This window comes from Zalophus californianus, chromosome 15, assembly GCF_009762305.2.
Source record: "Zalophus californianus isolate mZalCal1 chromosome 15, mZalCal1.pri.v2, whole genome shotgun sequence".
NCBI lineage: Eukaryota > Metazoa > Chordata > Mammalia > Carnivora > Otariidae > Zalophus > Zalophus californianus.
Genome location: NC_045609.1, coordinates 72,755,601 through 72,827,689, shown reverse-complemented (window position 1 = coordinate 72,827,689; position 72,089 = coordinate 72,755,601). Strand labels below are relative to the sequence as shown.

The 72,089-nt window shown below is 37.8% G+C and overlaps 1 protein-coding gene across 1 annotated transcript; it reads right to left on the bottom strand.

The window, feature by feature from the left end:
* Nucleotides 1-21,400: 21,400 nt before the first annotated feature.
* On the bottom strand, nucleotides 21,401-60,131 carry TRUB1 (TruB pseudouridine synthase family member 1). Its single transcript, XM_027597037.1, has 8 exons — nucleotides 59,846-60,131; nucleotides 56,880-56,978; nucleotides 49,337-49,392; nucleotides 39,927-40,008; nucleotides 27,224-27,296; nucleotides 25,615-25,754; nucleotides 23,505-23,561; nucleotides 21,401-22,762 (listed from the first exon to the last, which is right to left on the bottom strand). The coding sequence occupies exons 1-8, from the start codon at nucleotides 60,129-60,131 to the stop codon at nucleotides 22,503-22,505; spliced, it is 1,053 nt and encodes a 350-aa protein (XP_027452838.1). The 3' UTR covers nucleotides 21,401-22,502.
* Between the last annotated feature and the right edge of the window lie 11,958 nt (nucleotides 60,132-72,089).

Genomic DNA, 72,089 nt, shown 5'->3' with positions numbered 1-72,089 from the left:
GACAGTGACCCTGGGATGGAGAAAGGATTTCTGGTCATGGGATGGACTCAACCAAACACGTCCACCATTTTCAGACAGCCCCAGCGGTTACAGGGTCCATCTTTAGGCTGAGCTGGGATCACCTCATTCCAACTGCCATGTGCTGGCCTAGTTGTGCACTCTGGAAAAATTCAGACATGACAGGTCCTCAAATGCTGGGTCTGTGTTCATGCTTGATTGCTACTAGTGAAATTCAGATAAAATATTTATATTCCTCTACAAACAAAAGAGCAGAGTGAGGGCATACATTCCAAAAGCTTCCTAAATTCCCTGCCCTAAACATTCAGATCTGCCTGGAGACGCTAAGGGAGAGAAGATGGTTTTTTAAAATCTTTTTTTTCTTTTTATGCTTCAGCTTCATAGATGATTGCTAGGTTTTGAAATCTTTCATTTTATGAATTACCGCTCTTCTTATTTTTCAAACTCAACAGACAAAAGGGACAAGTGTTTCTTCATTGAAGAGAACAAGATTTGTCCATTCCAAGGCACCTAGACCTCTGCTCAATGGCCAGTATTTTCCATGAACAAGGGACCAGAGAGGTCCGTTGTTAATGGTTCAACAATCCTACTCTCTGTTCTTGTGCCTTAGAAATTCTACCTCCTGGGGGGGGCGGAGCAAGATGGCGGAGGAGTAGGAGACCTAGATTTCGTCTGGTCTCAGGAATTCAGCTGAATAGGGATCAAACCATTCTGAACACCTAAGAACTCAACAGGAGATCAAAGAGGAGAGTAGCAACAACTCTCTGAACAGAGAAGCGACCACTTACTGGAAGGTAGGACGTGCAGAGAAGTGAATCCGAGGCGATATTCGGGAGGATAGATGGCGGGGGAGGGGGCCTCCGCCGGCCGGTTCTGGCAAGTGATAGAGTCGCGGAGCACAAAATCGGAACTGTTAGAAGCCGGCTCCGCTGAGGGACGTCACTGCAGTGGCTAAGCAGGGGGTGGAATCCTCCCGGGACAGTGTGGTCTCAGGACCCTTGGGGTCACAGAAAGACCGGGGGTGCCTGAGTGCGGCAGAGCTCCCAGGTATGGGAGCGGAGAAGCCGGCTGCAGAGATGGAGCTGAGGCGCGGGCTCTCAGCTCGGGGTGGCCATAAACTGTGATCCGTGGCCCAGTCAGGCCACTGCTCCTCAAGCAGGGACCCAACAAGCGGCAGATCCGGGGAGACTCCCCTTCCTTCCCGGGGAGGAGCGGCGCGGGAACGCAGCGCAGGGATCTGCTGGGTTTGGAGACTCCACACGGGGTTGGGTGCCAGAGATAGCAATGGTCGGTCACAGGCCGGGTGAGCACGGAGTGCGGCCGGAGACCGGGGACAAGGGAGTGACTGCTTTTCTCTGGGGGCACACTGAGGAGGGGGGCCCCGAGTTCTCAGCTCCTCCAGGTGGAGATTGGGAGGCCACCATTTTTGCCCTGGTCCTCCAAGGCTGTACCAAGAGCTTGCAGGGAACAAAATCTCCTGAGAGCAAACCCAAGCAGCTTGCTTAGCCCGGACCGACAAGGGCGGGGCAATTCAGCCTCCGGCAAAGACATTTGGAAACCACAGCAACAGGCCCCTCCCCCAGAAGATCAGCACGAACAGCCAGCAAGCCAAGACCAAGTTTACCGATCAAGGGGAACGGGAGAACTCCAGCGCTAGGGGAATACTGCACATAGAATTCATGGCTTTTTTTTACCATGATTCATTAGTTCATCAAAGTTAATTTTTGTTAACTGTTTTTTTTTTCTTTTTCCCTTTTTCAACCAACATCTTATCAATCTCTTTTTTTAAAAAAACATTTTTTATTTTTCATTTTTAGAGTCATAGTTTATCCCTTCATAGTAGTTACCCTTATTTTTGGCATATATATATAAGTTGTTCTCTCTTTAAAATTTTGAGATACACTTTCTTCTAACAGATAAAAATATACCCTAAATCACTAGTGTATGGCTCTGTTCTAGTCTCCTGCCTGATCATATTCTCTCCCTTTTTTCTTTTTTTTTAAATCTTCTTTCTTTTTTCAAAGAACTTCTTATCTTATCAAGTCCTTTTATAAAATCTTTTATAATTTTCATCTTTACAGTCATCTTCTATCCCTTCATTGTATCAACCCTTATTTTGTACATATATGTCTTTCTTCCTTTAAAATTTTAGGAGGCACTTTTTTCTAACAGACCAAAATACGCCCAGTGTGTGGCACTGATCTATGCACTAGCCTGATCATATTTGATCACATTCTGCTTTTTTTGTGTTGTTCTGTTTTTGTTTTTATCTTTTTTTTCTCTCTTTCTTTTTTCTTTCTTTCCCTTTCTTTTCCCCTGGTTTCAGGTCTTTTCTGATTTGTATACAGTATATTTGCTGGGGACGTTGTAAAACTGTTAGCATTTGGTTCTCTCATTCATCTATTCTCCTCTGGACAAAATGACAAGACGAAAAAAATCACCTCAGCAAAAAGAACAAGAGGTAGTACCGTCAGCCAGGGACCTACTCAATACGGACATTAGTACGATGTTGGACCTAGAGTTCAGAATCATGTCTTTAAAGATACTAGCAGGGCTTGAAAAAAGCGTGGAAGTTATTAGAGAAACCCTTTCTGGAGAAATAAAAGAACTAAAATCTAACCAAGTTGAAATCAAAAAGGCTATTGATGAGGTGCAATCAAAAATGGGGGCACTAACCGCTAGGATAAATGAGGCAGAAGAGAGAATCAGTGATATAGAAGACCAAATGATGGAAAATAAAGAGGCTGAGAAAAAGAGGGAGAAACAACTACAGGATCACGAGGGCAGAATTCGAGAGATAAGTGATACGATAAGACGAAACAACATTAGAATAATTGGGATCCCAGAAGAAGAAGAAAGAGAGAGAGGGGCAGAAGGTATATTGGAGCAAATAATAGCAGAGAACTTCCCTAATGTGAGGAAGGAAACAGGCATCAAAATCCAGGAGGCACAGAGAACCCCTCTCAAAATCAATAAAAATAGGTCAACACCCGACATCTAATAGTAAAACTTACGAGTCTCAGAGACAAAGAGAAAATCCTGAAAGCAGCTCAGGAGAAGAGATATGTAACCTGCAACGGTAAAAATATTAGATTGGCAACAGACCTATCCACAGAGACCTGGCAGGCCAGAAAGGACTGGCAAGATATCTTCAGAGCACTGAACAAGAAAAATATGCAGCCAAGAATACTATATCCAGCTAGGCTGTCATTGAAAATAGAAGGAGAGATAAAAAGCTTCCAGAACAAACAAAAACTAAAGGAATTTGCAAACACGAAACCAGGCCTCCAAGAAATATTGAAAGGGGTCCTCTAAGCAAAGAGAGAGCCTAAAAGCAGCAAAGATCAGAAAGGAACACAGACAACATACAGTTAACAGTCACCTTACAGGCAATACAATGGCACTAAATTCATACCTTTCAATAGTTACCCTGAATGTAAATGGGCTCAATGCCCCAATCAAAAGACACAGGCTATCAGATTGGATTACAAAACAAGACCCATCCATATGCTGTCTGCAAGAGACTCATTTTAGACCCAAAGACACCCCCAGATTGAAAGTGAGGGGGTGGAAAACCATTTACCATGCTAATGGACACCAAAAGAAAGCTGGGGTGGCAATCCTTATATCAGACAAACTAGATTTTAAAACAAAGACTGTAATAAGAGACGAGGAAGGACACTATATCCTACTTAAAGGGTCTATCCAACAAGAAGATGTAACGATTGTAAATATCTATGCCCCGAACATGGGAGCAGCCAATTATATAAGGCAATTAATAACAAAAGCAAAGAAACACATTGACAACAATACAATAATAGTGGGGGACTTTAACACCCCCCTGAGTGAAATGGACAGATCATCTAAGCAAAAGATCAACAAGGAAATAAGACTTTAAACGACACACTGGACCAAATGGACTTCACAGACATATTCAGAACATTCCATCCCAAAGCAACGGAATACACATTCTTCTCTAATGCCCACGGATAATTCTCCAGAATTGATCAAATCCTAGGTCACAAATCAGGTCTCAACCTGTACCAAAAGATTGGGATCATTCCCTGCATATTTTCAGACCACAATGTTTGAAACTAGAACTCAATCACAAGAGGAAAGTCGGAAAGAACTCAAATACATGGAGGCTAAAGAGCATCCTACTAAAGAATGAATGGGTCAACCAGGAAATTAAAGAAGAATTAAGAAAATTCATGGAAACAAATGAAAATGAAATCACAACTGTCCAAAATCTTTGGGATACAGCAAAGGCAGTCCTGAGAGGAAAGTATATAGCAATACAAGCCTTTCTCAAGAAACAAGAAAGGTCTCAAATACACAACCTAACCCTACACCTAAAGGAGCTCAGAACAGCAAATAAAGCCTAAACCCAGCAGGAGAAGAGAAATAATAAAGATCAGAGCAGAAATCAATGAAATAGAAACCAAAAGAACAGTAGAACAGATCAACAAAACTAGGAGCTGGTTCTTTGAAAGAATTAACAAGAATGATAAACCCCTGGCCAGACTGATCAAAAAGAAAAGAGAAACGACCCAAATCAACAAAATCATGAATGAAAGAGGAGAGATCACAACCAACACCAAAGAAATACAAACAATATTAAGAACATATTACGAGCAAGTCTATGCCAGCAAATTAGATAACCTGGAAGAAATGGGTGCATTCCTAGAGATGTATCAACTACCAAAACTGAACCAGGAAGAAATAGAAAACCTGAACAGACCTATAACCACTAAGGAAATTGAAGCAGTCATCAAAAATCTCCCAAGAAACAAAAGCCCAGGGCCAGATGGCTTCCCAGGGGAATTCTATCAGACATTTCAAGAAGAATTAATACCTATTCTCCTGAAACTGTTCCAAAAAATAGAAATGGAAGGAAAACTTCCAAATTCATTTTATGAGGCTACCATTACCTTGATCCCAAAACCAGACAAAGATCCCATCAAAAAGGAGAATTACAGACCAATATCCTTGATGAACACGGATGCAAAAATTCTCACCAAAATACTAGCCAATAGGATCCAACAGTACATTAAAAGGATTATTCACCACGACCAAGTGGGATTTATCCCTGGGCGGCAAGGCTGGTTCAACATCCGCAAATCAAACAACGTGATACAATACATTAACAAAAGAAAGAACAAGAATCATATGATCCTCTCAATAGATGCAGAAAAAGCATTTGACAAAGTACAGCATCCTTTCTTGATCAAAACTCTTCAGAGTATAGGGATAGAGGGTACATAGCTCAATATCATAAAAGCCATCTACGAAAAACCTACAGCGAATATCATTCTCAGTCGGGAAAAGCTGAGAGCTTTTCCCCTAAGGTCAGGAACGCGGCAGGGATGTCCACTCTCACCACTGCTATTCAACATAGTATTAGAAGTCCTAGCCACAGCAATCAGACAACAAAAAGAAATCAAAGGCATCCAAATCGGCAAAGAGGAAGTCAAACTCTCACTCTTTGCAGATGATATGATACTTTATGTGGAAAACCCAAAAGACTCCACCCCAAAACTGCTAGAACTCATACAGGAATTCAGTCAAGTAGCAGGCTATGAAATCAATGCACAGAAATCAGTGGCATTCCTATACACCAACAACAAGACAGAAGAGAGACAAATCAAGGAGTCGATCCCATTTACAATTGCACCCAAAACCATAAGATACCTAGGAAAAAATTTAACCAAAGAGGCAAAGGATCTTTCCTCAGAAAAGTATAAAATACTCATGAAAGAAATTGAAGAAGACACAAAGAAATAGAAAAACGTTCCATGCTCATGGATTGGGAGAACCAACATTGTGAAGATGTCAATGCTACCTAGAGCAATCTACACATTCAATGCAATCCCCATCAAAATACCATCCACTTTTTTCAAAGAAATGGAACAAATAATCCTAAAATTTGTATGGAACCAGAAGAGACCCCGAATAGCCAGAGGAGTCTTGAGAAAGAAAAGCAAAGCTGGCGGCATCACAATTCCGGACTTCCAGCTCTATTACAAAGCTGTCATCATCAAGACAGTATGGTACTGGCACAAAAACAGACACATAGATCAATGGAACAGAATCGAGAGCCCAGAAATGGACCCTCAACTCTATGGTCAACTAATCTTTGACAAAGCAGGAACGAATGTCCAATGGAAAAAAGACAATCTCTTCAACAAATGGTGTTGGGAAAATTGGACAGCCACATGCAGAAGAATGAAACTGGACCATTTCCTTACACCACACACAAAAATAGACTCCAAATGGTTGAAAGACCTAAACATGAGACAGGAGTCCATCCAAATCCTAAAGGAGAACACAGGTAGCAACCTCTTCGACCTCAGCCACAGCAACTTCTTCCTAGAAACATCGCCAAAGGCACGGGAAGCCAGGGCAAAAATGAACTATTGGGATTTCATCAAGATAAAAAGCTTTTGCACAGCAAAAGAAACAGTCCACAAAACCAAAAGACAACCCACAGAATGGGAGAAGCTATTTGCAAATGACATATCAGATAAAGGGCTAGTATCCACAATCTATAAAGAACTTATCAAACTCAACACCCAAAGAATCCAATCAAGAAATGGGCAGAAGACATGAACAGACATTTTTCCAAAGAAGACATCCAAATGGCCAACAGGCACATGAGAAAGTGCTCAACATCGCTCGGCATCAGGGAAATCCAAATCAAAACCTCAATGAGATACCACCTCACACCAGTCAGAATGGCTAAAATTGACAAGGCAGGAAACAACAGTTGTTGCGAGGATGTGGAGAAACGGGAACCCTCCTACACTGTTGGTGGGAATGCAAGCTGGTGCAACCCCTCTGGAAAACAGTATGGAGGTTCCTCAAACAGTTGAAGTTAGAGCTACCATTCGATCCAGCAATTGCACTACTGGGTATTTACCCCAAAGATACAAATGTAGGGACCCGAAGGGGTATGTGCACCCCAATATTTATAGCAGCAATGTCCACAATAGCCAAACTGTGGAAAGAGCCAAGATGTCCATCGACAGATGAATGGATAAAGAAGGTGTGGTATATATACAATGGAATATTATGCAGCCATCTAAAGGAATGAGATCTTGCCATTTGCAACGACATGGATGGAACTGGAGGGTGTTATGCTGAGTGAAATAAGTCAATCAGAGAAAGACATGCATCCTATGACCTCACTGATATGAGGAATTCTTAATCTCAGGAACAAACTGAGGGTTGCTGGAGTGGTCGGGGGTGGGAGGGATGGGGTGGCTGGGTGATAGACATTGGGGAGGGTATGTGCTACAGTGAGCGCTGTGAATTGTGTAAGACTGTTGAATCACAGATCTGTACTTCTGAAACAAGCAACGCAAAATATTTTAAGAGAAAAGAAAAAGAAGAAGATAGCAGGAGAGGAAGAATGAAGGGGAGTAAGTCAGAGGGGGAGACGAACCAGGAGAGATGATGGACTCTGAAAAACAAACTGAGGTTTCTAGAGGGGAGGAGGGTAGGGGGATGGGTTAGCCTGGTGATGGGTATTAAAGAGGGCACATTCTGCATGGAGCACTGGGTGTTATGAACAAACAATGAATCATGGAACACTACACCAAAACAAATGATGTAATATATGGTGATTAACATAAAAAAAAAAAAAAGAAAGAAATTCTACCTCCTGAAGCTACCACTAGAGGCCTACAAGTAGAATAATTTTCTTGGATTTCTATTTACAGTTGCAGAGTCCTTGCCAGCCCAGCTCAATCTCCAATGCCAGAGCAAGATGGTGAACAGAGGCATTTACCCCTGCATTGCAGGTCCTGGTAAACCAGAAGTCTGCCTGTGTGGCAGGAAGGCTTTTCTATTCAGGGAGGCCAGGGATTAATATGCTACTGAGTTTTGTTCAGGAAAATATATTTTTTTTATTATGAAAGTTTTCAAACATACATAAAAGCAAAGAAAACAAGTAAAATGAGCTCACACGTTGCCTTCCTTTAGATTCAACACTATCAGCACTTTTGACATGCTTGCTTCAACTCTTTTCCTTTAATCTTTTTTTCCCCTCCCTCCCTTCCTTCCTTCCTGTTCTTCCCTCCTCTTTTCCTTGCTGTAGTATTTTTAAGCATATCTCTTACATCATGTGATTCTACCTTTATATTTCAGAATAATTCTAAAAAGCGACATGTTCTTGTATAACCACAACACTATTATTACACCTGACCAAATGAATAATAATACTCTCACATCATCTAATTCCCAGTTTCCAGGAAAGTTTCAAAAGTCATAAGGCTTGAGATTTCTATTCCTTCTCTAGAGAAAGGCTGTGACACAGATTGTCTTAATCGATTATCAAGCAATTTTTCTTTATACTCAGCTTAAATTGTCATCCTATTACTGCATATTATAACTCCTGTATCACGCTAAGTAATTAATCTTCCTTTTTAATGTTTACACATTTCAGATATTTGTATACGTTTAGCTTGCTTTTCCTTAGTCTTTGCTTAGCTGAGCTATACATATTTAATTCTTTTAATCTTTCCTTATTAATCAATGCCATCAGCCTCTTAATCATTTTGGAGCTTTGCTTTGAACCTCATCCAGCTGGTTTCCATAAGCCTGGTAATGAGTAGCCCAGAACCAGATGCAGTGCTCCAAGAGCTGTGCCACCCAAATCAAACTGCTCCCCATTTCTTCTCTGAATGCTCAATCCCAAACCACAAGAGCCTTATTTTCTGTCACATTATAACAGAAACAAATGTCTTGTTTTCTACTTTCATGCCCAGTTATTTTTTGGCATTACAGCATGTGTTTCATTCCTCCCACTAAACATCTGTGCTTCAGATCACTTTTCTCCAGATGTAATATAAACAGTATTTTGGAACCAGAAGAGTAGAGACCCAGCTCTGCCACACTGGGTATGCAACTCCTGGCAAGTCACTTCACCCTCAGCGCCACTTTAAGTTCTTCACCTAAATGACAAGTAAAACCTGATCCTTCCTACTTCCCAGGATTGTTGGAGGGTCCAATAAGATGATACAAATGCAAAAGGTTTACTAACATGAATGGTACCTGTGTTTGTGTGTGTGTGTGTATGTGTAAATATATAGATTTAATATACATTTAATATATAAAAGGTAAGCATCTACATTCTCCAAAGACTTTTTCTACTTACATCAATAGCCTATTGCACCATTTAATTATCTGTACTGTTGGATGTTCTTTGTTTCAGCTCAATTCTTCCTATCAAAACAGTATCTTACAAAGCATTTTTTGAAATATATACTTTGAATTCATAAGCTATGAGAATTTCAGGTTTATCCTTCTCTTCCATAGAAATCAGTCTATGGCATTTGTTTCTGTTTATTAATTTTTAAAATTTTTTTAAAAGATTCTATTTATTTATTTGACAGAGAGAGACACAGCGAGAGAGGGAACACAAGCAGGGGGAGTGGGAGAGGGAGAAGCAGGCTCCCAGCTGAGCAGGGAGCCCAATGCGGGCCTCGATCCCAGGACCCTGGGATCATGACCTGAGCCGAAGGCAGACGCTTAACGACTGAACCACCCAGGCGCCCCTCTGTTTATTAAGTTCTAAGTCATGCTAAACACTTTACCTGAATGGCCTAATTTAGACTTCACGATTCTATGAAGTAGACGCTATTAATATCCCCACTTCACAGACGAGGAAACTGGGGTTCAGAAAAGCTAATTAACTTGCCTAAAGTTAATAGCTGGTGAAAAGCAGTAGAGTTTGGAAAGCCTGCAACCATGAGCACAATTAAATATTTCACATAATTATTGCGAATCCTTAACTATAGATGAAATTCAACAAACCTACTACGTGCCAGACACTGGAGAGAAGTGAGAAAGCGTGGCTCCTTCCAGGAGGCTGTTTGCTCACACAGGAGCTCATGGCTGATTAAAAAGAAACAAGGCACAATGGTTGTCGTTAACATAGGCAATTATACCAATTATTCAACTCCCAAGAAAATAGTACTCTTAAAAATTCAGCTTCATTCCCTTTAGATAAACTACTTGATGGCTATTGCTAATCATTTTGCCCTCTAATTCCCTGGCCCTCAACTATCTAATAAATAAATTGAATAAAGTCAATTTTCCTTTAAACTGTTCACTCAAACATCCGTTATCTGATGATACTCTGGTTTGGAGATTTTTATTATCTCAGTCCTGGATCAGTGCACCAGACTCAGTTCTTTTTTTTATTGTTATGTTAATCACCATACATTACATCATTAGTTCTTGATGTAGTGTTCCATGATTCATTGTTTGTGCATAATACCCAGTGCTCCATGCAGAATGTGCCCTCTTTAATACCCATCACCAGGTTAACCCATCCCCCCATCCTCCTCCCCTCTAGAACCCTCAGTTTGTTTTTCAGAGTCCGTCGTCTCTCATGGTTCGTCTCCCCCTCCGATTCCCCCCCTTCATTCTTCCCCTCCTGCTAGCTTCTTCTTTTTTTTCTTTCTTAACATATATTGCATTATTTGTTTCAGAAGCACAGATCTGTGATTCAACATTCTTGCACAACTCACAGCGCTCACCATAACACATACCCTCCCCAATGTCTATCACCCAGCCACCCCATCCCTCCCACCCCACCCCTGCTCCAGCAACCCTCAGTTTGTTTCCTGAGATTAAGAATTCCTCATATCAGTGAGGTCATATGATACATGTCTTTCTCTGATTGACTTATTTCACTCAGCATAACACCCTCCAGTTCCATCCACATCGTTGCAAATGGCAAGATCTCATTCCTTTTGATGGCTGCATAATATTCCATTGCGTATATATACCACTTCTTCTTTATCCATTCATCTGTCAATGGACAGGCTCTTTCCACAGTTTGGCTATTGTGGACATTGCTGCTATAAACATTGGGGTGCACGTACCCCTTCGGATCCCTACATTTGTAAATTTGGGGTAAATACCCAGTAGTGCAATTGCTGGGTCATAGGGTAGCTCTATTTTCAACTTTTTGAGGAACCTCCATACTGTTTCCCAGAGTGGCTGCACCAGCTTGCATTCCCACCAACACTGTAGGAAGGTTCCCCTTTGTCCGCATCCTTGCTAACATCCGTTGTTTCCTGCCTTGTCAATTTTAGCCATTCTGACTTGTGTGAGGTGGTATCTCATTGAGGTTTTGATTTGGATTTCCCTGATCCCGAGCGATGTTGAGCACTCTTTCATATGTCTGTTGGCCATTTGGATGTCTTCTTTGGAAAAATGTCTGTTCATGTCTTCTGCCCATTTCTTGTTTGGATTATTTTTTCTCTGGGTGTTGAGTTTGATAAGATCTTTATAGATTGTGGATACTAGCCCTTTATCTGATATGTCATTTGCAAATAGCTTCTCCCATTCTGTGGGTTGTCTTTTGGTTTTGTTGGCTGTTTCCTTTACTGTGCAAAAGCTTTTTATCTTGATGAAGCCCCAATAGTTCATTTTTGCCCTTGCTTCCCTTGCCTTTGGCGATGTTTCTAGGAAGAAGTTGCTGTGGCTGAGGTCAAAGAGGTTGCTACCTGTGTTCTCCTTTAGGATTTGGATGGACTCCTGTCTCATGTTTAGGTCTTTCAACCATTTGGAGTCTATTTTTGTGTGTGGTGTAAGGAAATGGTCCAGTTTCATTCTTCTGCATGTGGCTGTCCAATTTTCCCAACACCATTTGTTGAAGAGACTGTCTTTTTTCCATTGGACATTCGTTCCTGCTTTGTCAAAGATTAGTTGACCATAGAGTTGAGGGTCCATTTCTGGGCTCTCGATTCTGTTCCATTGATCTATGTGTCTGTTTTTGTGCCAGTACCATACTGTCTTGATGATGACAGCTTTGTAATAGAGCTGGAAGTCCAGAATTGTGATGCCGCCAGCTTTGCTTTTCTTTCTCAAGACTCCTCTGGCTATTCGGGGTCTCTTCTGGTTCCATACAAATTTTAGGATTATTTGTTCCATTTCTTTGAAAAAAGTGGATGGTATTTTGATGGGGATTGCATTGAATGTGTAGATTGCTCTAGGTAGCATTGACATCTTCACATTGTTTGTTCTTCCAATCCATGAGCATGGAACGTTTTTTCCATTTCTTTGTGTCTTCTTCAATTTCTTTCATGAGTATTTTATAGTTTTCTGAGGACAGATCCTTTGCCTCTTTGCTTAAATTTATTGCTAGGTATCTTATGGTTTTGGGTGCAATTGTAAATGGGATCGACTCCTTGATTTGTCTCTCTACTGTCTTGTTGTTGGTGTATAGGAATGCCACTGATTTCTGTGCATTGATTTTATAGCCTGCTACTTGACTGAATTCCTGTATGGGTACTAGCAGTTTTGGGGTGGAGTCTTTTGGGTTTTCCACATACAGTATCATATCATCTGCAAAGAGTGAGAGTTTGACTTCCTCTGTGCCAATTTGGATGCCTTTGATTTCTTTTTGTTGTCTGATTGCTGTGGCTAGGACTTCTAATACTATGTTGAATAGCAGTGGTGAGAATGGACATCCCTGCCGCGTTCCTGACCTTAGGGGAAAAGCTCTCAGCTTTTCCCCATTTAGAATGATTTTCGCTGTAGGTTTTTCATAGATGGCTTTTATGATATTGAGGTAGGTAACCTCTATCCCTATACTCTGAAGAGTTTTGATCAAGAAAGGATGCTGTACTTTGTCAAATGCTTTTTCTGCATCTATTGAGAGGACCATATGATTCTTGTTCTTTCTTTTGTGAATGTATTGTATCACGTTGATTAATTTGCAGATGTTGAACCAAACTTGCAGCCCAGGGATAAATCCCACTTGGTCGTGGTGAATAATCCTTTTAATGTACTGTTGGATCCTATTGGCTAGTATTTTGGTGAGAATTTTTGCATCCGTGTTCATCAAGGATATTGGTAATTCTCCTTTTTGATGGGGTCTTTGGTTTGAGGATCAAGGTAACGGTGGCCTCATAAAATGAGTTTGGAAGTTTTCCTTCCATTTCTATTTTTTGGAACAGTTTCAGGAGAATAGGTATTAATTCTTCTTGAAATGTCTGATAGAATTCCCCTGGGAAGCCATCTGGCCCTGGGCTTTTGTTTCTTGGGAGATTTTTGATGACTGCTTCAATTTCCTTAGTGGTTATAGGTCTGTTCAGGTTTTCTATTTCTTCCTGGTTCAATTTGGTAGTTGATACATCTCTAGGAATGCACCCATTTCTTCCAGGTTATCTAATTTGCTGGCATAGGGTTGCTCATAATGTGTTCTTATAATTGTTTTTATATCTTTGGTGTTGGTTGTGATCTCTCCTCTTTCATTCTTGATTTTGTTGATTTGGGTCATACCAGACTCAGTTCTAATCGGGCTCTCTGCCTCCTGTTTCAACCTCTTCAGTTCTTGCCACACATCACTGCCGGATTAATCTCCTTAAAATAAAGCTTCCATATAAACCAGTCCCTTCTCTGAAGCTTTACTCATTTCTGGCTTTCAAGGTTCCAAACGATGTAATGCCAACCACATCTTCACGCAAATGTTCCTCTCCACCCGGACTTTCTCTTTCCTCACTGCATATGTCTTGTACACTGCCTCCTTTGCTGGAACTACTCCCCTCCCCGAATTCCTCACCTTTCTTAACTCTTTGAAAATTATCTATTGTTTAAGGCTCTCATCCTCTATGTACCTATCCTGATCACTGGACATCCTGTGTTCTCCTTCCTCTGTTCTCATTAGGAGCTTAACAGATGTTTGCAGAATTAATTATTGCTCCATTAAACATCACTAGCACTTTTTGGCAATACCATTCACTGATACTCATGTATTGTCTTGTACCATACTTATCTTTTTGTATGTAGTCAGTAAGCAAAGTAATTAAGCGAAGCCTTCTTAAAGGCCCAGGTTATGTCTTCAAGACTTCTTCTGTATGCTACACACTGTTTCCCCATGTAAAGGTACTCATATTTGACAAGTGACGTATTTAAATTATATAAAGCAAAATACCTATTCATCACCTTTAGATCATATGGCCAATTCCAAGAGCCAAAAGATTATTAATGACTTAAGATATCTGGCCTCTAAGTTCTGTTCTTACTAAGTCATTAATTTGGAGTTGGGAAAACTTACTTTTCTATGCCCTAATTTTCTCACCTACAATGGAAGAATCCAAAGTCAAATAATTTCAAAGCACCTTCTACACATGAATGCTAATTTATTAAATGCCTTGCCATGAGTCAATGGATCAACAGATTATTTTTCAAGCATATAAAATTAACTATAATGTTAGAGTATTGCAGCTCAGGTACATTCCCCTCACTATTCTTTAGATATGGGGAGTTCTGTTTCTAGCAAAAACAGGGAACAAAATAGCCTCAAAACCCTTGCGACTACATATGCTGGGAAAAATATAAAAGCATCATTTAAGGTTCTGCTTGCAGTTAGGACACAGATAACTCCAAAAGAATGTCAATCCCACCTAAGAGTGAGAAAAAGCTGGATAACTTTTTGAGCCCATCTGAGAGGTAAAATGAATTAAAATGGGTGACAAGCTTCTCTGACAAGAGATGGGAAACATGAATTGCTTCACTCCTGGCATAGTACAGAAGAGGCAGTGATCAGAAAAGCAGGTTAAGATAAAAACAATGGAAATTTTAATAAATTCTTAAAGGCCAAGAGTGACAGCTTAGGAATATAGGGAGTCCCTGACACAAAGGAAGTCACTTCCTAGTTCTTCACCATGGGTCTTCGTATACAAGCAAGACTGGGGGCAGGGCAGAGACCTGAGAGAGACCCTGTGGGTGGCACAAAGGCATGAAACCCACCCCCTACATGACCCCTTCCCTCACATGAAGCAAAAGCCATAAACTCTGGGGGGAGAGAAGAGGCCCAGACAAAGATCCATTGCCTTTGAGGGGAGGGCAGAAGTAAAGGCTGCCTGCCTCTACAGGAAGGGTCAAAAATGAACTTGGCTCAGGATCCTGCACTGATACAAAGCAGAGATCTGCTACCACTGGTGAAGGGGCAGAACTGCGGAAAAACTCCACCCCGGAAGTCCAGGAGCACAAGGCCTAAGACTGTGAGGCTGGAGTGAGAGAACCAAGAACCACTTCCTTAAAGCCCACTGAGTAACAAGCAACAGCAGTTTCCCCCTGCGGGGGGGGGGGGGGGGGGTGAAAAAGCATGAGTCAGTTTCCTTCTGCAGCATAGGGAGGAAGGACTTGTTGGAATGTGAGCATGCAGGGAAAACTGAGAAAAATCCGTCCATGATCGGTGCATCCACTAAAAAAGGAGCAGCGGCAATTAGAAGGCTGGTCTGTGGGTAGTAAGATTAACAACAAACCCAAACCTATCCCAACTAGTGACTAGAGTGCTTCAACGCCCCACACTAATGGCTAGAGAGCAGAGGTATGCCCATTTCTGGATATAAATACTATGTAGCTCAGTCTGTTTTATGCACAATATTTGGCATTCAATCAAGAAATATGAAACAGGGGCGCCTGGGTGGCTCAGTTGGTTAAGCGACTGCCTTCGGCTCAGGTCATGATCCTGGAGTCCCGGGATCGAGTCCCGCATCAGGCTCCCTGCTCGGCAGGGAGTCTGCTTCTCCCTCTGGCCCTCCTCCCTCTCGTGCTCTCTGGCTCTCATTCTCTCTCTCTCAAATAAATAAAAATAAAAAAAAATAAAAAAAAAAAGAAATATGAAACACACATACACAAGGAAAGACTATGTGACAAAGCAATCAACAGAACTAGATATGGCCCAGATGTTAGAACTATCAAAGATTTTAAAATAACTTTAATATGTTAATGGACCTAGTGGAAAGGTAGACAACATACATGAACAGATAGGGAATTTCAGTAGACAGATAAAAACCAGAAAAAAAGAATTAAATCAAAATGCTAGAATTAAAAATGTACCAGTGATGAAGAATTTCTTTAACAGGTCTATCAGCACACTGGACTGAGGAAAGAATCTGTGAACTTAAAAATAGGTCATTAGAAATTACCCAAACTGAAATATAAATTTAAAGAAAGAGCAGAGCATCCAATACCTGTGTGCCAATACCAAATGGTTGAATATAATAATAATTTGAGTCCCAGGAAAAAAAAAAGAGAGCATGGAGTAGAATAAATATTTGAAAAGATAATGGCTGAGAACTTTCCAAAACTGATGAAAGAGGGGTGCCTGAGTGGCTCAGTTGGTGAAGCAGCTGCCTTCGGCTTGGGTCATGATCCCGGGGTCCTGGGATCGAGCCCCGCATCAGGCTCCCTGCTCAGCAGAGAGCGTGCTTCTCCCTCTCCCTCTGCCTGCCTGCCACTCCCCCGCTTGTGCTCTCTCTCTCTCTCTCTCTGTCAAATAAATAAAATCTAAAAAAAAAACTGATGAAAAAACAAACTGAAAATGCAAGAAATTCAGAAGCCCAAAAGGTAAATACACAGAAAAACACACCTAGATATATCAGAGTCAAACTGCTAAACACCAAAAAATAAAACCTTGTAGTCAGCCAGAAAAACTACACAAGTCAGAAGATAATTAAATGACATCATTAAAGTGCTGAATGAAAAAAAATGGTTTAACCAACCCAGATTTATATATCCAGCAAAAATAGCTTTCAAAAATGCAGGTGAAATAAACATTTTTCAGACAAAAGCCGAGAGAATTCATTGCTGTCAGACCTGTGCTAAAAGAGATATTAGGGGCGTCTGGGTGGCTCAGTCTTTTAAGTGTCCAACTCTTGATTTCAGCTAGGGTCATGATCTCAGGGTCCTGAGATTGAGTCCTGCATTGGGCTCCACACTCGGTGGGGCATCTGCTTGGGATTCTTTCTCCCTCTCCCTTGGCCCCTCCCTCTGTTCACTTGCTCTCTCTCTTTCTCTCTCAATAAATAAATAAAGTCTTTAAAAAATAAAAAAATAGAAGAGATACTAAAGGAAGTTACTCAGGAGGAAGAAGTATGATGGCAGTAAATATTTGGTTTTATATAAGAAAAATGAAGAACACTAGGATATAGAGAAATATGAAAGATTTTTTTTTTTTTTACAATTTTTAATCTCTTAAAGATAACTGTCAGTCTAAAGCAGGGGTCAGCAAGCTACAGCATGAGGGTAAATGTATTCTATTGGAACACAACCACATCCATTCATTTATATGTATTGTCTATGGTTGCTTTCATGTTACAGCGGCAAAAGTGAGTAGCTGCAAGAGAAAAACCATACACCTGCCAACTCTAAAATATTTACAATCACGTTTTTTACAGAAAAATGTGCTGAACCATGGTTTAAAGTAATAAAGTAAAAACAAAGAACAACAACAAAAGCCCAATATATTATAGGGTTTATATCATATGTTAAAGTAAGTCGTATGAAAAAAGCACAAAAGATAGGAGATAGGAAATGGAAATATACTATTATAAAGTTTCTACATAATATATGAGGTGATACAATGAAGGTAATTTGCGATAAATTGAAGATGTATATCATAAATCCTACAGCATGCAATCCTAGTTGCAATCCTACAGCATAAACACTAAGACATTTTTAAAAGAGGTAGAACAAGCCAAAAACGAGACAGAATGAGTGAAATATAATGGAATACTAAAACAAAACAAAACAAAACAACCCAAAGCTGAAAGCTAATCAAGTGTCCATCATTCAGTAGAATCAATAAAGGGTGGTATATTCACACAATGGGATACTAAACAATGAGAATGAGTAACTTACAACCATAGGCTACAAGATGGCAGAATCTCCTAAATGTAATTTTGAGCAAAAGAAGTCAGACATTAAAGAGTATATATTGCACACTTCTACTTATAGAAAGCACGAAAGCAAATTAATAATCTATGTTAGAAGTGATTACCCTTGGTGGTAGGGTGAGGGTCAGCGGCTAGTGACTGGAAGAGAATTTTGGAAGGCTTTTGGTGGACTAGTAATGTCCTGTTTCTTGATTTGGTTGCTGGTTACATATGTGTTTGCTTTGTGAAAATTCATCAGGCTATACATTTATAGTATATGCAGTTTTCTGTATAGATATTACCAGTAAAAGTAAAAAAATGCATAGTGAAACTATATTTAAATACATATGTATATTTAAACTAAAATCTAATGAAAGAACAAGACAACACACAAGAGGGATTTTGAAAAAAAGGTGATATTCTAGAACTTTTCTAAAAACACAATAATCATTAAAATGAATATACAGGTAAACAGTAAACTAAAATAGCAGAAGGAATTCATTATCTGGAAAAGATTCAAGGAAATCCCCAAGCTACAGCATAGAGGGATAGAGAGAAAATATGAAAGAGTAATTAGACACATAAAACAAAATGAGAAGATAAGACGTAATCTAGTACGACAACTGGATGGAAGAGATGCAATATTCAAAGAGACGAAGGATGAGAATTTGATGAACAACATGAAAATTCAGGTTACAAGGTACGAGTTTCTGAACAGAATAAATACACATTTATTTTGTATTCAGATGCCTACTATTTCAGAGCTGGGAAAGTTCTTAGACTAGTTCGCCCCTTTGTTTCAAAGATAAGAAAACTGAGGCCCCAAAAGATTGAAGTGATTTGCCTGGATCAAAAAGCTGATTAACAGTAGAGACAAAAATGGGATCTTAACATATTATACTTTAAGAGTCACGGATAAGAAGAAAATAGTTATTTCTGACTTCAACTTTCCTGCTGGTATCACCATTTACAACAGCAATCTGAAATATTCCTGTTTATAGAATTTAACTCAAATTGAAAATATGAAGCCATTCCTGATTCAAACGCCACATAGTAAGTGTTTAACAAATGATACTTAATGATTAGGCCAGACTGGGGCTGCCCGCACATAATGTAAAGAAATAAGACAAGTGTTCTACAGATTTGACTACAAGGCCATCATAACGATTTCAATACATAAACTTTCTATTATATTCCTCTATTTAAATTTTTCAACATTTTAGAGTGCTTTTTGAATTACATTTTCTCTATTATATACATAATGACAGAAGGTAAATTACTTTCTTCCTTTGAAATAGAACAACTCACTACCGAAATGAACCTCTAAGTGCCTGCCCATTGTAAGTCTGATACAAATTTCAAACTGGTCAGAATGTACTGAAGGCCTGATATAAAGCATTCTTTATTTTATTTTATTTTACAAAATTCATCATTCCTGATGATGGATTAGTAGCCTGTATTAATTCAAGTATTTAAGAAGAAAAGATCCAGTCAGTATAGGAAAATGTGAGTTTAGCCCTTATTCAAATTTTATAATTTTGAATTAGCAGAGAGAAAATCTGTATTATTTTAATGCACGTGAATTCTAAAATCATAAGTAAAATAATCCTAGGACCACTTTTGATGATTTTTAAGAAGACAAAAATATTTTTCAGAAATAAAAAAACCTAAACGGTAAAAATTAAGTAATTCGGTATGTTCCAGGTTGAAACATTTTCAGGAAGTTCTTTTTCTTACAAGCAAAACAACTTTAGCATATGATTAAACTTTAGGCCTAGAACTACATAATGAAAAAAACAAAACAGCTGGTACTTAAATACTAGACTCTTGGAAGAAAACGAATTTGTTTTATCAATGAGTCTTGAACCTTTCAGAGCATCCTGATCAGTTTCAGCTATTTATGACAGTTAAGAATATTTTTTAAAGTTAAAAATTTTAACTATTCATATTCATAAATCTGACAACTATAAAAGGGGAATAGTTACTAAAATTAATTAGCGAATGTAGCAAAAATGAAAAATGAAATGAAAATTAAAAAGACAACAGGCCATGAAAATACTTCTACCAAAAACTTATTACATAAATAACTCATACACATGTATACAGAAACCATTAAGACATTTATTTCCATAAATGAACAAAGTATATGAAAAAGTCACACAAAAGCAAGTAAGAGCAATTTTGAACTCTTATACTTACTAAATTGCAACAACATATAAAACCCCCACGCAAAGCTGTAAACTTAATGAACTGATATACTCAAATGGTGTCAATGTAAAATGTTATAACTCTTTGGGAAAGTAATAAGGCAAACATATTAAGAGCCATAAAACTGTTCTTAGTATTCCATTTAATAATCCCATCCCCAGGAATTGATCCTAATAAAACTGAAAATAACTTAAGTGTTCAGCAATAAGGAATTGGCTTAAATAAACTGAATATGGAATAATAACTACCAAAACTAAATACAAAATAGAGTCTGATATCATGAAATGAAAAAACAGTCAATTAGAAAATCTAGGTGTCAAGACTATAATCATGTCAACAAAAAAAACGGGAAAACCGGAATATAAAATTAAAGCTCTGAGGTCACTGCATCAGGATGATGAGGATTATGGGTCATTTTTCCATTTGGCAAAATTTCCTTCAGTATTTTCAATATAAAAAAAGATATAATCTCTACTCTTCTCCATTAGCAAATTATACATGTCAATTTTTAAGTTGAGAAAGAGGGCACAAATGCCCCGGAATTTTCCTCTATTTGGACCTTATCGGGCAGTGCAGGAAGACATACTAGAAGCCGGGCGGTTCCAGCAGACAGAGGCAGCCACCGCCACTTCTGGTTGATACGAACCAAACCGCAGGGCACGAGATATGAATAAGGGTACAAGATATGAGTAAGTAAAATTGTAAACTTTCAACTTATAACTTTGTGTGTTTGGTATGTTATGTTACTGTATCAAGACAGCAAACTCTTTTCCTTATAGTTTTGTGTGTCATACTTAGGATTAGTTTTAATATTTTCATTTAAAAATATGTAGCCGAGGGGTACCTGGGTGGCTCAGTCAGTGAAGTGTCCGACTCTCGACCTCAGCTCAGGTCTTGATCTCAGGGTTGTGAGTTCAAGCCCCACGTTCGGCTCCATGCTGGGCATGGAGCCTACTTAAAAAATAAATAAATAAAATATGCTGCCAATATGATAAAAATGCTCTACTGAAGCCTATAACTTTTTATATTGAATTTATATCAGGTTAACTACAAATCAAATCACATTAGTTTACATGTTTAACTTTTTGAGTTAGAGGTTGAGACAACTACTTTTAAAAGAAAAGCAATCCATAAAAACCTAGAAACTCCTATTTATGAAATTTTCAATTATTCTTCCTTTAGAAACTATATCTGAATCAATAAAGCAGGATTTGGACATTTCTAAAGATTGGCCACATAATATATTGCTTTCCCATAACAAAAATATGAAGCACTCATTATATATGAAATTTGCCATTTTGTAACATGACTACATTTTCAAAATTATGTTCAAAAGGGACCTGGAACTTTCGGTAAGCTATCTGAATGAAAACGTCTGAGGGGCACCTGGGTGGCTCAGTTGGTTGAACTTCTACCTTTGGATCAGGTTGTGGTCCCGGGGTCCTGGGATTGAGCCCCACATTGCATTGGGCTCCCTGCTCAGCAGGGAGTCTGCTTCTCCCTCTGCCACCCCCATCTTGTGTTGTGCTCTCTCTCTCCCTCTCAAATAAATGAAAGTGATCTTTAAAAAGAAAAAAGAAAACGTTTGAGAATGACTTTTAAAATATTTAGAGCAGAAGAGATTAACTAGAAATGCAGGGCAGTTATCTCATCTATAAATAGAATTTGAAACAGCAAACTAAAAAAAAACAAAATCAAAACAACAACAAAAAAAACAATGTCATGGGGATTAATGCCCTGTAGAGGTATAAATACTAAAAAATAGAGAAAAGAAATTCTAAATTGAAGACACATTCTTTAGCTTACTTTTTAAAAATTATGCTATTTAATAACTTGGTACAGGGTGGTTGACTGTGTTGATGAAATCATCAGGAAAAGATCACATAGCTGCCAAAATATAAGCCACAGAGCTGTCCTTTGCGCTCATGGTAGAGGTGAATCTAATTAAATATTTAGTCTTCTATTTACATTGTTAGTGGTAGCAGCAGTAATATATTTACAAATATTTATTATAAAAGTTTATTAGTTTCCGAGATCTAAACAAACATACCTATTACCAGAGTTGTACAGCCTTATCAAATAAATGTTCTTAATAATTGTAAACTTCAAAACATGAGTTAAATAATGGCCTTTTCGAACATAAAGAATTTCAATACAATAGAGCCAGTAGGAAGCCAAAATAAAGTCAAAGTAACACTAATTTACATTCACTTTTGTGACACCAAAGAAACATATAGCTCGTGTTTCTTTATTCTTTGATTAGAAAATGTGTTCAACCTTTTCAAGGAAAACTTTGAAGAAAGATCAAAATCAGAAGGTTTGATTTTCCTGAACCCAATCTAACAACATAATAGCATCCTAAAAGAACATTTCATAGTAAAGCAAAGAACTGAACAACTAACTGCAAGGCTATTTATAATGTAGAGCAGATAAACTGTACACCATAGAAACTGACATTTTTCTTCACACACACACACAAAAAAAAAAATCATGTGAAAAAAAAAGAAATAGTTGTTTGTCTTTTGCACATAGCTTGTCATTCTGTACACAGGATTCAAATGTCAACCAAGAAATGATGACAATCCCAAACCAATCTTAAGATGACTTAATTACATCATCTTCTCCCTTTGTCTCACTTAGAGTTATATATTCACAGCTCAAAACTTGTTCATTAGACTCCTCAGGTTTGGATTTTTTAAGTGCCAACTCTGCTGGGAGAAGAGATGAGCAATGTTCCAGAGACTGTGCAATGTCATCAATCGTCCATCTGTCTTCAGGCAGGGCATGCTCTTCTAGTGTAAATGGTCCCTGTTTGGTTCGGGTCAGTTCTAGGACATTGGCACAGGAAGAGAGTTCTATAGCAACAAAAGGGGAAAAGAAAATCCACAGCGCAAATGATTATTTCATAGTCATGATCATGTTCAAATGACAGAAGATCTTGATTCAAACCTCTCCAAACCACCCCAAATGTAAAACTATAATAATCTAATCTAAGAACCAAGAGCCTTGAGATTAAGAAATGATGAAGAAGCAAAATAATATTTAGTAACTCACCTTATAAACTGCTTTAAAGTCTATGAGGAACCGGCACACACTTTTCTTATTTAGTCATGAAGCAAGCCCATGAGGTAACTATTACTCTCAGCTGACCTGTCCAGTGCCATGGCCGCCAGCAAATGGCAGAGCCGGAACCACAACTTTCTAGCTGTTTCTAAGACTGTGGCTTCCAGTTTAAAAAAAAAAATTTTTTTTTACTTGTATCAATGAAAGTAACTTTTAGAAGGATAAATCTTTTTATCTTATCCCTTTGCGTTAAAATATTTTATATCTGAAATAATGTTGGTTGTTACATTGATTATTCCCATCTTCATTTCCTGCCCCTCTCTTTCTCTTTCTCTCCTGTTATAAGCATTTCATGGCAGCTGCTGATGCTGATAATTGTATGCCATAAACCTTCAATGCTTCTGAAGCTGAAGGCAGCAAGAGTACAGTTCCCTAAGGCCAGCACTCAGATATGAAAAACAGAAAATTCCCTCTTTCCATCAAAAAAGAATATTACTCTCTAAATGATAATTCATAATTCATCTTTATGCTTACCTTTGCCAATGTCACTGACCAAGCTTCTTATATAAAAACCTCCTCCACATTCAACATCTGGAATGTTAACAGTGACATGGTAAATTGCTAACCTCCTATGAAATCCACTTTACATAGAAATGATGCCCCTAAACAAATGTAAAAATGCACTATGCAAACAATCGAGTGATAAAATATTTATGCAGTAAAACATAAATTATTCATCCAATAGCATATGTGTTTGTGAGATTGAAAAGTCAAGTGTGGAGAAAGCAAACAGCAGAAACTCATGAACACATTTTAAATTAACTGGCAAGTCATACCGACGTTATTACTTCAGCCTTGTTCATTTAATAGGTTTTAAATAGTTAGAAATCTCAGCTTTGCTATTATGAGTTGTACATTTAAAAAATATTTTCCGATTTGTACACCTTGTTCACTTAATTGGTTTTAAATAGTTGGACATCTCAGCTTTGCTATCAGGAGCTGTAGATTTTTAAGATATTTTCAGATTTACACACTCAAAAAATACATCAAACAAAAACCCCTTATCAGGGACAGTAATTATGTTTGGGCAAATATACTACATGAAGAGCTCAGTCTATTTAAATGTTCTCTTGGAAATATTCCTAAAGAAATCATAAAATAACTAAAATTACACAATGTTCCAGAGTGAACGCATATCTAAACATCTTAACACAGTATCTTACACCTTTATTGGTTAAGAGCAAGACTCTGGATTATTTTTATTCACCCACAAGATATCCTGAATTTCCACACAAAAGGACTACATTTTTGCTGTTTATAGTCTTATCATACAAAAAAAAAAGTTGAGGGAATTAACCAAAACTCACTACCTGGGGATTTTAATTCTTTTTTTTTTCCCCATCAGCTTAAAGCTGGGAGCCACTGCTGAGATAAAAAATGAGCAGTGGGATCAAAGCAGGTATATAAACATTCTTGCACTATATTTGACTTCGGTGAAAACACAGCTCTTTCGGCCTATTACAACCTCCAAGTGAACAAAATAAGTATTTACAACTTAAATGCAATCAGAAAAACTCAAGTTTCTCTTCCTTTCATAGATAGTATCAACTGTGCCAACCCAGCTGCTGCATTTTCATGGAATGAAGCACTTTTTAGTATGTTTTTCTCATTATTCATCAAACATTTTAGAGTCAGGACACTAAAGGAAAGAAGTGACTTCACTTTTTAACTGTACAAAAACCACATTCTATAGGAGCTTTATATACATTAAATAGTATGTCAAAGCAACAGAAGTTAGGGGGAAGAAAGTTTTAGGAAATTATTTCTAAAGGGAATCCTATCTAGTAGGCACTGTGAAATTAAGAGCAGGATCAGTTTAAGGAAGCCTGAGAATTTAGGAGAACTACAGTTTTTGATTCTTCACAGCTCGTATATATGTTCATGACTTCAGCTACTACTTTCTGCAACTAGGAGATCATAAAATTTCCAAACCATAAAAACAAACTTTTTGGTTTTTAAATTCATTTCAAATATAGATTTATAGATAAATTCAAATTGATAACCTGAATTAAAATTTACCGCAGGTCCAAGAATACATTTTTGCCTTACCCATTATTTCCATATTGTCAGGATCTTTAGCAGTAACTTGCAGGTAACACAGAAAGGGGAGAAATAATCACTCTGCTATTAGAATTTCTTGTTCAAAGACTAAAAATACTTTGTTTTAAAAGGACAAATTAATTTAAATTTTAGAACTGAATGTGAACTACCAGGTACTAGCCAAAAAGGGGGAAAAACAAGCATCCCTAAGATAATAAAACACAAAACATAAAATTTTGAAAGTATATACTGCTTATCTACTCTTTGCCATTAGAAATCAAAGGTATGTTACTTCCAACTTTAGAAGATAATATGACATATAAAAAACTCAGTCTATTTAGAAAAGTATTTCCGAACTTCCATGTAGCTATCAGTACTTTCATTAAATGTGTTATCAAAAAAGTATTAATAAATCCTAACCTTACTTAAATTCAAATTTTAAAAATCTCCAATATACTAGGGATCCATTAAATTACCCAAAAGTAGCCAAATGCAGAATAAAGGTACATGTAACTACAAATAATTTCAAATTTTTCCACCTTACCTAATGTGAAAAATGGTGGCTGGAATTTTTGAAGGGAGAGACTGTATACGGTAACGGGCCTGGCAGGTTTTGCTTCTACTACTTCACCTCTCTTCATCAAGGTTGAAAGTCTCTGTCCATCTTTCTTTAATGCAGAATAGCTTGCAAGATAAGAGAGGGAGAGAGGGAGTGAAGGAGAGAGAAAAGATTAAAAAAGAATGAGACACAATAACTCCAGATTACAGCATGGAAAGAAAGGAGGACCAGCTCTTAAATTGAATCTTTCTAAAACATGAACTACTTTTTTCTTCTAATCTACTCCAGGATGGTACCAGGGATGGAGTTCATAAATACCTTTGAAGCTAAAGCTCAATCTGCTACCCAATGAACAATATTGTCAATTTTACACTTTAACCTTCCCTCTGGAGATGGTCTATTCATGTGTTCACTGGTCCTCGTTCTGGGTTAAGGGCACAAGGCCTCTGGTCACAGTGGTCTCCACTATATTTCCCTGAAACAACTTCCATTACAATAACATTCATTTTCACATAAAAATTAACAAAATATTTCTAAAACGTAAATCTAGTTAACAGATCTTAAGCTTTGTGTGATAAAATTTTATTAGACCACAAAATCCTTGGAATAATCAACAGAAAAAATTTCTAAAACTGCTCTTAAAATAGAAATGTGTAATTTATTTTAACAATAATGATCAAAAAATAACATTTATTCATATCCTGCAAAATTTTTAAAACTTTCATTTGAAGCAAAATTATGAAGACACATTTCCCTATAGATATTTCAGTGTTCCTGGGAAAAAAAATCAAGATTTTAAAGTAAAACATAAATACTAAATTCTAGGGATGCCTGGCTGGCTCAGTCAGTTAAGTGTCCAACTCTTGATCTCAGCTCAGGTCTTGATCTCAGGGTCCTGAGTTCAAGCCCCACATTGGGCTCCATGCTGGGCATGGAGTCTACTTAAAATAAGTACATAAATAAGTACTAAATTCTAAAAGAACTGTCAGTAACTTCTGACACGTAACGATTCAGCCATTTTTTTTTTAAATAAAAAGCAATTTGCTTGAAATGGTAATGTGCACAAAAAATATGGTTAAGTGGTACTCAATATTCTTATACTTTTAATAAATTATAACTCTCATCTGTTTCATTTGCTGCAGAGAATTGTGAAGCATAAGATTCTAGGACTAAAAAAATGGTCCCCACACCTGAAAAAAAGTACCAACTGGACTATGAATCACAGCTCTGACACCAATACTAGCCTGGACTGGTCCCTTCACAGCAATTTCGGGAAAACTGACACCTCTGCACTCCAGAACTGCCCTGAGGTAAACAGATGGACTCAGAAGAACCGATCAACACTGGAATAGCATAGATGTCAGGCTGTGGCAACATCCAGAGACAGAGGAAACCACATTCCACTACCTCAGAGAGTGTTGGAAGCTCTGCAACCTGTCTCAGTCTGGCTCACCTTTACTTGATCATATGTTATATCAGATGAAAATGTGCCTCACCATACATAAAAGGAAGCCCCCTTTTTTCTCATTAAAGTGATGTTAAACACTGAAAAATAAAAATTAAACATTTATTCAAATTCAATAATTGAACTTACAGGGGAGGTACCTGCATTATATTCCCAGTAAATTTCTGTAGAATGCCTTCAATATCTTCTTGTGTTATTTTATCTGCCAAAAATGAATAAAAAAATGTAACACTAAAACAACCACAGAAGTATACGTGCTGTTTTCACAGCATTGAAAGTTCTGAAAATTCAATTAAAAAATTTTCTAACAAAACATATTTGTATGCCAAATTCTACCTTGTTGAGATGAATAAAATACACATTAATGAGATAAAAGGGGGAGAAAGTTCTTATATTGTGTAATATTAAGACTAAATTTCTTTTGCTTCAATTTTTTCACCAAATTTTCTCCAAAACTGATCCAGTCATCTTATATACATTTAGTTGGTTCTTACTATAGCCTTTAAAGGACCTGAGAAAAATGTTGCATTAGCTATAGAAATAGTACTGCAGTATTCAAAAATCAAGAGATTGGAAAGTAAGTAGAAAAATATAAGTTCTTTTTTTTTAACTTTTTTTTTTAAAGCCTTTATTTATTTATTTGACCAAGACAGGGATAGCGAGAGCGGGAACACAAGCAGGGGGAGTGGGAGAGGGAGAAGCAGGCTTCCAGCAGAGCGGGGAGCCTGATACGGGGCTCGATCCCAGGACCCTGGGATCATGACCTGCGCTGAAGGCAGATGCTTAATGACTGAGCCATTCAGGCGCCCCAGTTCTTTTTTTTTTTTTAATTGAAGTATAATTGGCATACAATGTTATTATTAGTTTCAGGTGTATAACATAGTGATCTGACAATATACATTACCTAGTGCTCACCATGGTAAGTGGTGATGGGCAAAAGAGGTGAGGGGGATTAAGAGGTACAAGCTTCCAGCTTGTAAAATAAATTATGAGAATGAAAAGTACAGCTTAGGAGAATACAGTCAGTAATATTGTGGTAACTTTGTATGGTGACAGATGGTAAGCACTGAATATCTGTTATCCACCTGAAACTAATATAATATGGACTGTCAACTATACTTCAATTAAAAAACAAATCCATTAAAATATTTAATAAAAAAATTCTTGAAAAAGGGGGGGGCGCCTGGCTAGTTCAGTTGGTAGAGTGTGTGACTCTTGATCTTGGGGTTGAGTTCAAGCCCCGCCTTGGGTATAGAGATTACTTAAAAATAACTTCTAAAAAGAAAAGAAAAGAAAAGAAAAATATCCATAAGTTGCTCAAGTTTCTCCAGGCATCAAATACTATAAACAACTTAATGCAGTATTAAAGATTATTAAGTATTAACATTAAAAACTTCACCTGCTAGATTACAAAACTGTTCTGTGGTATGGCATAAAACTGACACATTCACATTCAATTCTGTCCCCAAGTAAAGTTGTATTTACTTCTCTCCTTCCATCCCTTCACTGCTCTTAGAATTTCTCTGTTCTTTTAAACAAATACTCCCAGGAGTCTGATTTTAAAAATAAGCCAGTGCAAAAAAGGAATATACATAGTAAGGATACCATGATTACTAAACATTTTTCAAACAATGATTTTAGAAAATTTGAATGAAGACATAAAGCTTTCAGTGTCTGTTAGTCATGTTTTCAGCTTTTGTTTAATACTCTTTCCAAGAGATTATTAACTATAAAATATTATTACTATAATATTAATGTATAGTTCTATAATTTTAACAAGTGAAAACTGTAACACACTGAAATTCAGTATTTGGGTATTTATAGATGCCTATACATATATTTCATATTTAATAATTACGGAAATATTCTATAACTTGTTTAGGTCACAGTCAATGGGAAGAAATTACAGTGCTTTTTTTTTTAAGATTTTATTTATTTAATCGAGACAGACAGCACAAGCTGGGAGGAGGATTAGAGGGAGAGGGAGAGGCAGACTCCCCGCTGAGCAGAGAGCCCTGACATCATGACCTGAGGACAGATGCTTAACGGACTGAGCCACCCAGGTGCCCCATAGTGCTTCTTTTTCACTTTGTAGGAAATTTATTTAACTTTTTATTCTAATACATACATGCTACATTTGGTTTTATTAAAAAATATTTAAAAAAACTAATATGCTTTGAATTATCGTTGTAACACGTGAGTAGAGATTAAAAGACAGCATGGAATACTGTATTCAGGTTTCAACAGCAACACAAGAGTCTTAACCTCAGTGTGACCTGGATCCTCAAGTTAAACACAAACAAAAGACTAGACTCTCCTAGACTCAAACAGAGAAGATCTACAGAACTCAGAACTTCTCCAACATCTAGCAGTCCATAAAGACAGATCTCAGATGGGTATTCTCTTCATACTGTTTTTCAAACAGATGTAGCTCATGATATGAGATTTTTCATGAAAAATTTTCGTTCTACTGCAACATTAAAACAATTACTGATGGCACCTCAGTGATGCAAAACTTCCAAATCTAGACAGCCAATGCTACCACCAAGTTGACCACTGCTAAATAAATGTCATTGCTCATACGACCTCACTGATAGGAGGAATTCTTAATCTCAGGAAACAAACAGGGTTGCTGGAGTGGTGGGGGGTGGGAGGGATGGGGTGGCTGACAGATAGACATTGATAGACACTGGGGAGGGTATGTGCTACGGTGAGTGCTGTGAATTGTGTAAGACTGCTGAATCACAGATCTGTACTTCTGAAACAAATAATACGTTATATGTTAAAAAAAAAAAAAGAAGACAGCAGGAAGGGAAGAATGAAGGGGGCGAAATTGGAGGGGGAGACGATCCATGAGAGACTATGGACTCTGAGAAACAAACTGAGGGTTCTGGGCAGGGGGATGGGTTAGCCTGGTGATGGGTATTAAAGAGGGCACGTTCTGCGTGGAGCACTGGGTGTTATGCACAAACAATGAATCATGGAACACTACATCAAAAACTAATGATGTAATGTATGGTGATTAACATAATATAATAAAAAAAAAAAGATGCCAGGAAATCATGGGGATATTGACCAGTGTAATTCAGTCTCACAGCAGCAGTTTATAAATTTGATACTTTTTAAAAATCAAAAAAAAAAAAAAGAAATGTCATTGCTGAGAACACTGCAATACTTCATAACTTAGCAATACATTTTCAAAACAAGACCAAACAGCTTTCTGCCTCGGCTAGGCTGGTCTCTTTACTAACATTCCTGACAATGTATACTCCTTTTCCGGCTTCAGTGGCTGTCTTTTCCTGACACTCCCCAACACAAGATGACAAGATGTGCTCTTTGTCATTCTACTTCTGCCAGTGTCTCTTTCTCTGACTTAACATCTCAGGCATTTCTGGTTTGTGCTGTTCATTCTGCAATTAATCATACACAATTTTTAACTGTTACCTACTATACGTATGCAGGTATTATCTCACCTGTGAAACTCCAAGCTCCTTAAAGACAAAGGCAGTTCTTACGTAATGTACACAATTACAGTGGGACTCAAGACATTTCTGCTGAATTAGCTGAGGAATGACAGAATGTCAAGGTCAAAGGGCATTTAAAAGTCACCTAGGCCAGTCATTCATCTGATGTTTGGATCACTGGACAGAAAGCCTACGCAGCAAGTTGTTTTACAATAAAAGTGAACAGAATAGAAAAGAATAGAATAAAATATGATTATTTTTTATGATATGATTATTATATTCACTACATGAGTATGTAGTGAAGCCTGCTGGCTATCTCTAAAATGTGGTATTAGTCCAACCCAAATAATAATTAATAAGAAGAATAAAGACTCAAGGCGCAGCTGGGTGGCTCAGTCGGTTAAGTGTCCAACTCTTGGCCTCAACTCAGGTCGTGATCTCACAGTTGTGATATCAAGCCCCATATCAGGTTCCATGCTCAGTGCAGAGTTTGCTTGAGATCTTCTCCCTCCCTGTGGCCCTCCCTCCACTTGTGTTTTCTCTCTCAAATAAATAAATAAATCTTTAAAAAAAAAAAAAGAATACAGACTCTACCTACAAAGGATTTAAAAAGAAATGGAGAATAAAATCTCTAAAGCAATTATAGCCAATAACTATGAAAAAAAGTAAATTTGATAAAAGAAGATGGGTATGATAAAAATGTCATAGGACTTGGGTAATTATTCTTTGTTTAGGGACTAATAAATCATCAAGGTGCCAGTATTCATTTGAAATTAATTTTAAAAAGTCATTCTCATAAAATTAAAATATTCAAGATCATGTCACACATTATTATTTGCTTAAAATTTGTTGACTCTACTTACATCGTGATAGCTGGTACTTAAGTGAACGACGGAGTTAAAAGCAATATTCAACCATGGTAGGGTAAATGGTACTGGACAAGCATTACCACTATAAGCAGCTGTTTAATTGGAAAAAATATATAGTACACAACTGTTTCCGAACACAAGACAACAGACAGCAAAGACTGTAATCTCTAAGAGAAGGGAAAGGAACAGAGAAGGCCTTTCTGAGGATCACTTGCTTTCACTTGGAGATGCTTTCTGAACCATGGTGCAAGGACGGGAATCCCAAAAAAGCACTGTGATCTTGCTAGGGTAGGGAGATAGATAGACGTGAGCAGGAGGGGAGAAAGGAGGATGGCAGACAGGAAACTGCCAGGGACCACCCAGTCTCCACCCAGAGACCACCCATCTCCCATAGAGCAACCCGTTTTGCAACATTTCTGGAGTGTACTTCCCCTTTGCTAAATAAAATCTTCGCTGCTTTAATTCTCTCTCAAGTCTCCCAACTAAATTCTTTCCTTCAAGAAGACAAGAACCAAGGAATTTTACAATCCACCAACTGGTAACAACTTCACTGAATAAAAATCAGAGCTTGGGGAAGAAGCAGCTGGAATTTGAGAGAACCACACAAAGAGATGTCTACAGGGGTCCACTGGAGACTGGCTATATTCCAAACTGCACATAATACAGGTAGTTGCCACAAAATTAATCAAAGAACTACTACCAAAGCTCTTACAAGGTGGGCTCTTACAACCATCCAGAATGAAGAAACTTGGCTGGATACCCAGGGCATTTGACTGAGACCTCAGAGAAGCCACATCTGAGGAGTAGGGCTAATGGAGACCTAGAAAAATGTCTCCTTTAGATACCCCCCCTAACAAGGAATCTACACAAAAGTGACTCGAATTAGTGAGTTTAGCAAGGCTAAAAGACATAAGACCAATACTTCCATTTCTCTATACTAAGAATGAATTATCAGAAACTGAAATTTTTAAAATTCAATTCATAATAGCATCAAAAAATATTAAGGACTTAGGGATTTCATATACAAAAGAAGTGAAAGATCTACATACTGAAAACTACAAAAATAGGTTTGATAGTATTTCAAAATAAAAAGAAAGGTCATAAAGGAATAGTATAAACAACTTTATACTAATAAGTTTGAAAATTGAGATGAAATGAACAAATTCCTAGGGTAAAAATTATCTAGAATGACACAAGAAATAAAAAATATTGTTTGACATTTAATAAAGAAGGCCAATCCATAATTAAAAACCTTCCTAACAAAGAAAACTCCAGATGTCTACCAATAAATTCTATCAAACAGTAGAAAAAAGAAATAATGCCAATCTACGCAAATTCTAGGGAATAAAAAAAAGAGAGCAAATAGTCCCCAACCCATTTTATGAAGTCCACATAACTTTGGTATCAAAACCAGTCAAGAGCATTAACAGGAAGTAAAAATAGAAGGTAATCTTTACTCAGAGACAAAGATGCAAAAATCCTAAACTAAATCTTGACAAACTAATTCCAACAATTTATATAAAGGATAACATATCGTGATCAATTTGGGCTTACTCCAGAAATGTAAAAGTTTAATATTTGAGTAAGGAGAAAAATCAACAGATATTAATAAATGTATTAATAAAACGTATTAATAAAAATCAACCAAATTTTTAAAAAATGACATCCAATGAACAAGACTTAAAATATTAACGTTTCAATTTTCAGTTTTTCTTGTAGTTCATGCTTATTGTGCAATATTTAATAAATACTGATCTACCTCCCCCCACAAAAAAGGCAACTCAATACAGAAAGAAAAAAAAAACAACTAAAACATGAAATGAAATGAAAAAGTATTTGATGAAATTCAATGTCTGCTCATGATTTTTAAAAAAATACAACAGTTGGAGTGCCCGGCTGGCTTAGTAGAGCACGCAACTCTTGACCTCAGGGTCATGAGCTCAGGCCACACGTTGAGGGTAAAGCTTATTTAAAACAAGCAAACAAACAAAAAACAGTAAATTAGGTACAGAAAGCAACTTCCTTACTCTGATAAGAAAGCTATAAAAAACCTATAGAAAAAATCTTAAAAAAAAGAAAGGCTTGCTCTTTCAGATATCAAGATCTATTCTAAAACTACAGCAACTAAGATAGTTTGGTGTTACCACAAGAACAGACAGACCAATGCGACAAAATAGATTCCAAACAAACCCATATCTATAAGGTGCTTGATTTGTGACTAAGGAGGCAATGTAGCAGGGAAAAGTGCTGGGCCATACAGGATATCCATATAGAAAAAAAAAAAAAAGGTGGATTGTAGGTGTAATGTGAAAGGCAAAGCAATAAAACTTCTGGAATACAGGAAAATATCTTCATACTTTTGGGGTAGGAATTTTTTTTTTTAACTGGGCACCAAAAGGACTGGACTAATTAGAAAGGAAATGACTTGATAAAGTGGACTAAGTTAAAACTAAAAACTTCTGTTTTCCAAGACACAATTAAGAGAGGTAAAAGATAAGCCACAGAGTAGGAGAAAATATCCATAAGACATATAACAAAAGAGCATATATCCAAGAGTATACAAAGATCTCTTACAAGTCACTATTTTTTAAAAGGCAACTCAATGCTGGAGTATATGTTAAAAAAAAAGTAGTAGGAAGGGTAAAATGAAGGGGGGGGAATCAGAGGGACAAACCATGAGAGACTATGGACTCTGAGAAACAAACTGAGGGTTCTAGAGGGGAGGGGGGTGGGGGGATGGGTTAGCCTGGTGATGGGTTTTAAAGAGGGCACGTTCTGCGTGGAGCACTGGGTGTTATACACAAACAATGAATCATGGAACACTACATCAAAAACTAATGATGTAATAATGTATGGGGATTAACATAACATAATAAAATCTTAAAAAAAATAAAAAATAAAATTAAATGTATTAATAAAAATCAACCAAATTAAAAAAAAATGACATCAAATGAACAAAAGACTTAAAATATTAACGTTTCAATTTTCAGTTTTTCTTGTAGTTCGTGCTTATTGTGCAATATTTAATAAATACTGATCTACCTCCCCCTCCCAAAAAAAGGCAACTCAATACAGAAAGAAAAAAAAAAAACTAAAACAAAAGAGGCGGTAAGAGACCGGGACAATACAAAAAAGAATATGGCTAAGAAGCCAAAGCACATATGATAAAGTGCTGAATTTCATTAGTAATCAAATGAAAATCACAATGAAATACCACTACACACTTATCAGAAAGGCCAACATTAAAAATACTGTTAATACCATGTGTTGTCCAAGCAAGGGGAACTCATTTACTGGTGTTGAAAATGCAAAGTTATACAATTACTTTGAAAACTGTTGACAATTCCCAGTACAGCAGGATTACCCTATGACCCAGCAATTCCACCTGGGAGTACATCCAAGAGAAATGAGTACATGTGTCTACCAAAAAACAGGTACAAAATACACATAGCAGCTTTATTCATAAAGCCTCAAACTGGGGTTAACCCAAATGTGTATCAACAGAAAAATGTTATATATGGGATGAGCTTGAAAGATGTCTCTAGGAATCTTCTATTTCTTGACTAGACTGGTAGCTGCAGGGAGGTTTGCTTTGTGATAGTTCACTGAGCTGTAAATTTAAGTTTCACTCACTTTTATTTGTGTAACACTTTATAATAAAAAGGTTTAAATACAAATAAAAGGCACCGTAAGATGACTGATACCCAGGTACAAAGGCCTACTAGAGTGTGTGCCCTATTTGTTTAAGTCACAATTCGAGACCCAATTCAACTTGTCAGCTTCCTCAGGGAGTGTGGGCAGCCAAAGCGCAGGCCTAGAGGAGCCACTCACATTAGATTCATTAGCTACATCCACTCAAGAAGACCTTGGTAACATCTTGTCTTGGGACCAGGGGGTTGCAGTGTTTAGAACAGAGGATTAGCAGGAGATACCACCTTCCTTTTACATTTCTTGCCTCCCAATAAAAAAGCCACAAAAGAGAGAGAAAAACCTATTCTTATCACAGAAGCAGTCAGGCCTTCCCAGAAGCTTGGCCCACATCTAAGACAGCCCGGGACGCCACGGCACTCATGTCCTGAGCTCAGTGAAGAGCAGACGAGCACAATGAAGCCAAGTGTCCGCAGAGATGCCAGCAACTGTGCCTGAGACTTAATACATAGACGTGGACAAGAAAAGAGGAGCAGAGGGTAGGAAGATGCTTTGCCTTTTATGTGACTTAGCTGCAATCATCTCTGCCATGCTTATTTATTGCCTGCCTTTTATTCACAGGCATGCTTTATTCTATATGCCACACATTGTCCTAGACACCAAGAATATAGTGAGGACCGAAAACGACATGGTCTCAGCCCCATAGCTTAGGGATTAACACGCAAATGTGTATTTATAAATGGTGAAAAGCTATTTAGAAATAAAAGAAGGATTAACACGCAAATGTGTATTTATAAATGGTGAAAAGCTATTTAGAAATATTCTCTCATGAAAGAGAATAAAAGGAAGGGTCCTTCACAAGAAAAAGTGCTCAACATCGCTCGGCATCAGGGAAATCCAAATCAAAACCTCAATGAGATACCACCTCACACAGTCAGAATGGCTAAAATTAACAAGTCAGGAAACGACAGATGTTGGTGGGGATGCGGAGAAAGGGGAACCCTCCTACACTGTTGGTGGGAATGCAAGCTGGTGCAGCCACTCTGGAAAACCGTATGGAGGTTCCTTAAGAAGATGAAAATAGAGCTACCATACGATCCAGCAATTGTACTACTGGGTATTTATCCCAAAGATACAAATGTAGGGATCCAAAGGGGTACGTGCACCCTGGTGTTTATAGCAGCAATGTCCACAATAGCCAAACTGTGGAAAGGGCCAAGATGTCCATCGATAGATGAATGGATAAAGAAGATGTGGTGTATATACACAATGGAATATTATGCAGCCATCAAAAGGAATGAGATCTTGCCATTTGCAACGACGTGGATGGAACTGGAGGGTGTTATGCTGAGTGAAATAAGTCAATCAGAGAAAGACATGGATCATATGATCTCACTGATATGAGGAATTCTTAATCTTAGGAAACAAACTGAGGGTTGCTGGAGCAGGGGTGGGGTGGGAGGGATGGGGTGGCTGGGTGATAGACATTGGGGAGGGTATGTGCTATGGTGAGCGCTGTGAGTTGTGCAAGAATGTTGAATCACAGATCTGTACCTCTGAAACAAATAATGCAATATATGTTAAGAAAGAAAAAAAAGAAGAAGAAGATAGCAGGAGGGGAAGAATGAAGGGGGGGGAAATCAGAGGGGGAGATGAACCATGAGAGACGATGGACTCTGAAAAATAAACTGAGGGTTCTAGAGGGGAGGGCGGTGGGGGGATGGGTTAGCCTGGCGATGGGTATTAAAGAGGGCACGTTCTGTGTGGAGCACTGGGTGTTATGCACAAACAATGAATCATGGAACACTACATCACAAACTAATGATGTAATATATGGTGATTAACATAACAATAAAAAATTTAAAAAAAAAAAAGGAAGGGTCCTATTAATATGGTTTGAGCTTTGAGTCTACTGAGCCAGACTCATTTTCTTATTCTTCTGAGATTTCAGGTATCTGAAACAATGGCTAAAAAGAGTGTTTGCCTAGTTAGAACAAAAATGACTGAAAAGCATCCATTTGCCATTTACTGCATCCTGCCTTACTGCCTTACCCATATGTCAGTTGTCTGCAACAGGTCAATTAAGAACTGCATTTTTTTACTGTTACAGTGACTGCGTGGGGTGGCAGCATCAGCAGCATTTCCAGTTGCTGGATGTCCTACAATATGCAGGATGGGACAGCATGATCAAGTGTTCCGTGTACCACATAACTTCTGGATGTCTGCCAGATATTCATGTGGGTGGAAGCCTGTTTATAATCATCTGAGGCTAGAATCTAAGTCCATTTTCCACTGAAACACAAAGTATTTTTTGTATTGCTTTTCATATACTGAATGTTCCAATACTGTCATTAATATAACATACCTGTATCATTGTGGCATTCATATTTGTGTCAACATCTGACTAGTTCATTACGACTTTTAGTGCAGTAATAGCTGTGAATTTACATAGCAACATACCTATTTTATTATAAATTACTTTTACTTATTCTTTATATTGTTTATTATATTACATTGACTTTTTTTCTAACATGTAGGTAGGGGAGAGTATCTCTGAATTTTAGTTCAAGACAGTGAAGAAGGCATTATACAATATTGGTTACAGGTCTCAGTACTGGGTCTCAGAGGGTTGAGAATATAGGTCCTACTTCTTCATTAGACAGAAGCTCCTTAAGGATACAGGCTAGGTCTCATTTATCTTCCCTTTGGTACCTGCTATAGCAGCTTAAATCGATGACAAACATTCGCTAATTTACTAAAATCACACAGAAAACTCAAGTCAATAAGGAAAATTCTCTGAGCTTTCATTTTCTGGGACTATAAATACTACTCAATAAACTATAGGGAAATCTCCCTTTCCCGCCTGAAGAAAGTTACTTGGTTTCTCCATGACTTATTTCAACATATAATGAGATCACTTTAACAAACTAAGTTTCCTTTAAAGTAAGTAAGTAATGTTACAAATTGCACAATGCAAAGGAGAGTTTTTTAAAATTCCAAGATGCTTAAGGGCAGGAAGGAAGGGAATGTTTAAGTACAGCTGACTCTTGAACAACACAGGGGTTAAGGGGCACGGAACCCCCATGAAGTCAAAAATCCATGTATAACTCTTGACTCCCCCAAAATTTAACTACTAATAGCCTGCTGTTGACCAAAAGCCTTGCCAAAAACATAAACAGCTGATTAACACATATTTGTATATTATATATATATATACTCTATATTATATATATTATATATATTACTCTACATTCTTAGAGTAAAGTAAGCTAGAAAAAAGATGTTACTAAGAAAATCATAATGAAGGGGCACCTGGGAGGCTCAGTCGGTTAAGTGACTGACTCCTGATTTCGCCTCAGGTCATGATCTCAGAGTCATGAGATCGAGCCCTGCGTGGGGCTCTGCACTCAGCACGGAGTCTGCTTGAGATTCTCTCTCTCCTTCCTCTCCTCCCCCTGCTCATAAGCACACACTCTCTGTAAATAAAATCTTTAAAAAAAAATCATAAGGAAAACCCATTTACAGTACTCCATTGTATTTATTTTAAAACTCCATGTATAAGTGGACCCACACAAGACAAACTTGTGCTGTTCAAGGGTCAACTGTATTTTCATCACCTTGGTCTTCTTCTAGTATCCCCTACTCAATGAATTGCACCATCACATAACCAACTTTAAAACCTAGAAACCTAGGTCATGGTTGACAGTGTCCTCTCCCTCTCCACCCCATCCCATCGAGCAGTCTTACCAATTTTACTTCCTCACCATTCTTCCGATTATATAGGTACTGGTATATACTTTAGTATACTCTGGAAATCTCTGACATCCTCCTATTGTCCTATGCCTCTTTAATCCCTTAAAAGCTTTCTGTTGAAAATTATGGTTGGGTTTCTATTAAGTGAGGGTCTTCTATTATTTCCTAATAACAATAATTTCAAAGATAATTCAACATCTATTTTTTTTAAGCTCAACATAAATCAGATTTATCTTTTGATTATGTTGCTTTATTAATCAAGTAAGATACTACGTTATATACAAATGTTAACAAGACAAGGGAAGCTACTATGACCAAGAAGAAGGTTGGTATGTAATATATATTAAGGACACTCAACACAAAAACATAGGAAAGCCAGATGCTGGACTGGCTAAATTAAAAAGAGGTAACATTAAACACAGGCAAAAACAAAACAAGCAACAACAACAAAACAACAACAATTCACAATTGATGACATAAATATGTAGGTGAGCCGACTGTACAGAATGGCAACCGCTGTATTAGGAAGAGCATCACACCCTGAGAATTGCTAGGAAACCATTTCACTTATCTATCCTTACTTAAAGTAGTAAAAGAAGGAATGGTACAAAAACCAAGGTAGGCCCCCGTGAGTTCTATTTTACTTCCAGAGAAATAGTTTTCCCTCTGGCATATTTTTTTACATACTCCAAAAGCAGAGGAACATGATTAGTTGTAAAGCACTAAACCTGGCTCATTTCAACAGCTAAGAAGTAGCTGTAAAAAAGTAAGTCAATAAACAATGACAAGACACAGGTAAAATCCCTAATTCTTAGCTATAAATGTTTTTTTGGCAAGAGAATTATCTGGAAGAACTCTGAACATGAAAAAAACTGATTACAGGAAAAGAGGCAATTATGATGAATCTTTATTAACAAACTCATACCAAATAAGTAAAAATGTGATTAACAACTTTCCATCCTATTAACCCAAGGAAATGTACTAAGAACTGTAATAATCACTGGTAATATCCAGTGAGAGATTTATTTTAAAATTCTGAATTCACAGAAACTTTCTCTACATGTTAAAAAAGACGACTACATTAGATGAACATCATACCGTAAGGTTTTTCTTCTGTTACTTTCCCAGTAGAATCTAGCGTGTCAGTAGCTTTCCCCAGTTCCCCAATGGCAATATACCTCTAGAGGAAGAGAAGCAAGGGAGAAAAATAAGCCATAAGGTAAAGAAAAAAACTGTTACGTATGTCTTAAAGTTTTATACACAATTTCACTAATGCTACCAACTTGACACAAAATAAAGGCAAAAATAAGAGACTGCAGCTGTTCTGTTTATTTTCCATATGTGGGAAGCGCTTGTGTAAACCGCGGAGCATTCACAAACTTTCCACACCAGCCAACATGACAAAGAAAAGCCTGATTTTATTGACAATTATGGCTTATAAACACAGTTATTACAAACATATTTCTAAAACCAGTTTTGTACTAGGCAGTTTTGACTCTGAAGGAAAAATTTCCAATATGCTTATGAGTAGAGAGAATGATACAATAAATTCCTACCTGGCCATCACAAGACTCAACAATTTTACCACACATACAATTAAAATTAATTTAAAAATAAAATCAATTTACTACTTCTTACATGAAATACTAAGATTAATCTCAGTAACTTGATTAGATATTTCAACAAAAGCTAAATATGTAGAAAGTGGACCAAACTAGTAAAGTGGAGGTACTGTACTTAATATTACATGTGTTTTCTTAATAGAGAAATAGCTACTTCTTGAGTTCTCTGAAAGGAAAAAAGTCACTTTTAAGAACTGATCATTTATTCATAAGTGAAGAATTAGAGCGTTCATAGTTAACTGAGGACTATTTTACTCTCACCTCAGGGCACACTTGTATTGCATATTCTTTTTTTTTTTTAAGATTTATTTATTTATTTGAGAGAGAGAGAGCACACAAGCGGGCAGAGGGGCAGAGAGAGAGAAGCATACTCCCCACTGCTGAGTGCGGATCTTGACGCGGGGCTCAATCTCAGGACCCTGAGATCATGACCTAGCCTGAAATCAAGAGTCTGACGCTCAACTGACTAAGGCACCCAGGTGCCCCTGTATTACATATTCTTTATACTGCTCTCTTTTGGTCAAATTCAAGTTTTACTTGGAACAACACATGAAGCACTGAGAAAAATGCAAGGAATATAATTCCCACTGAAAATAATCTGTAGTTATGTGGACATTTTTTTAAAGAGGAAGCCAAAGTACTTTGCAGAAAGGTGTTTATTAATGACAAGTTTATTACGTTAGTGAAGGAACCAGAGACAAAAATGAGAAAAATATTAAAACTTCATATTCCCATAAACAAGCATTTTATACCAGCTTAAGTGCCCATTGATGAAATCATCTTCTATTATATAGCTCAAAATAACTTTTTTAGGATTTATTTATTTTTAGAGAGAGAACAAGCAGGGGGAGGAAAAAAGGGAGAGGGAGAGACTCTCCAGCAGGCTGCGCACTGAGCACAGAGCCCAACATGGGGCTGCAGGAGCCTTGTTGTCCTTAAGATGGAGATAATAGTACTTCAGGAGGGCAGAGCCGAAAACAACAATAGCTGGCCATGGTAAGCAACATTGAACAATACTATCATCATTATTATTAAAAAAAAAAAAGATACAGAATGATTTACAGTAACAGTGGTTATAGTGAGTTCCCATAAGAAACAATAAAGCAAGAAAATGCTCTGATTTTTGCCTTAATCATCCATCTTGTTGCATGAGAAAAACCGTGCAATCATGTATACTATGCCTTGAAAATGTTTGCGCTATCCTATGTAACAAGTTTTATTTATTTATTTTTAAAGATTTTATTTATTTATTTGACAGAGAGAGACACAGCGAGAGAGGGAACACGAGCAGGGGGAGTGGGAGAGGGAGAAGCAGGCTTCCCGCCGAGCAGGGAGCCCCATGTGGGGCTCGATCCCAGGACCCTGGGATCGTGACCTGAGCTGAAGGCAGACGCTTAACGACTGAGCCACCCAGGCGCCCCCTGTGTAAAAGTTTTAACCAGGAACCTTTTAATCTTGGAACATGCTTTCCAAGTATGCAATGTTCATTCTCCACTCCGGACTCCAGGGGTTCTTGCACATGCTACCTCCCTAGCCCTGAGCTTCCTCTCTTTTCTAAGAATCAAACCCTACCCACTGTTCATCTTTCAAAGCCACCCTATTAATTCATATCAACTTCCAATCACCTCCCTGGCACAAAGCTAAGAGTAGGTGCTCAATACAAGTTTCTTATATAAGAATGAAGGCCTATATCAAACCCACATCATGTATTCACTCATTCATTAGTGTGTGCTTTCATTCAATCATGTTTCTTAAGGACTGTGAATGTGCAACTTATTTTCCTAGGTGCTTGTGAGAAATACAAAGATATATATTGATCCTTAGCTTCTCCAATTACAAACTGCTAGCTTGGATTTTGCATTGCTGTTCTATTGTGTTTCTTACTAAATGGAAACATGGTAGCCACTTAATAAAAAGTTGATAGAGTTATATACATGCTGGAGAAGTTCTTATCTGTGCAATTCTTCACATTTCACCATAGTTTGGGACATCCAGATTGTATCTGCCAAGTTTCAAATCCTTCCAGGTTCTGTGCTTATGCTGAATCTGGCTATATGCTGGATTTTTTTTTAAGGGAAATAATACCTAAATCAGCAATTCTCAAACATTGTGGTTTTAAACGCCTATATACCCTTGAAAGTTATTTAGAAACCTTAGCCTTAGAAACCTTAGAAAAAAAACAATTTTTTTTTCCATATGAGTTCTATCTGTTGATACTTATTGTGTTAGAAATTAAAACACAAAAATGTTTAAAACACTGATATACACGCACACATTCCATTAACTATCAAAGCCATGCTATCAGTCAGGTAACCTCTGAAAAACTCCACAATATGCTCATTGGACTGCAAAGCTATGAAAACAGTTTTGACTTCAACAGACCCCTGAGAAAGCCTCAGAAGTCCCTGGACCATACTTTGTGAACTGCTGATCTAAATCATAGCTGTTTTCTAGCTCTCCCTTGTCTTGGCATCTAATGATAATAATCTTTTAATTCTAGTCAACGGTCCACAAGCGGGGTGCCTCGGTGGCTCAGCCATTAAGCATCTGCCTTCAGCTCAGGTCATGATCCCAGGCTCCTGGGATCGAGCCCCGCTTCGGGCTCTCTGCTCAGCAGGAAGCCTGCTTCTCCCTCTCCCACTCCCCTTGCTTGTGTTCCCTCTCTCACTGTCTCCCTGTCAAATAAATAAATAAAAATTTTTAAATGGTCCACAAGCTACTTAGAAAAATCCGCCCAGACAGGTAAGCCTTCAAGAGAAATAAAACCTCACCACCAGGAAGATATGGGTTAGAAGAAAAAAGACATGGGAATGTGTATACACACACCACCATTTTATCCTATGGGGTCTAAAGTATTTCTGTTTACTGACCTAAATTCTACACAGAGACAGGACGCATACTTGGTAATTCTGAATTCTATTAAAGTATTCATTACAACATAATTTGACTACAACAAAACAAATGGAGTGCCTATGGAATTCTTAAAGAAGTTTCCAGTGAACTGTGTGTTCTTTGGGATTCATGGTTTCTCTCTGCTACTAATACCACTCTACTCTCTACTCATCTTCAAGTTCCCTGAACCCCACAGCAAGATACTAGAGCTAGACAGCTTTAAGAGCAAATTGGCTTCTGTAGTCCTCAGGAGAAAGGAAAATATTTTTATGTTACAAAAAGGATACATAATCATTTCCATCTCAACTAGGCAACAACTGCTTTTTCCGAGGATTGATTTGAAAGCTTGTGATCAAAGTTTCACAAACAAAGGAATAATTATTTATGATGAGGAAGAACATTTTTTTAAAAACCTACCAAACCAAGAACATGTGACTTCAAATGTCTTCATTAAAAAAGGAACAGCTCTTTACAGATCATAAGTGTAAGCCCTTCAAATTTTCAATATAGTCCTTATGAAATGTATGAATATTAATAGAGCATAAAGACAAGGTACAAACTGGCCTAGCCTCTGGAGAAAACAACAGAAATGTGCAAGTCCTGGAGAGTTGGCTTATATTTCACAGGAGCAATATGCAAGTCACACTTCAGAGTTGCCATTGACTGGTTAACCTCAAAATGCTACTGTATAGTTGGGGGAAGGTTACTGTCTTTTGAACACATCCAGGGTGGAAAAGTTTGGATACCCCAACAATAATATTTGTTCAACTGTTGGAGGGATACAAAGCTGCTTTCTGAAGAAATGCTGGCTTTGCCTATAGGTACCACTTCGGTTTATCTCTACAGAGATGGGGGAGTGGCCTTACATTTGGAAAATGCTGGTTAGTCTTTATATGGCATCAGTGATTTCATAATAGGACATCAACCCTTCCATCTGCTCATGTGGTTTCTAAAGCACATATAAGTAACTGACTTTAATCAGCAATATAGGAAGCTAATAAAGGTAGTACTACAAAATCTCATCAAAGTTTGTTACTTCTAAGTACATCTGCTTAGTGATTGGCTCAAAGAAAGTATAATTTAGGGAAGCTGGTAGAGGGACCATGCAACCACTGCCTTCTTCTAGGTATTTAGACCAAGTTAGGCCAAAGGGACATATTAGCCTAACTTCTCTCAGAATTATCTTACCTAAGTTACATTTTATATAGATTCACTTCTATATCTGTTATAAAACTATTTTTGAGAACGACTGTCTGTCATGCAATATCCCTCACACTAAGAAATTTTTTTCTCACTTTAACGCCCAGAGAAACTGTTTCTCCCTAAAGAACTGGCAGGGGATGCTTCCTGTTTCTGATGAGTGCCATGTTTTGCCTTGGCTACCAGAAAAAACAGATAGGAAAAAGGAATGAAATTAACTGTACTCAAGGTTTCCAACAGAACTTGCCTAGATAATATAAATATCAGTGTCTATGGAACATGTAGTTCGAGAGATCCAATAGGCCTGGAACTCAGGAGAGAGATCGGGGGATACACAAAACACTTGGGAATACTAGTATCACTGATACTTGAATAACATGGGTTTGAACTGCGTGGGTCCACTTATATGTCATTTTTTATAGTACAGTACTGTAAGTGCGTGTTTTCTTCTTCATGATTTTCTTAATACCACTTTCTTTTCTCTAGCTTACTTTAAGAATACAGTATAAAATTCAAATAACATACAAAGTATGTGCTATTGACTATATATGATATCAGTACTGTTTATGATAAACAACAGGCTATTAGTAAGTTAAATTTTTAGGGAGCCAAAGTTGTATGGTGACTTTTGACTGTATAGGGGGTCAATACCCTTAACTTCTGCATTTTTCAAGGGTCAACTCTTAATAGGATTTATCGATCAACTTCTGTACCTAAGGCATTATATAGAAAACCTAGATGCTTTTTATACACATTATAAATGTAACCCAAAAGAACATGCAGTGAAAAAAAAATGGCTCAAGAGAAACGTGATCACTGGCAAAGCAAAAAGTACTATAAGATAGGAGAAGAAGCAGTGAAGAACACAGAGCGAGACTCTTAGACCGTACACTGATCTGAATCAGAAGGAATGCAAGAAAGGAGTTGGGTGGTTTAAATGGTCTCTGGTCTTCAAAGAATGGAACCAAATCATCTGATGGGATAAAGATTTTATTAAAAAGGTCAGCACTCCACCCATTAATTGGTAGTGGCTGTATGAAGTGGCAATTATGTTGAAATGAATTCTAAGGATGTTTCTTGGTTCAGCAGGAAAGAGTGTTAGGTCATGTTCAATTAGCAATGTCTCTAATCAGGACTGGATGGTGAGGGAGGGATGCACTGTGATATGGCTGTAATGAGAACACTGAATATCTGCCATCCAAGAACAAAATAATTCTACTCTTGAGGTAACTCTACCCTACACATACTGTAAGATGAATTTTTCTAGTGGCATTGTGATGTAAATAAAATTTGTCTGTAAAAGTAGAAAGTAGAGAAGGAGTAAACATTAGGTCCAATGGTAGGTCTGGTAGGTCTGTGCCTAGTTTGGAGGCTGTAGGCACCAATATTTTTTAATGAAGTAGAAGGAAAAATATCAAGAGTATATTGTACATAGGGTTAAGGCTCTTTGACAAAATTTTTCTTTTTTTAAGATTTTATTTATTTATTTGAGAGAGAGAGACCAAGCGCCTGCACAAACTGGGGAGGGGCAGAGGGAGAGGGAGAAGCAGGCTCCCCGCTGAGCAGGGAGTCCAACCCAGGGCTCAATCCCAGGACCCTGAGATCATGACCTGAGCCGAAGGCTTAACCAACTCAACCACTCAGGCGCCCCTGAAATTTTTGGGTTTTATATGTGTATGTGTATATAGGGTCACAATGTAAAATGAATTTCTTACTAGGGGTCCTGGTCAAACAATTTTTGGAAGCAATCTCTAAGATTCCTTCCAGTGCTAAAGACAAAATCTATTTTTAAAAATTCATTAAAAATTTTTAACTACTTTTGATAAAAATGTAATATTCCACATAGTTAAATTTAAATGACTTAATTTTTTAAACAGATACATAATCTAAAATTAAAAGTGTAAGAAAAACAAATGGCTAACAAGATAAAAATGCCTATTTTTGAAATGTGAAGCATCCAAGAACTAGGTTTCTGTAATAAGATGCACCTGGGATTTTCTATTTAGGATACAGTCATCTGAGGATCAGTGACTTCACTGTATGACATTCAGCTTTCCGAGCTGAATACCAAAATGGTTCGTGATAAATAAAGCTTAAACTACAGCCAATGATGTATTTACATTTCCGGTCATATTTCTGGAAATATGCCTGGAATTTATATGTAAAACCTTTCAATAGAGTGGTGTATTTGTGGTTTTGGGAGGAGGGGAGAGGTGAATAATGAATAATCCAGTGAATGTCACATCTTTTATCTTGGAGAAAAAGAACAAATCCTTAATGCAAATATATCTTGTTGGTTATTATTATAAGAGTGATTTGTTCATTGTCAAGATTTTAGAAAATACTAAATAATGTGAAAAAAGAAAATAAAAATCATCCATAATTCTGCATCAATGTAACCACTGTCTATACTTCGGAAGAAGTAACAAATATTAAGAAGAAACAAATATTAAGCAAGGCAAAACCCTGTATCAGAGAAAAATTCTAAACGCCATGTATAAGTATTTAAGCACAATGTACAAATTTAGCAAAACACATCAAACCCTGCCATTCTAACACAATTCTTGTATTCTGTGATTTTTCAACACCAACATTTTAAAGATTACGCAGCAAGACACACTGAAATTTTTCCATGTATCTAAGGTATTAAGATCCTTTCCAACTGAAAGATACAGGTTTCTATTCCAACTGATAACTAAAATGGGATGTCAAAGACAGTATGTTCTCGAGGGCTTTTTATTTTAAGAAAAGCGTACTTAGACCACTGCCACTCAAAGTGTGCTCCATGAGCCAGCACCTGCAATAAGATAAGCTCAGAAAATGAGGGTGTTTAGAAACTTGTTAGCAATCTGATGTTACCATAGCATTTAAATTATATTTTACAAAAGTCATTAATCTGCAATAAGCTGGAAGTTTTTTTTTAAATGGTCTTTGACCATATATACATTTTAAGAAACAATTTAGACAAGTTCACTTGACCAATTAGTCATATCCCACTTAAAGGAAGGGTTTTAATTATGCTGAGAGAAATAAGTCAATCAGAGAAAGACATGTATCATATGACTTCACTGATATGAGGAATTCTTAATCTCAGGAAACAAACTGAGGGTTGCTGGAGTGGTGGGGGGTGGGAGGGATGGGGTGGCTGGGTGATAGACACTGGGGAGGGTATGTGCTATGGTGAGCACTATGTGTTAAGACTGTTGAATCACAGACCTGTACCTCTGAAAGAAATAATACATTATATGTTAAAAAAAAAAAAAGCAGATAGTAGGAAGGGTAAAATGAAGGGGGGGAAATCGGAGGGGGAGACAAACCATGAGAGACTATGGACTCTGAGAAACAAACTGAGGGTTCTAGAGCGGACGGGGGTGGCGGGATGGGTTAGCCTGGTGATGGGTATTAAAGAGGGCACGTACTGCATACAGTACTGGGTGTTACACACAAACAATGAATCATGGAACACTACATCAAAAACTAAAGATGTGGGGTGCCTGGGTGGCTCAGTCATTAGGCGTCTGCCTTCGGCTCAGGTCATGGTCCCAGGGTCCTGGGATCAAGCCCCGCATCGGGGTCCCTGCTCCATGGAAAGCCTGCTTCTCCCTCTCCCACTCCCACGGCTTGTGTTCCCTCTCTTGCTGTGTCTCTCTCTGTCAAATAAATAAATAAAAATCTTAAAAAAAAAAAAACTAATGATGTAATGTATGGTGATTAACATAACATTAAATAAATAAATAAATAAAGTTAGTCCAGGAACTTGCTTAAATTCTTCTCTGCCTCCTGCATAAGCATTTTCACTGGTCCCTAGCCACAAATGTTATAACCAGCACTTCACTGCCAATTAGAATACAGATATGACTGTCTCTCTTAGAGCTGCAAGAGATCCTAGAGGGGATCCAATCATTCTTCCTAAGGAAAAACCGACAGGCCCACAGAGAGGTTAACCCCTTTGACACACTGACCTCTGTTTCAATGCTCCTTCTACCCTGCTGTTTTGCAGGAGGGTTCTCACTGACGGCCTGAAGCTATCCACAGCTCTCCCTGTCCCTGCATAAACCTTCTTCTCTTTCAAGTGCCTTAAAAAGTGCTTTTTGATTCAGCTAAGGTTACTCTCACAGATGAATGATGTAACTTATCATCCCTAAAGAAGCCTCACTTGTCTTCAGTAAACATTTTGTAACCAGTGAACACAGCAGGTCTTTTGCTGAAAAGTGTATGGGTTATAAAATGGTATTTTCTTTTTTTTTTAATGGTATTGTTTTTATAAAAATTCCAAGGTTTAAAAAAAAATCTGCAAATAGAATTTATGATCTGTAAGTTCTCGTTCATCTAAGAAATATATAGGGCGCCTGGGTGGCTCAGTTGGTTAAGCGACTGCCTTCGGCTCAGGTCATGATCCTGGAGGCCCGGGATCGAGTCCCACATTGGGCTCCCTGCTCAGCAGGGAGTCTGCTTCTCCCTCTGACCCTCTTCCCTCTCGTGCTCTCTATCTCTCATTCTCTCTCTCTCAAATAAATAAATAAAATCTTTTAAAAAAAAGAAATATATAAAAAGACAATATAATTTTTAAAATAAGCACTGCAGAGTTTTTGCTTCTATAAATCAATTTGTTGAAGAATTTCCAATTTATAGTCTCAATATTTTGAATCTCAGCTATCAAGACAAATGCAATTAATACTCAGGAATAACACCTGTAAATGCAATGTACACAATTTTTTAATTGATTAAAATCCAAAACATAGTTCACTAAGAAAAACATTCAAGAGAAAAGAAAAAGTATTCCAGTGTTCTTACCTTGGACCCTGACAACATACTGGTCAACATTTTTGTTCCCCTTCCAATTCCAACCACTATAAATCAAAGAAAGAAATATTATGACACTCTATTATGAAAACTAGATTTTTGAAATATCTATATATTTTGGTCATAATTTCCTGGTACAAGTAACATAAAGTTGGAAAGAACATATACTTAGCATAACTAGAGGGTTCCTATTACTCCAATCAGTTGAACTTGTCATGCAACTTAGAAATTCTGAAGAGAGGATGGGAGGGACACTTTGTTTTTTCTCTCAAAGTGTTAAACACGATAGAAACCTCAACCCAGACAATTACATAATGAAAAGTTCTAGAACAATCTCAGAGGACTAACTGGAATTTTATATATGGATCAGTGAAAAATATACAATACAATTTAACCACAGTATGATAAAGCCTTTTGATAGAGCTCATTATCAAACAAAACAAAAACCATCATCATAACTAATGAACCATTTAAAAATGATTAGTGTCCAGCAGTATACAATCAAGAAAACAGAAGCATAACAGATCAACCAAACACAAAGAAGAATACAAGGTAAAATGAGAGCTTGGAGAATGTACGTTCACAAAGACCACATATTTAGTACAACAATGCCCCGCCTATCTCTTCAACTTCAAACATCATTTATCCTTATGACAATACATTTCACCAGGAGAGAATGAGAGTTTACAATCATTTCTTCACTTAACAGAAAGCAAATTTTTATAAGAATTGAAGTATTTCTCATCAATGGATACGATTTTGTAAAAGAACACAGTATAAACACCACAATTCAGAATTACGAGAAAAAAACAAGAAATGACTGACCAGCTAAAAGAATTATCATGAATATTTATAGCAGATATCATTCATTGAGTTTACCATGTATCAAATTCCACTCTAAATGCTTTCCATTCATTAGCTCATTTAATCCTTATAACAATCCTAAAAAATAATACAATTATCCCTATTTTATAGATGAGGAAACTCAGACAGAGAGAGACTAAGAACTTTGCCCATCATCTAACAACTTGTATATGGTGGAGTCAAAATTCAGACCAGACTAACAGTAGACCCCCTTCCTCTTTATCCTTCTGCCACCTTACTCACCTAGGCTTTCTTCCCACTGGCATAAGCCTAAATTAGCCTAAACCACTACTAACCTGACTGTTCTACATTCGATCCCTTTCCCTTTCGATTCATACCATTTTATAACCATTTCTGATTACCTGTACAGCACACTACAAAGCCCCACAATCCTCAATAGGGTCCCAATACCTATAGTACCAACTCTCTAGTGTTCAAAATCCATCCTTCGAAACCCAGCTCAAAATCTCAACCCCCACATTAAGTCATCCCAAACCCTCCCTAAGCTTCTATGATAGAGTCATATTAGTTCAAAGACTAAGATAAAAACAACTGTCTGCCTTTAGTATCCTAGGTTGAGCATCATACTCTTCAAATGATAGCTGCTACTGTCCAGGAAAAAAACTTTATATAATAACAAAGATTCAACACAATTTTGTTCCATTCAAGAATCCCCAGTCAATATTTCTGGAACAGCTACTATGTACACAGTCCCAAGAACAATACTTTTAATGAACAGAACATTTCCTGACTTTGAAAGAGTTTATAACCTCATGGGGAAAATAAAATACAGATAAGGGAAATGGCAAGTGCTCAAAAAAATAGTGCATGAATTAATGAGTGAATAATGCTAAATAGCAATAAGATAGTATATGAGTAAGAGTCAAAATGAACACAGAATAATTGCTGTACGAGGTCAAAGAAGGGAGTACTCTAAATTGCTAAAGAGGCCAGATAATGCTCATTCAAGCTTTTCAAACAGAGCTTGAGATAGGCCTTAAAGGATGTTTAGAATTTGAACATACAGAGAAGAGAGAACCATGTTCTAAAAAAGGAACAAACTGCACAAATACTCAGATGCAAGAATGAGCACAGTGGGTTTATCAACCAGAGGGCAGATGTCTTAGAAGAGGCTGACATGTTTGACTTTATCATGGTTGAAACACTGATTTCACTGCTAGGTCAGTGATCCAGAATGACAGAATTTGAATCAAGAAGGCATTTTAAAGCTATCCAGCTTAATCTTCTCATTTTATATCCAAGAAAACCAAAGCCCACTGAAGTCAGGTGATCCGTGAAAGCAGAATTCTAGGCAGACTACTACAAAAGTGGAATGTAGAAAGATTATCTGGAGTTGAGGCCCAACCAACCAGTGGCTTTTCATTCAAGGGACAGTTTACTAGACAGAATTTTTACTCAGCTTTTTCTCATTCAATCATTCAACATTTTATTCAGTACTTATTATACAGGCACAGAACTAAGTAAGACCTGGTTTCAGCCCTTCGTGAGTTAATGTTAGAATAGAATGAAATTTTACACTAGCAGCGTAAAAGAGCAAAGGTGGACAGGCTACCCATGTAGGAGAGAGCATTTCAGCCAAATCTGGAAAGGTCAGTAGGATTTCTAATGCTAAAGAAGACAGAGATGAGCAGTTTGTCTGAAAAGAAAGGCATGAACAGAGACACAACAGTTTGAAAAGTGGGAAGAACTGGGAGAATGAATGCATAACAGGTTTTGCCAAGCACTGTCTCACAATGACTACTCTCTTTCTCCATCTCCCAAATTTTCTGTGCTCAAATGTCTCTCTGTAAAAAAATCCACTATCTCCAAATCTATCCAAATGTCCCAGTATTCTATTCTCAAATCATAAAGATAGACTTTTTTAAATGATGAAAGCCACTTCAGAACAGGCAAGGATATGACATGTATAATTCCAAAGCTTTTGCAGCAGTTGGAAGTTTCTATTGCCATTTACCTAATTCTCTAACACCCTTGCAACCATCTTAAAAGACCTGTATCTTTCCACTTCTAGAAATCTATCTTAATAATCCAAAACCAAAAAGTTTTATTCATGAAGATGTTCCTCACAAAATCAGTCCTACTAACAAAACTCTGCTAAGATCAATGATCTCAAATAGGGAAACGGTTAAATAAGTATTTGACTGATAGGACACAGCATTATGTCACCCTTAATAATAATGTTTATTTCCCTCTTGGAATGCTTTTCCTGCATCCCATAAGTTTTGGTATGTTGTGTTTCTATTTTCACTTGTTTCAAGATATTCTTTGATTTTCCCTTTCCCACTGGCTGTTCAAAGTGTGTTAACTTCTACATATTTGTAAGTTTTCTAGCTTTCCTACTGTAATTGATTTCTTAGTTTCATACTACTGTGGTTGGAGAATATACCTGATATGATTTCAATACTTTAAATATACACAATTATATTTGTCAATTATTCTTCAATAAAGTTAAAAAAAGAAAAATGTTTACCAAGAGTTCTTTAACATAAAAATGATGATGTTATGATGATGTTAAGTAAAAAAAAAAAAAAAAGAATACAAATGTACATACAATAAAACAGCTTACTTTAAAAATTTTGCAGAGATATAAAGCTAGGAGAAAATACAGCAAAAATGTCAGTGACTATTGCCGAAGGTAGAAAATAGATAATTTTTAACTTTATTGTTTTTTATATTTTCTAAAATTTTTCAGTAATTTTATAACCTCTAAAGTTAAAAAAAAATTTTTTTAAAGATTTTATTTATTTATTTGTCAGAGAGAGAGAGAGCATAAGCCAGGGTGAGTGGCAGGCACAGGGAGAAGCAGACTCCCTGCTGAGCAAGGAGCCTGCCATGGGACTTGTTCCCAGGACCCTGGGATCATGACCTGTGCTGAAGGCAGACACTTAATCTACTGAGCCACCCAGGCGCCCCCCAAAATAATAATTTTTGAAGTGACAGAAACTGAGATTCCATTTCAGGTGATTTATAATAAATGGGTGTATTCGTTTCCTATTGCTGCTGTAACAAATTACCAACTTAGTAGTTTAAAACAACAAACATTATCTTACAGTTCTGGAGATCAGAAGTCTGAAATAAGTTTTACTAAGCTAAAGATCAGGGTGTCTACATGGCTGCAGTCTTTTCTAAACGCCCTAATCTCTCTATAGAGTCTTTCTACGGGAGGTTCCTTGCTTTTTCTAGCTTCTAGAGGCTGCTGACATTCCTTGGCTCAGTGACTCCTTCATTCAAATCCGGCAATCACATCACTCCAACCACTGCTTCCAATGCCACATCTCTCTCTTCTGGCTCCTCTTCCACTTTTAAAGACCCTTGTGATTACACTGGGTCCACCTGGATATTCCAAGATAATCTCTTTATCTTAAAGGCAGTCATTAGCAACCTTAATTCCTTCCTGTGATAGAACCTAACAGAGATTGTGATAGAACCTTCATAGATTTTGGAGGTTATGACATAGGCATATTTAGGGGGCCATTATTCTACTTACCACAGGATTTTTAAGAATCTTACAAGCCCTCTTTATAGAATTATATGTCATATATATTATATATAATATAGGTTAATAGAATTATAAACCCAAATTTCAGATTACATCTTAAATTGTCAACTAAATTCTTAAATCTGTACCATTAATATTACAAAGGAAAAAAGTTCCAGCAAAAACAGTCTATATGTTGAAAGTTAAGAGTATATTTTTTCATACAGGTCCAGTTTTGTTTAAAAAAAAAAAGACCTCTATAAAGCACTTGACAGAATATAGCATACATCTGTAGGTTACAGATATTTCATATGATATTTCAGTAAATCTACTGAAAGTTATGGTAGATGTTACTTACCCCTTTCAAGAGATAAACAAATGGAAGTTCAGAGAGGTTACAGATTTTTCCCAGGCTGTGTGTACTCAGTAAAGCTGCTAGGTTCACAAACTCATGATGATTAGAACCCAGTGTTTATTCCACCATAAAACAAAAATCAACTTCTCAGTCTCCAGAATTACTAATTTAAACAATGAATACGCTATATTCTGTGACTAAATACCTACATTTTTTTTTTTTACTTTATTCCCTTGGGAACTACAGGTATTAGAAGAAAAATTAATAAATTTGACATATGCACAGATTATATCATCATAAAAGTTCCTGGGTGATCAAATATAAATTAAGCCTCCAGATAGGAAATTATTTCCAATGCAATTTCTTCCACTCATACAAATCTTAGCCAAATGCCAGCCTTTCATAATACTAAAATGGAAATTTCAACAAGATCCCTTAGCTTTAGGGTAAAAAATAAACTTATTTATTCACTGCCTTGAATATCACTATTTTCTGCATACCAGTGAGTAAAAATCACCAGAAATGAATACAATTCGTCTATTCATAAATAAACAGCAGACCTTATGCTGTCTCCTCTCATATTCTTGGTGCTGTGCTGTGGAAAACAGAACAGAATGGTTACAACGAACAGGCTTCAACTCCAAGAGCACTGAACTAATAAGAACTGTGAAGCCACTTTGAGGACCAGTCACAAAGAATGCTGTGACTGCTAGGTAACCCTGCAATGGGCATGGCAGGAGGGCAGGAGGCCCAGGTATGTGCCATGCCAGGTTAGGGCAGAAGCTCTGGAACTGCGCAGATCTGGCTCAAAATTCTGACTCTGCCACAAACCATGACAATGCACTCTCTCTCAGGGTCATCATTTCTTCTGTAAAATGAGGAATAATAACACCTACCTTATAGGTTTACAAGAGGATTAAAGTATATAATTTATATATGCCCTAAGCTGAAGACTTCACACATAGTACGCTGCTCATTAAATGATTATCATTAGTTACGGTAAGAAACAGTAACTTTAAGTGGTCAGAATTTGCCTATTCAAGTTCTCTAACTCAGGAAAATGGATTTCCTTGTGTTTTTTTAAATCTATTTAAACACTCCCGCGCCTAGGTGGCTCAGTTGGTTAAGCAACTGCCTTCAGCTCAGGTCATGATCCCGCAGTCCCAGGATGGAGTCCTGCATCTGGCTCCCTGCTCGGCAGGGAGTCTACTTCTCCCTCTGACCCTCTCCCCTCTTATGCTCTCTCTCTGTCTCTCTCTCTCAAATAAATAAAAAATAAATAAAAATATTAAAAAATAATAATAAATCTATTTAAACCCTCAGTAAAGCTATTTTTCCAAATGAACTAAAAACTAACTTTTGAAAGCGCACAATCATACATTGTTTCTAACTTTCTTGAAAAATAGAATTTTCTTCACCAACTTTATCCTTTTCTTCTAAATAATCATTCATTTCCTTTGGACAGCTTAGATCAGGTTTGTTGTTTGTACCTAATTTTTTAGCTCTAATAAAATGGACTGGACACTGTAGCACAGTATTTTATAAACCGTGAATCACAACCCATTAATGCATCACAAAATCATTAGTGGATTATCAACATTTAAAAAAAAATGAAATATAATAAAGTACAAAACACCAGACCACGTAAAAAAGTAAGTATTGTCCTACAGAACTCTGTTTCTAGGATATGGGGACAGGAATCCCAACATATGTATTTCTGTGACTATGGACAGAATTATACAAAAAGTTTGTAAAACAATTTAAACATCTAAAACACTTGTAAAGTATGTGGATACATACTTTAGCAGTCTGTAAACTTTAGAACCTTTACTAGAGGCATAAAAAAAAAAGAATAAAAAGGGTAAGTGATTTTTCTGTCAGTCAATTATACCAATCTGCCTCCACAAGCAATAATGCTCACTATACCTCCAAGAGAAAGTGTGACTTCCTCTCAGGAACCATAAGGCTCACTTTCTCAAAAGAGCTGATCTCAGAGATGAAATCTGAGATAGGCCAAAAAAAAAAAAAAAAAGAGCCAAATACTTTGTCAGGAATCCCCAACATGACACTCCACGTTGGAAGATTCATGGAAGATACATGGCTAAGACTCACCACAGTGACATAGGAACGTTACATAGTAGGATCATAAAGGGAAAAAGACACTGGAGAAATCCACACATAGGTTTCCTTATTCTCTCTTCCTCCCATGACAGGGACACTAGAGCATGCTCCTTTCTCCAACATGTAAAGAGCATGTGCAATGTTCCTACTCTGGGAAGCCTATCAGAAACTCAGTGCCCAACGTTCTTAATTGGGGGAGGGGGGGTGAGGATGGTTACCCAGACACACCTGCCCAAGCGGTAGGACAAAATTCCAGACTCCAAAAGGAAAGCAGGTGTTCGGCATACACCACACTGTTCACACCAACAGATGAGGCACAGCAAACCACCCTTATCAGATATGGAAGGGTGGGAATACTCTCAAATCCAAGTTCCCCCAGATACCTGCCAAGGGCAAGCCTTGCAAGCAGGCCTTTCTAAACATAGCAATTTCAGGCCTGCTACGTTAACTCTTTTCTTCACAGATACAAATCCTGTCTCAAAGTCCCATCCACACACAAAAGTGGCTATTTCTAATAGCTTTGTATACCTTGTACCATTTAAGGGCTTCTTTTGAAGATGGCGTTATAAATCCAGTAGATCTGAAATACTCCAAAAGACTGAAGACTGAAAATGGCATGGCTTTATCTGTTCTCAATCAATATTTCTTTCTATAATATGTGGTAGTTACATCAAACTTCCATTCATATCTCTTACCCAGAACTCCTCGGGCTGCACTGTCTAGCGTCCCTCCATGTCCAATTTTCAAAGTCTGCTTTTTCCTTTTGGTCCATTCTGGAGAAGGCATTCCAGCTTCTATGAGAGTAATTGCATGAAAAATGGCAATTAGCAAGACAAATGAAGTAAGATCTCCATAAATGTGGGGGGAGGGTGGATGGAGTACTCAAAACAAAGAGGACTGTACAAACTTAACAGATTAAGATAACATTATTAGCAGAGAACAGACTTAAAAATGTACAGATACTCCCTAAATTACAAAGAAACAGTATTCCAAAATTAGTTGTGTAGAAACTAGAATTCATTTTCTAAGGGGAAAAAAAATTTTTTTAAATGTGAGCAAATATCCAGGCTAACCCTGAAAAACCTAGTAAATTCCTAGGAGTAGTGGGCTGTTAGAGAATGATGAAAAGAAGTTAGTTTTTATATAGGCAGCTAGTTTTACAAGTTCTTGATTTCATTTCTAATTCTCTCTTGTGTCCTGGTATTCTTTGCTGGTACCCTCAGCTACCTAATGTCCAGCGTACCTTTCAAAAGGCTACCTCTAAGAACACTAAGTTCCCAAATTATCTATTTTTGTTGCCCTTCTCCCCAAATCAAAACCCTCAATTCCTTCAAGAAGCTAATCTTAACAAAAGGTTATGTGGGAAGTAGGTAACAGTTAAGTTGCCTCTTAAACTCTGAAGCATTTAGATTTAAAAAAAGAAAATGCCAATCTGGGCCATCTCATCTTCCTATTGTAAAGATAAACTGAAATAATGTTATCTGAAAGTGCTTTGGAAACTACATGGCACTCTGACAATAAGTTATTGTTATTACTATCATTATTATTGTTATGTATATCAATACATTGACAGAATATTGGCTACTGAACTTCAAATGAGAAAAGAAAGAAGAGCTGTATGATCTACATCTCCCAAACCCATCAAACTTCCCTTATAACCACTAACATGGAGAAGATAAAAAAATAGAGCAAAAGAAATGAAAAAGAGAAGACAGAAAAAAGAAGAGAAGGGAAGCAGAGCAATAATGGAGAAGCCAGAATACATGGCCAAAAGGATGTGCTGTGTTGCCTGGCCTGACCACATAATTACAGAACACCATCTGTCTGGAACACAGTCCTCATGCCACTCTCTGATTATATCACCGTGCGTGGAAGGGCCTGCTTCCTCCAAACTATTTTTAAGAATGCAACCATAAGGACAGGCCCAGGCTTTAAACGTTTCACCCTTCACTTGTAATTCATTATTATATTATATTCATTCATTATTTCATTTGAATTTCATATTTCATATGAATTCATTATAATATACTATATATATAGTATATTATAGATGAGAGCATCTATAAATTTATAGAAAACTTTTGGAGAACTCTCTATTTTTCAACTTGACACTCCTTGGATTATGAAGGCCCATAAACCTGCTTCTTCCCTTTGTGTCCAAATTTACCTCTTTCAAGTTCGAATACACACCACCTCTACTATATTGGAATTTGGTTCATCCTATTGGTAACATTTATGGAAGAATATCTCTTAAGGTCTTTTCTGGCTATAAAATTCTGATGTTTTGGGCCTTGAAGGATTCAGATAGACAAAGAAGAGCAAGGATTTTAGTATAACATGAATCAATATATGGAAAGGCCAGAAGTGTTAATAGAGGTTATGACCATTAACGGTGGCACAAATCAGTGGGTGTCAAACCTTGCTGGCATCAGAATGTGCTGCCTTGAAATTAGTATCTTTTAGAATCTTCCCAGGTACTCTGGTCTAGCTAACATAAATATAAACTAGACCAAAGCAATATAGAAATGGAGTAATGAGAATATCTGCATCTGAGTGAGAGGTTTCTAGAAGAAAGCCATGCTCAGCGGGGGGAGACTGCTTGAGAGTCTCTCCCTCTCCTTCTGCCTCTTCCCCCTGCTTGTGCTCTCTCTCTCTCTCTCTCACTCTAAAATAAATAAATCTTAAAAAGAAGGAGGAGGGGGGGAGGTGGAGAAGAAAAGTTCCTGGACAGTTTTTTAACGGAAAGACAGGCCAGGGCCAAATTCAGGAGAGCCCTGAATATGCAGCAAATAGTTTTATCACCCAAGTCTGCAGAAATTTCTTTGCTATGAGCTCAGTTAAGAGAAAAGACAGGATCTTTCATCTTCCCATCTCTATAGGCTGGATCCGGCTATTGTAGGTGACCAATAAATCTAAGGTTCCTTGATGCCACTGTCCGAAATAATCTACTGGGCTGATGAACTGAGAGATCCTCCAGGCTTTTCTAACATTCTCCCAGTGTACATGAAGAAACAAACAAAAAAGAATGCTCTCAAATTATATTTAGTGTTCCTCAAAATGTGGTCCAAAGGCCACTTAACACCAGAAATCACGTGGAAGAACAGTTTAAAAATGGTTTCCTAAAAAATACCCCAGAACCTCAAAATCACAATCTCCGGGAGGGCAGGGATCGGGAACCTGCATTTGTACAAGGGACTCTAAATAATTCTTATGTCCACTATGTGAAAATCACTGCATTAAAGTCTTGGTTAAATGAGTAATATCTGCATCTCCAAACTATTTTTAAGAATGCAACTTTGGGGGTAGAGAGCCAGTGCTTCCTTCAGGAGGGGTTTATCAACCTGAGCCATCAGATTACAGAATATTAGTTTGTCTGCCCAAGGGAAGAGGTTTATTTGTGTAAGTGTGGGGATTTTGTGTTTTGTTTTTTGTTCTTCCCTTGAGAACGACAACGGCCAACTAGGCTACAGGAGTTCACGTCAGGGCAAGTCCAAGCCCGAGATGCCCCAGATTTCTGTTCAGAGCTAATTCAGTGGTCATCCTCCCTTTCCCCTCCTTTTACTTCTCGAGCCACAAGCGCGCAAAAAAAGCCCATTGGCTCTCTGAGGCTTCCGCTCTCGCGGCGACCGCCTCAGCCTGGTCCCCACCCGGGCTGCAGTACCTGCTAACAGCTTCTCCTTCAGCCGATTCAGCAGCTCGGCTGAAGTGGGCCCTTTGGGCTTGTGCACGGCGAACACGCCGCTCAGGGACAGCAGCTTAGTAGCCAAAGCGGCCTTGGAGACCCTGGCTTCGGATCCGGTTCTGGCAGCGGCCGCGACGGCCGCGGCTGCAGCCGTCGCTGGTGAGGTGGCGGCCGTTGCTGCGGCTGTTCCTGCAGTTTCAGGGACCAGGGCTGTGTCTGTTTCCAAAGATGACGACGATACCACCGCCGCCTCAGCAGCTGCCATACTTTAGTAGCCCGGACCTGTTTTGTATCTGGAGTCGCACTCTAATGACGCAACAGGAGTGCGCCCCACGTCCCTCCATCTTTCCCATACTTTGAAGTTGTGCTGGTGGGAGGGGCTGTCGCAAGGGCGTGTGGGAATTGTAGTTCATGGCCCTCTGCTGTAGGCTGAGATGGCTGTACCTTCTGAGGGTTCTGATGGAGTAGTTTTTCTCCTGTAATCCTATCTGCCTCCTAGGTCGGGTTAGTTCGATGCTGCAGGTGTAATTTGGAGTTCCGGTCCTAAACTGCTGAACCCAAACAGACTTCGTGTTCGGCGGGCAATCTCTTTACATCCCACTTGCCCACCCCTCTTCCAGAACTAAAGAGCACCCAGCTTCCAAAAATAGAAAACTTAAAATACTGATTTTGCTGCGGTTTGTGAAGAATCATGGCTCCCTCAGTTCACTGCTTCATTCGATTTATCGTGCCCTTGGATTCAGAATTCAGAATTCCAATACACCCAAATATGAGCTCTTTAAAGAAAGGAAACTACCTGTTCACTGCTATATCCCCAGTGTCTTACACATAGTAGGCGTTTAACTAAATATTTTGGAATGAATAAATGGATACGAGTTCTTCAAATTCCCAAAAGAAACTTCTAGGCCAAGCCAATGCTAAATCACTTGAGCTTATTTTGATGCATTCCTGTACACCCCACCCCCTACTACCCCGCTGTAATTCTTAGTAAGTCTTAAGATTTTTAATACTTAAAAGATTTTTAATACTAACTCTTCTGTGGATTGCATCCCTTAGTAACCCATTGCTTAGATATCAAAAGGCATTACTGCAATTCATGAAATTAAACTTTACTTTCGATTTGAGACTTTGTCTCTGGAAGTTATTTATACCCCCATCAAAATTCAGGAACATGGTTCTGATCCTGGCACTAGGCAGAGTGAGAAAAAGTCTTCATTTTACTTCTGCTTCAGATACATTAAATGGTATTATGAGTATTGTGGGACAGATAAAGTTTGTCTTCATTGTTTCCCCAAGTTTCCTTACAGCCACCCTTTCTCTTCATCATCCTCTTGCAACTTAAAGCCTACTATACTAATGATGTCTCTTTGCTGCTCAAAATTCCCATTATGGAACTTTCCCCATTTTTTCAACAAATACACCAAAGAACAATGTTTCAAATATAGTATTTATTTCTATATTTTCATCCTTCCCCATTTTAGTCAGATCGCCAGACTCTCATTAAATCTTTAGGGTACACAACAGTGTAAATGTACTTAATGCCAGAGAAATGTACACTTAAAAATGGTTACAATGGAAAATTTTATGTTATGTACATTATACTACAAAAAGAAAAACCAAAAAAATCTTTGGGGAGTTTTTGCAAGGTGGAAAGCTGAATTGGAAATGGAAGTCACTTAATGTTATAGTCTATTCTAAAAGTCTAAGCTAAATAAAAACATTATACATGGGGGTGTGTTGAAAGTCAGAAGAGAATAGAATTATTTTGAGAATAAAGTGAGAGAAAGTGAATGATTTGCAAGTCCCATGATTACCTGAGCGGATACTTGAGCCTGCTTCAAGATTTTTCCTTTCAGGTGCCTGGGTGGCTCAGATGGTCAAGTGTCTGCCTTTGGCTCAGGTCATGATTCCAGGGTCCTGGGATCGAGTCCTGCATCAGGCTCCTTGCACAGCAGGGAGTCTGCTTCTCCCTCTCCCTCTTCCTCTCTCCCTGCTTGTTCTCTCTCTGTCTCTCCCGCAAATGAATAAATTAAAGAAAAAAAAAAGATTTTTCCTTTCCCAGGAAGGTGCCACAACTTCAGAAGGGAGGACTGCACCCTGCGAAGCAAAGCATCCCTTAGCCTCAGCACAGATTTCTGTGCTTTCCTCTTGGTGAGAAGCAGAGAGCCAGGGACTTTAAGAGAAAGTTTAAAGCAGGATTGAACAATAGCGACTAGGAGATTAGAGAGCCTCTTCCCAATGGGTCTAGACATCAGTAAGCTTCCCCAATTCTTTTGTGACTCCAGGGTGGAGAGAGTGGTGGGAGAACAGAAATAGAGGTGAAATATAATGCTTCCATTTGAATTTTCTACAATGCCAGTGCAGAATCAGAGTTAATTTGATTAAAAGAAAACAGAAGAGCTCTGGATGTCATATGGAAGTGAAAAAAATCACTAAATTCTACACCTGAAACCAATTTTACCATATATGTTAACTAACTGGATATAAATAAAAACTTGGGAAAAAAAACCAGAAAAATGGATATTTCTTGCACATTTTATTTCTGGAATGCTAGGGAACAGAAAAATTAATTCTACTCTGCTATCAAATCTGTACTCTTGGCATCAGAAGCATCAAGCTCTAATTTTCTGAGGTAACACATCTCCCACATCGATCAAGCCTTGAATTTACAAGTTATCTTACTTAATATGTCTACGAGTTAGGATTCTTTGGTTTGGAGTGACAGAAACTGATCTAGTTTCAAATGTATCAGAAGGATTTTAGAAAAAGGATTTATCAGAAGTATGCTGGAATGTTATGCAGAACCTGAAAAGTCCTCTCTCAGGTTCTCTCTCTCCACCCACACCCTCTTTTTCTGCTACTCTCTTGTGTCTTCGTGCTTCTCTTTTGCTTCTAACGGGCTTTTTTTTTCCTACTCCTCATTCCACAGTCTGGGTTTAAACCATCCTGTTTTGATCTAACTCCAAAAATATCCTGGATGAAGTCCGTCTTGGACAACTACGGAACATAGTGCTTCTCTCACTTTGTCCCTTCATCTTTTTTCACTTTCCTGCTTGATTTTTCTCCATAGCACGTTTTATGTGACATACCAAATATTTACTTATTTCGTTTAATGTCTTATTTCCTCCATCAGAACGTAAGCTCCATGAGGAATTTTTTGTATATTTTATTCATGGCTATGTCTCCAGGGCCTGGAAGAGTGTCACACATAGCACTCAATAAATAGTTGTTGAATAACTGAATGAATAAACATGGCAGCTCCAGCAGAAACCATGTAAATACAGGAAAGTTAGTGACAGTTTCCAGAAAAGTAGAGTGCCGAATACATAAAATAACAGATGTATATTCCAAGTGCAGCCTCAATGCTTTTATCTCCATTTTTGTGTCTGTATGGAACTGATGCAAAGAGAAAATATGATCACTTCATGCTATATTATAAAGCCCCAACTTTCTAGACCAGCTTCCATGCTGCCCTCAACTACCCAGTCATCTCCAAGGGTTGTTAATTAATGAGATCTAAAAGTTGATAATACTCTCAGGTTTGATTCCAAATCTGCTACTGGTTCTACCATGGTTGCATTCTTGGGGCACTTCTTTGATCCTTGCCATAGGTATGTATGCCTGGGAAAGCTGTTCTTTACAAAGGCTTCTCCAATTGTCGTTCACTTATATAGCTTCCTATAGCCAGTAGAAGCATAGAAAATAGTGCTTGGGTGTGCCTGGGTGGCTCAGTCAGTTAGGCATCTGCCTTCAGCTCAGGTCATGATCTTGGGGTCCTGGGATGAACCCTGCTCTGGACTCCCTGCTCAGCGGGGAGTCTGCTTCTCCCTCTCCCTCTGCCTCTGCCCCACACTCATGCCCTCTCTCTCTCTCTCAAATAAATAAATAAAATCTTTAAAAAAAAAGAAAATAGTGCTTGATGAGAACTTCTAGACCATATACTGTAAGATCTTCATATTAAAACTGAAGCACAAAAGGGTGTTCCTGATAACCGAGAAGAGAGAGCTGGAGAGCTGGCCTTGAGAAAGGCATATTTTTTTAAAAGTTCAGGGAACAGATGGGCATGTTTCATTACCTGAAATTTGAGAGAGCTGAAAAATTCACCCCCTCCCCCCAAAATCTTCTGTCTCTGCCGTTTCAAATTATCCTAATAGAGAAGGAAATTATCCTCATAGAGAAGGCAATTAAAGAAGCCAGTGGTTGCATAAGAACCTCTGCTGTGAACCAAGTTATTTAAAGGAAATACATTTGTGTTTCTTTAGAGTTAGACTTCTTTAACAAAGTTTTATTTTCTAAGGTATAAATATTTTTAATGTTTTAATTTTGACAGTAAGTTTCATAATTAAGGAAAAATGGTGGCAATAATGTATAATTTTTAATTAAGCAAAGAATTTTTTTTAAAAGAAGCGGTAGATAACATCACAAACATGTAGGAAGGAGTAAGGCCAGAGAAGTTAAAATCTAAAAGATCTGGGAATAAGAAAAAAAAAGAAAAAATTCCAGAGACATTAAAAGAAAACAAAAAGGAAATTTTAAAGAAGATCAAGAAAGATCAATTTACTGCTTGAGGCCAATCAGATGACAAAGCTCAAGCACAGCTCCTATTTTACCTGACTTCTCCATCAAGGAGATGATTTGGGGATGAAAATGGGAAAAGTCAGCCACTGATAAGAGGAGAATTAAGTCCATGAGCGGGAAGAGTTTGGAAGAAGACATTTCTGCAGTAGTTGAGGTTAGATCTCCTAGCCCAGAAATGCTATCTTGGGGCCAGGGGAGAGGGAAGATATGAGAACTTGCAAAAGAGATTGCTTAAGAGAACATATATGTGTGTGTGTGTGTGTGTGTGTGTCATGTTATGTGCTGGCATTTTACATTTTCCTGGAACTTCTGTAGTAACTCTCAAGTAATGCTTGTGGAGAAAATAAAATATAGGCTGGGTCCTGGAACTTCACTACAACGTAGCTACTATAATTGTTATCATCCCCATTTGCGGGTGAGAAAATGAAATTAAATGAGGTTAGAGCATTTCACCAAGGATATATAGTTAGCAGAGCATAAACGGTTGTGTGGGCGTCCCTAAGACCAACCTCAGAATAGACGCTCTAGAAGGACTCATAGAATTCAAGAAAGCTATAATATTTATGGTCACCACTTACTATAGTGAAAGGATACAGATTAAAATCAGCAAAAGTAAAAGGCACTTAAGATGAAAGCACCAGGAGAAACCAGGCACAAGCTTCCAGTTATCATCTCCTAGTGAGGTCACAAGGGCAGTACTTAAATCTCCAAGTAATAAAATGTGACAACATGTGTGAAGTGTTGCCAGTCAGGGGAGCTCTCCTGAGCTTTGGTATCCACGGTTTGAATTGGGGATCTGTCATGTAGGCATACAGTACCTGCATGACTGACCTTAGCTGTTCAGTCTCTAGCCCCCGGAAAACAAATTAACGTGTGGTCCAGGACCTCAGGTATACAAGAACAGGCGTTCACCCTAAGTCTTCTTGTTAGCATAAACTATCTTGTCCACCTGATACAGTGTAGCCCAAGACCTCAGGCATCCTAAAACATTCTTTTCAGGCAGGATATGCCAAGGGGTGAGAGGTTATCTCCTGGGAGCCAGTCAAGGACTAGTCTTTTCTTTGGAATGTGCAGAATTAGCACAGTAATTCATCTAATGCACATGTACCTCATCTAACGACTCTGAGAGGTATGAGTGGCATGTAAAGACGAGTCAGTTAAGGCTCAAAAGGAGTAAGCAGCTTGCCAAAAGTCCAACAACTAACAAGTGGCAGTTAGACTTAGTAGAATCCAGGTCTGCCTGACTCCAAAGTCCATCATTTTAACCAGTATTCAGTAACCACTAACCAGACTATACTAACCAGACTCTACCAGCTAGAGAACTAAGCTCAATTGAAATGACTTTTATAGAGGTGAACATTAAATTCTAGATGTTAAAAACCAATTTTCAGTGACAAGTCCTAGAAAACATGACTTTGAATCAACCTAAATGAAAAAGTTTGGGGGCTTTCAGTCTACATCGAGCCTTACACGAGTGCACTATAAACTTTACATGAATATAAAATGGCCATCAAAGACATAGACTCTTGGAAGCAATAACAGAATCATTATGTCTAGAATGAGGGAGGTGTCATGGGTCCTGATAACACAGCCGAATCTAGGCAGTACTTCATACTCCAGATCTTTCCCTCTCTCAGAGATTTCTTGTCCTCTCTCTTCTCAGTTTAATAACAAGGTAATCTCATGAACTATCCCTAAGAAGGTATGATGTTGAATCAAATAGAAGTACTACTTATGTAGGTCAAGACGTCTGAATATCAGCAATTTTAATCTAATACTAACACCTGATGATAGTTGAAGGTGTCATTCCTCCGGGGGTATTTGCAATTTAGTGGAGGAATCCAAGAGACAACAGTCCAGATTAGGAAAGGGAGATGCTTGTGAACATGGAAACATTCTTGATGCTTGCCAATCACATCATACCCAACCTACATTTTCCTGATAGTTTGTTCCATTAAGCTACACCAATACCTCTTTATGGCATTGTCAATTCGTGTCCATTCAAATGAATTAATGTTCCCATGTCAGCTGACTCATTTGGCAGTAAAAGCTAGTTCACCTGCCAATGCATTAGCTGGCTCACAGGACCTCTCTATCAAAAAAGCACATTTTCACAGTAATAAGCAAAAAGAAGCCACATGCCCTCCCTCTCCCCAATGTAGCAGTTTAAATTAAACAAATGTGAAAAATTTTAAGGGCAAAGAGGTGGAAGAGAGAGGACATGATACAGAAAGACTTGAGATGGTAGAAATATGTTACAATGTATACAATAAAAGTACTTGACATTTTCTTGCTTTTTAGGTCCATAAAAAATCCTTGTAATTATTCCTGAGCTCTCAGAACATTCATTCAAAGGGCATAATTGATTCCCTACAATGTATATAATGCTACCGAAGTACATTAAAGACATTGAATAAATTCTCGAATTAAACCAATAGACACAATTGTAAATATTGAATTTGTATCAAATGACGTTAATAATATAAATATTTACAGTCTAATGTAAACAAAATATATGTGATTATATACAGTAGGTATATTACAAACACAATAGAATAAGCTACTCTGGGATTGGTCAAATGCTATCCTTTTAATGCTGCCAAAGTAACACAGTAGATTATCGTTTTTATGTTGCTTAACATTCATTTGTTCATTTGTTTGTACGACGGATGTTTATTATGCATTTGCTCTGTGATAGGCACATGAAATAATGTCCATATTGACCACTGCTGCAAATAATGTCATTTATAAACAGCTTGGAGAAAGTATCATCAGTATCAGTTTTTAAGTAGACTCTGAGGATTTGGACTATTTAAAACCATTCTATATTCACATTCCAAAGATAATGTACAAATTGTCTTCATTGATTAATCTATGCTATCATAAGCTGGGGAAATGCCATTCTGTGACTTCAGTTTTCTTTAAACATTTAATAATGGTCTCCACTTGAGGACCATTTTAAGGCTGGACTCAGAGGTGATGGATGTTACCCATTAACAGGTTAAATGAAGAGCCTCTTATTTAGCCTGGACTATGCTTAGAAGCCAGCAGAGGAAGAAGGATTTACCCCTCTGTCATTTGTTATCTGAAAACTCCCGAAGGTTTCAACCTTTCCTATTACTACTTAATTGAATTTAGAAAATCATGATCTTCCTTTTAAATATTTTACAGGTTTTTAAATGTACAATCGATTTTTTTCTTTTTTTTTGGTGGGAGTGGGCCTGGAGAACGTTTGGATATGTTCCTCCTAATCTGTGATTTGGTATCTATTCCACAATTTAAAAAATATCTTAATGTTTTGGCTAAGTTAGAAAATAAAAATATGTTCTCATTTTTGGAGCCCGGGCATATCTGCCTACCTTGCTTGATTATGCAGATATGCTCTGGCTCCAAAAATTTCTTGACTCTTGTGGTTAGGCTTAGGTATGGAAAAAACATTTCAGAACAAGTGAAGCTTGAGTATGAAATTCTAAAATTACTTTTTACTATTTAACATTGAATTACACATAATATATTATACCTTCATTACTCTATAAACTATTGTAGGAACCTCAAGAATAAGTTCTGACCTGCATCTGCATCTTCTATCAACAATAAATGTTATTTTTTCCTATTCTACTTCTCTACACCCTGGTCATTTTCCCCCAAAATAAAATTTACTTCTCCTTTTCAAAATTTCTGAAAGGAAAGAAAGCAATTCTCTCTTAGTACAGTTAAGATCATACTCAGTGTTGCTGGGCTTTGATCTGTTTCTTAAGCTGTAGCACGGGAGCCTAGTTCATACCTGGTTTGTGAATTGACCATGACACCTTTTCAGTGATTGAATTGACTTAGTTTAGCTTATCCTGCTAAAGGTTATATCCCTCCTGTAGGGGAGGAAAAGGTTTTCCTTGATCCTCTTAGAGTTGCTGGCTGGATCTGAAAATTAAACTCACAAAGTAACAGGAAAAAAGCTTACAAAGTGTATTGAATTTTAACGTGTACAGCGGGGTCTTCACAAGAGAAGAAATGCCTGAAGTGGCCAGAATGGAAGCTTTTATACCTTTTAGACAAAGAAACAATAAATTTGTGAAAAATTGACAAGACAAAGGGATTTGGGCTAGAGGTAGTAAATAATGAAGAACTAGCTAGAAAGATAAGTGTTAGTTTAAGAAGGCTTGTTTGTACAGATTTCTCAGCCCCAAATTCCCTGTCTCTAGTGATAAGAATGCCTTCCTTCCTCTTGGTTCAGGAAGGGCACTTTTCACAGGGGAGATTTATCTCCAGCTTTCAGGGAAGGAGAACGAGCAGGGGAAGGTCAGAGCAACATTTCTGCACCTGCCATTTTCTCAAATTCCTTCAGCTTGAGCAATTCAATATGCCAAAGCGCCATATTTGGGTGTAGCATATCCTGAACCCCCTCATACCCAGCAAATTTATTTTTCTTAATGACTATTCCAGGGGAAACAGCTCCCTCTCCCTCTTACATATAGTTTTTGGAATAATATTGAGATGCTGCTATCTATATTATACAATAAATATTCCATATTTCATCAGAAAGCCAGGGTACTTAGAGTACTCATAAAGCTGCCAGTCTGTGTAATTCATCAAATAGATGAGCACACCCATCTATGAAATTTTAGCCTTTCTTCATTTCAGTGTTTAAAACAAGCCAGTTAGTTTTATTAAACATATGTATCTAACATTTACATATATCCTGTGCATAAATTCTATTTTCTGATTACTATGAGGGCATATTTAGTTGACACTGTGGCATATAACAGACAGCAATGTCAAAGGTAAGAATTTTTAGAGATAGTGTCATTTTATTAAGAGATGCTTTCTTTTCTGATAAATGGCTTTGAAAGCAGCTCTAAGACTTTCCCTTTCCTCATCTCCCTCCACCTCGCAGTGCACCTTTGTCAGTACACCTTTCTAACCTGCCTGGGGAGAATTATAATCTGCAGTGTGACTTTGCCTGCCATTAATCTTCCTCCCATTTTCAGGGTCTGAAAGAAGAAATCCCTAGAGCTTGTTTACCCCTGGTCTCTGAGTCATCCTGTTAGCTTCCTTAGTCACAGATAAAAGAGCAGTCTTGTGCGCTCACTGCTGGTCTCTGGGGGCAGGGAAGCCATGCGACAACTCCATAGCTCAGATTTTTCCATGAAGGATTCATGCGTATCACCAACCAGCAGAAAATCAACCCTATCAACTTCAGTTAAGGTGTCACTATAAGCAGAAGATGTTTTCATGGCCAGGACACAGCTCTGAAAATAAGGGAAGTGACACATGCAATTGAAATCCTAAATGTATTATCATTCAGGGTGTGGGGAAAGATTTCTTTTAAAAGCTTTCATAAAATAACATTTTCTGCCAGCAGCATCATTTTATCACCAGTTGCAATAACCAACTCCTTAAATGCATGACTTCCCTTAGAAGTCATGAATAAGCCAATTCTGATTCCTGGGTACATAAATTGTCCAGGATGTCCCTTCCAAGTACCAAATTATATTCTGCCCACAGAAGAGCCCTGAGATCATCTTATAGCCTTGTGTTATTCCCTGAAATACTCCACCAAAGCAGGGCAAAGAACACAACTCCCAGTCAACATAATATGCAGATGGCACCACTTAAAAGTATCTTAAATGTCTGTCACTAAGTCCCATGATCAAAATTACTGGGAGGTTCACCACTATGTCAACACTCAATTCTTTCTTCACCAAGAAATATGAGTTAAAACTCAGAAGAGACTTTTACCTCATGGGTCACCGGTCACTAATTGTTCCAGTCAACATTCATCAAGTACCTCCCAAAACCTCTCTTTGTTCCAGGCACCTGCCAAGGAGCTCTGGGGCAGATGTACCCTGGAGTGGCCTGATCCTCCCAAAGGCCACAGTAATGGGCCCAGGAATCAGCTAGCGGTTTATCGTGCAGGGAACAGAAAAGATCTATTCTGGGTATCCTAGTGGTGTGTCTGGAAAATCATTTGATTGTTTATTAATAGCAGCTAAATTTCACTTATTTATATTCACAGTGACCTAAACCAGGGCTTCTCAAACTATGGTGAAGGATCAGTTTTTTAAAATGCTGAATTCATGCAGACTAACTTTGTTAAAATACAGTAAAAATGAAGTACTAGAAAAAACAAACTTAAAAAGATCCCAAAATAGAACGCTACATTGTATTATTATTATTATATCATCATCATTAGGATATATTATTGTATATTATTATATTATATAATTATTTTCATGACTCTACCAAATTGCTATGAAAGTTCTTAAATACTTACTCCCAGTTTCTGGGTTTATCTCATCACAGAGTGATAACACAGTTCACCTACTCGTGCTGGTCTGTAGATCAGGCTTGAAGTAACACTGATCTAAATCATAGCCTTTTGTGCTTTAAATATCCTTACATGCTTTAAGTGTGTGACTTTCTGAATTGTAAGCAAACTGTGATGCAAATATTTTCAGAGACATCTCTTCGCAGAAGAGGAAAGATCACATATTTGCTAGTGCAGTGATAAATATCCCCCAACCCCCTCCCTAGGAACAGAATATAATTGTGGAATCAACATTGGCTTGGGATCCAAACAGACCAGCTTGAATACCAAACCAGTCATTTCGTAGCTCTGTGACCTTTGGCAAGTTAATTAACCACTCTGAGCTTTTTTTCTATCTGTAAAATGGGGTTGTCAAATGACCTCCTCTCAAGATCAATGTGAAGATTAAATACAATGATGCCTAAAACACCCCAGGAATGAAGTCCACGTGCAGCAGATGGACCTATCATTATTAGGAATGATAACTCACTAAACCGGGGTCTCCTCTGAGCAGGCTGTGAGCAAAAAACGCATTTCTACGTATATGCCTCAGCAACTAGCTCAATACCCAACAATAAATGCTTACAGGAGTCAAATAGAAAGGAAAGGGCAGAGGAGGTGAGTATAAAAGAAAGAAGGAAGGGAAGAAAAAAGAAAGCAAAGGAGGAAGACACGGCCAGCAGAGGTAGATCAAGATTTCTCTCTTTTTCTTGAGTTTCCAAAGGTGCTTTATTATAACATGCAGAAATTGGAATGGATAAGACGTAAATTCCTTGGTTTGTAGCCAATGAGGGTTCAAAGTAGGGTCATTACCTTTCATTTGGCATCGGACACCCACTCTGGCTAATCCACAGTGCCACTGAGCAATGTACCCAGCATTGTGCTAGGCATGCAGAGCACGAGGTGGAGTGACTTTGGAACACACCTACTTAATTGGGCCGGGCCGGGGGTGGGGGTGGGGGAGAAAGATGACATAACTTGATATCATCTTGAAAACTAGAAATTATCCGTAGCTTCAAAAAGAGCCAGGCTTGGCAGTTTTTTGTGAACAAATACAAAGAAAGTGTGTCAGTGGTTTCGAATGTGTAACTGAAGTTGGGTATCATTATTCAGAAGGTCGATCTAGTGGAACAGAGCTTGCCTCACAGACAGAAGTGGCAGTGGGGGCTAAGTGAGGTTATTTATAACCGCCACAGTTCAGGATTGCTGATGGAGACTGCAGAGTACTATTTCTTTTTGCAGATGACGTCAATTATTTTGGTGTGTGTTCTTGGAACACGGTCTTTTCTAAATGGTTGTTAACTGGCCGCAGCTGTTATAGGAAATGATATTGGTCTTTGG

What these genes read in the sequence shown, in the direction of transcription:
- TRUB1 (XM_027597037.1), bottom strand. Translation starts at nt 60,131, where the DNA reads ATGGCAGCTGCTGAGGCGGCGGTGGTATCGTCGTCATCTTTGGAAACA. An exon ending in GTATGTTGTCAGGGTCCAAG is followed by an intron (nt 40,009 to 49,336) that starts GTAAGAACACTG and finishes CTCTTCCTCTAG; the next exon opens with AGGTATATTGCCATTGGGGA. An exon ending in AACAGAAGAAAAACCTTACG is followed by an intron (nt 27,297 to 39,926) that starts GTATGATGTTCA and finishes CATTTTTGGCAG; the next exon opens with ATAAAATAACACAAGAAGAT.